At 46.1% G+C, this 72,089-nt stretch overlaps 2 protein-coding genes across 2 annotated transcripts; one reads left to right on the forward strand and one right to left on the reverse strand.

The window, feature by feature from the left end:
• Window positions 1–17,038: 17,038 nt before the first annotated feature.
• LOC141027159 (uncharacterized) lies at window positions 17,039–18,734 on the reverse strand. Its single transcript, XM_073504129.1, has 4 exons — window positions 18,660–18,734; window positions 18,415–18,561; window positions 17,583–17,712; window positions 17,039–17,541 (listed from the first exon to the last, which is right to left on the reverse strand). The coding sequence occupies exons 1-4, from the start codon at window positions 18,732–18,734 to the stop codon at window positions 17,039–17,041; spliced, it is 855 nt and encodes a 284-aa protein (XP_073360230.1).
• A 429-nt stretch (window positions 18,735–19,163) lies between these two features.
• Window positions 19,164–23,791, forward strand: LOC109744732 (protein SMAX1-like). The gene is made up of 3 exons (XM_020303879.4): window positions 19,164–20,628; window positions 21,535–21,799; window positions 21,888–23,791. Exons 1-3 carry the CDS (start codon window positions 19,418–19,420, stop codon window positions 23,475–23,477), a joined length of 3,066 nt encoding a protein of 1,021 aa, XP_020159468.1. The 5' UTR covers window positions 19,164–19,417; the 3' UTR covers window positions 23,478–23,791.
• Window positions 23,792–72,089: the final 48,298 nt, after the last annotated feature.

A 72,089-nucleotide genomic window follows, 5' to 3' on the forward strand; every position in this document is an offset into this window, starting at 1 on the left:
TCGGTTTTTCTTCGGTTAGATCTATTCTGCGAGCGTTCGTTCGTTTAGTTCTTATAACGAACGAATTTGTTCGTTTCTCTCTATTAGCGGACGTCCGTCCGATAGATTTTTCTTTTTCTATTTTTTTCACCAGGGACCTGTCCGCAATTATTTTTATCACACATTAGCCCATGATCTTCAAACCCTCGTAACTTTTTAACCGTTCGTCCAAATCCAATGAAACCAACGCCAAAATCTTCGTCTCGAACCCCTCTTTCCAGTTAATCAACATGAACATGGTTTTGACAATTTAAAATTTGGTTTCAAGCAGATTTGAATTTGAACTTCTTTTGAACTTAGTTTTAGTTCCGTAGCTCCGATTCGATTGATTCCTTTTGCAAATCGAAGCTCTTCAGTTGAAATTTCAGATTTGATTTTTTCTCATCTGAGTTCTACCCTTGCATCTATGCTTGAGTGCTTATGTATCCTATTGTTTGTTTGCGATAGAATTTCCGGAGTGCGAAGCATGCTACTACGAGTCTCTAGGGTTTGCAGATCGTCAGCAAGGCAAGTAACACTTTGATCATATCCCTTTATTACCCAGTTTTTATGCTTTAGTTTCAACCCTAAAACATTGTATGAGTAGGATTGATAACATGTGGGTATTGGGAAGTAGTAGTTGAGGTAGTACCTATTGCCCTTTTTATTCAAACCCTGGGAGTTACTTCTACGTTATGCTATATTGCTATGCTATGCTCGTAGACGTGGATTGGTTTGAGTGATTCACGACAGATGTGAGAGATTAATGTTAACTAAGGGTTTATTTAAGGTGGCTACTTTAACACACATCTGGGTGGATTGTTTGTGGGCACCTGGGGAATCCAGTGTTGTCCAAGGAGATCCTGGGGAATCCGTGTGATCATCCTATGGTTCGCCACCCAGGCTCAAAGGGATCATAAGATTATTCATGCTAGAAACTTCCGTGTGCAGCCACAAGCCATTATGGGCTCTGGCATAGTTGAATATGTTGTGTGACCTCTTTCAGTGGTAGACTAGCAGATGTAGGGGACGTAGGTGGTATGGTCTACCCATCGAAAGAGTTAATGCTTCTGAAAGACTGTGTCTCAGTCATCCGTTTCTCAAACACCATGTAGTGAGAGAAAACCAACGGAGGAGATCGAGTCTTGTGGGGAAAAGTGCGCAAACCTCTGCAGAGTGTACAAACTAATCATGGTTAGCCGTGTCCCCGGTTATGGACATCTTGAGTATCTGGTACTTGAATTATTGATTTAATCTTATCATTCTAAATTAATTTGTTGGGTTGTTAACTATTTAATTTTGGGATTGAGATGGGGTTTCCATTCTCAATATTTATCAACCACCATGATAGTTAAACAAAATATATTCCTTTGTTGTAGGGGAAAATTGGCTTTTCGCAAAAACATGATAACCGTAGAGCCTCCACCAGCCATATATGCATGTAGTGTTAGCATTTATCTTGTTCATTGCTCTACAATGTTATTTTGCCAGCATATTCCATGACCCGTTTCGGGCTGCAACGTATTATGTTGCAGACTTTTCAGACGAAGAGTAAGGTGCGCTAGGTCGTTGTCGTGCACTCAGCTATGCCGTTGGAGTTGATGGACTCATTTACCTTCAATGCTACCGCAGTTATCTTATTTAGTTGGCCTTAAGCCATATTATTGTAACGAGTTCTCTTTTGAGACATTCGATGTAATAAGTGTGTGATTGCACTCTGTTATAAATCCTTCAAGTATTGTGTGTCAGCATTACCGATCCAGGGATGACACTTATACACAGAGATTTGATCGTCTGAGGTCGGATTGCTACAAGATGGTATCAGAGCACACGCTGACTGTAGGACGCGACCACTAAGAAAAGCCATAGGATTCTCTTCTCTACTCATTTCTGACTCCTCTCCATTTTCCACACTATAGATGGCGGACCCAAGGAACAAGTTTGCCCAACCGGATGAAGACACTCCTTTTGGACGACACTTGAAGGAAGTCACTAGGTACCTGAACATCGGAATACCAAGCTTCACCGGGACCTACACCACCACTCTACCAGAAGAGGAGCGTTGGATGATTCGAGTTCATATTCCAGGGAGGACATTCACGCCAGTTACTGAGCCCATAGAGTTTTCCTTTGATGCACCAACCTGGAGTCTAGGAAAGAGCATGGCAGCTCACATCGCCATGGGACGCATCGGCGAAATTTATCACAAGGATCTTAAGGACACCATCTATCAGATATGTGGGCGCCGAGATGAGCAATGGGAGATGATCAGCACCAGGAAGGACAGGTCCATTGCAGCTTTCATCCAGGAGTTAAACCAGCACATTTGTCGCCAGGAGAACCAAATGTGCGCAAGCATGATAGATCTGAAGAAGGTGATGACTAGGAACATGGAGCTTGAAGAGGAACTCAAGTCTACATGCGACGGTTATGAGGAGGAAATCGTAGTGCTAGTGGAAAAGAATGAGGACCTGACGAGGAAGCTAGGAGTATTCATGGGAGACCCCGCGCCAGGAGGAGATGACGACCATCCCGAGGACTACATCATCATCGACGACACCGACACCGACCCCGACAGTAGTGATGATGATTACGAAGATGAAGCTGGAGCAGATATCATGGAGTCTTCCACCAATCAAATTTTCTAGTTGACCACCATATTATTAGTAGTATTCCCCTATGTATATAGTAGTAGTCCGAGTATTTTGTAACGGTAGCTAGATCGATTGTATGCCCTTGTTTGAATTGAGTGATGTGATATGATTGTGTTTGTCTCATGTGCATATGGGTAGTGATTTCTCTTTAGACCCCATTCTATTCTAATCTCTTCCCTCTAAACCTATCAGATGCCTCCGAGACGTGACACCGGATTTGTCTTCCCACTGGAGCTCACTCAGTTGATCCAACAACATAATGCCTTGATGCAGTTGCTAGTCCAGAACCAAGGCAACAACAACAACAACAACAACAACAACAACAATAACAACAACAACCCACCGCCACCACCTCCAGTTGATAACTTAGCCCGTTTTCTGAGGTTGAATCCGCCGGTATTTTCCAGTAGCACCGAGCCGATAGTTGCTGATGACTGGCTCCGCAGGATTGGAAGGGAGTTGACCACCGCAGGTTGCACATATGCTGAGAAGGTGCGTTTTGTCGCACACCAACTGGATGGACCCGTAGCCTCATGGTGGGAGAATTACACAACCACTTTCCCTATAGCCAATGTCACTTGAGATCAGTTTCAGTAGGCATTCCACACTGCACATGTCTCAACTGGAGCTATGAGCATGAAGAAGCGTGAGTTTCGCAACTTACGCCAGGGAAATCGTACTGTGGGGCAGTACGTGGATGAGTTCAGTAAGTTAGCTCTCTATGCCCCAGATGATGTGGCCATAGATGCCGCGAAGCAGGAGAAGTTTATGGAAGGATTGAATGATGAGCTGAGTATGCAGTTGATGGTGGCAACATTTGCTAACTACCAGGACTTGGTAGACCAGGCTCTTATGATTGAAGGGAAGCAGCAGTAGATAGAGAGCCGCAAAAGGAAGTATGGACAAGGGAAGTACAATTCTGGAGCATCACAGAAGCCCCGATTTACCCCGAACTCGGGAGGATGTACCCATAACCATGGAGGCCACACTCACAATGGAGGAAGTTCGCATAACCACAGTGGCCCCAAGAATGGAAATGGGAATGGAGCAAGCAGTAACCAGAACTGTTCCAACCCAGCAACCCCCACTAAGAAGGATCTGAGTCATGTCACCTGCTACAAGTGCGGGAAGACTGGGCACTACGCCAACGATTGTTCTGAGTTGAAGAATGGCAACGTCAATGGAAGCTCTGGGAAGAAGCCCAATCCCTTCACCAGAGGTCAGGTGAACCACATCAATGTGGAGGAGGTTGAAGATCAGCCTGACGCAGTGACTGGTAAGTTTTTGGTTAAGTCATTTACCGCTCTTGTTCTTTTTGATACTGGTGCATCGCATTCATACATATCAAGGGGACTCATGGACAAGTTTAAGTTACCCACCTTAGCCCTTAGGTCACCCATGTTAGTAAGCTCGCCAAGTGCAGAGTATATGGCCAGCCGATGGTGTGATCGGTTACCCTTAACCATTGGTAGCCACATGTTTCCCTCGGATCTAATAATTTTGGAGTCACAAGGATTGGATATAATACTAGGCATGGATTGGCTATCGAAGTATGGAGGAAACATTGACTGTGCTAGTAAATCGATACTTCTCACCACCCAGGAGGGAAAGAGGATCAAGTATGTATCCAGGCATGCGCCAAGGAGGACTCAAGTAAATTCTCTCCCGGGAGTTGTTCAAGAGGAAGTGCCTGTTGTGAAGGATTACCCGGATGTATTTCCAGAGGAGCTACCAAGCATGCCACCAGATCGTGATATAGATTTTTTGATAGAGTTGTTGCCAGGCACCGGACCAATATCGAAGAGGCCATACCGGATGCCCGCAAATGATCTGGAGGAAATTAAGAAGCAGATTAAGGAGTTATTGGAGAAAGGTTACATTCGACCAAGCTCATCACCGTGGGGAGCCCCAGTGATCTTGGTTGGGAAGAAGGACGGATCTTTGAGGATGGTTGTTGATTATCGTGCGTTGAATGAAGTGACGATCAAGAACAAGTACCCATTACCGATGATCAATGATTTGTTTGACTAGTTGTAAGGAGCTAAAGTATTCTCCAAGATCGATCTGCGATCAGGTTACCACCAGCTGAAGATTCGGGAACAGGATATACCTAAGACAGCTTTTACCACCAGGTATGGGCTATATGAGTACATGGTTATGTCTTTTGGATTGACTAATGCCCGGCCTATTTCATGAATATGATGAACAAGGTGTTCATGGTGTTCTTGGATAAGTTTGTGGTGGTGTTCATTGATGATATTTTGGTATACTCGAAAAATGAAAAGGAACACAAGGAGCATTTGTGTTTAGTTCTCGAGAAGCTCAGGGAACATCAGCTTTATGCCAAGTTCAGCAAATGTGAGTTTTGGTTGAAAGAAGTTGGATTTCTTGGACATGTTATATCAGGAGAGGGTATAGCAGTAGACCCTACCAAGGTTCAGTCAGTCACTGAGTGGTTGGCACCCACCTCAGTTGGAGAGATCCGCAGTTTTCTAGGACTCGCGGGATATTATCGGAGATTCATTGAATTTTTTTCCAAGATTGCGAAGCCCATGATGGAGTTGTTGAAGAAGGACACTAAGTTTAAATGGACAGATGAATGTGAGACAAGTTTTCAGGAGTTGAAGAAATGTTTGGTTACAGCCCCAGTGATGATTCTGCCGGATATACGCAAGGATTTCCAAGTGTATTGCGACGCTTCTCGCTTAGGACCTGGAGGTGTACTTATGCAAGACGGAAGGGTTGTTTCATATGCCTCACGTCAGCTTCGACCGCATGAGTTGAATTATGCCACGCATGATTTGGAGTTAGCAGCCGTAGTGCATGCGCTCAAGACCTGGAGACATTTTCTTATAGGAAACCATTGTGATGTGTACATGGATCACAAGAGTTTGAAGTACATTTTCACGCAGAAGGAGCTAAATCTCTGGGGGAGGAGACGGTTGGAGCTTATAAAGGATTATGATATGAAGTTGCATTATCATCCAGGAAAGGCCAATGTCGTAGCAGACGCTTTGAGCTGGAAGAGTTATCTCAATACCCTCGTAAGCGGAGGATTACCAAAGGAGTTGGCCGAAGATCTCAGGGAGCTTCATTTGGAGATAGTTCCTAGAGGTTTTGTTGCAGCAATGGAGGTTCAGTCAACATTATTGGGAAAGATTCGAGAAGCTCAGAAGGATGACAAAGAAATTGCTGTGATAAAGGAGAAAATGAGCAAAGGAAAAGCCAAGGGTTTTCGTGACGATGAGCACGAGACTTTATGGTTTGAGGACCGTGTATACGTACCCAATAATGCCGAGATCAGGAAGTTAATACTTCAGGAAGCTCATGACTCGCCATACTCGATGCACCCCGGGAACACCAAGATGTATTTGGATTTGAAGGAGCGTTTCTGGTGGACTGGTATGAAGAAGGATATTGCAGAGTATGTAGCAGTATGTGATGTATGTCAGAGAGTGAAGGCAGAACATCAGAAGCCAGCAGGATTACTGCAGCCTATGCCGATACCCGAATGGAAGTGGGACAAACTTGGCATGGATTTTATCACCGGATTACCCAGAACCCGATCGGGATATGATTCTATCTGGGTAGTAGTGGATCGTTTGACCAAAGTGGCTCACTTTATCCCAGTGAAAACCACCTATACGAGTGTGAAGTTGGCCAATATATATATGACTAGGATCGTATGTCTGCACGGAGTTCCGAGGACCATCGTATCAGATAGAGGAACACAATTTACCTCGAAGTTTTGGAATCAGCTGCACCAGATTTTGGGCACCAGGCTAGAGTTCAGTACAGCCTTTCATCAGTAGACAGATGGATAGATCGAGAGAGTCAATCAGATTCTGGAGGACATGTTGAGAGCTTGTGCGCTAGATTATGGATCTAGTTGGGATGATAATCTGCCTTACGCAGAGTTCTCATACAACAACAGTTATCAAGCCAGTCTGAAGATGGCCCCTTTCGAAGCCTTGTATGGAAGGAGGTGCAGGACACCGTTAATGTGGGATGAAGTTGGAGACCGCCAGTTGTTTGGACCAGATTTGATCAAGGAATCTGAAGAGAAGGTAGAGCATATCTTCGTGTGTCACCACTCCGAGGAGTTAAACGATTTGGAGTTAAGGGAAATTTAGCCCCGAGATTTGTAGGACCATACCGAGTTTTGGAGCGTATGGGAGAAGTGGCCTACAAGTTGGAGTTACCCGAAGGACTGTTAGGAGTTCATGATGTGTTTCACGTTTCCCAGTTGAAGAAGTGTCATGCAGAGATGGCCGATATTCCTCTGAGAGATACAGTGCCCCTAAAGCAATTCAGTTGGACAGTGATCTGACCTACGAGGAGAAACCCGTCAAGATTCTCGAGTTTGCCAGCCGAGTCACACGCATCAAGGTTATCAAGTTTTGCAAAGTTCAGTGGAGCCACCATACCGAGGATGAAGCCACCTGGGAACGAGAGGAAGACCTACGGAAAGACCACCCACACCTATTTTCTAGCCAACCCGAATCTCGAGGGCGAGATTCATCTTAAGGGGGTAGGTTTGTAACATCCCAATTTTCAATTTGGATGTTATAGATAGGTCATCATATGCATATCATATTTTATTTGCATTTTTGTTGTGATCCTAGAAATCTTAAGCAACTCAAGGACCCACGGAGAGAGTTGGGGATTTCACAAAAAAATCATATTTGAATTTCTCAAATTTGAAAGAAAGGATCATTTTGATTTTAATTTGAATTTCTCCAAAGTATTTCCAATATTAAAAATAAATGAGAGGAGATAAAATGACTTCTCCAAAATAAAATAAATATTGGACGAAAAATGTTAAAATCAAATAAATATTTTATTTGCTTTTTTATTGCTAATTTATTTGAATTAGAAAAAAAATATGCATTTTTTAAATTGCATTCTTAGGCCAGAAAAATGTTCACTTTGTTCTAAAAAAAATATTTAGACGGTGAAAATTGTTTTTGGCATTTTTAGAATTTATTTTATTTTATTAGGATTTTCTTTCGGCGGACTTATATTTAAAAAAAAAGTTTCGCCCGACTAGGCCAACGGCCCAGCCGAGCAGGCCGGCCCAGCGCGCCGCCGCCTCCCTCTTCGACTCGGGACAGAGTCCCGAGCTGCGCCGCCGCACGCCGCCGTGTCCCGCCTGGACACCGCCGCCCGCGCCCCCTCCCGCAAGCCTAGGCCTCCCCCTCCTATAAGTAGCCATCGCCGCCGCCCCTCTCCACCCCGTCCCAAGCCGCCGCCGCTGCAGCCCGCGCCGCCGCCCGCTGCTGCTGTTGCTGCGCCGCCGCACGCCGGCGCCGTCGGAGCCCCGCCTAGCCCCCCGCCGTCCGGATCCGCCGCCGCCGACCGGTTTTGTCCGGTTTTCATCGGTTTATTTCGGTAAACCCTAGATCTAATTAGGTTTTTTTAAGATATGTTTTTCTTCGGTTAGATCTATTTTGCGAGCGTTCGTTCGTTTAGTTCTTATAATGGACGAATTCGTTCGTTTGTCTTTGTTAGCGGACGTCCGTCCGATAGACTTTTCTTTTTCTTTTTTTCGCCAGTGACCTATCCGCGATTACTTTTATCGCAGATTAGCCCTTGATCTTGAAACCCTCGTAAGTTTTTAACCGTTCGTCCAAATCCAGTGAAACCAACGCCAAAATCTTCATCTCGAACCCCTCTTTCCAGTTAATCAACTTGAACATGGTTTTGACAATCTAAAATTTGGTTTCAAGCAGATTTGAATTCGAACTTCTTTTGAACGTAGTTTCAGTTCCGTAGCTCTGATTCGATTGATTCTTTTTGCAAATCAAAGCTCTTCAGTTGAACTTTCAGATTTACTTTTTTTCTCATCTGAGTTTTACCCTTACATCTATGCTTGAGTGTTTATGTATGCTATTGTTTGTTTGCGATAGAATTTCTGGAGTGTGAAGCGTGCTACTACGAGTCTCTAGGGTTTGCAGATCGTCAGCAAGGCAAGTAACACTTTGATCATATCCCTTTATTACCCAGTTTCTATGCATTAGTTTCAACCCTCAAACATTGCATGAGTAGGATTGATAACATGTGGGTATTGGGAAGTAGTAGTTGAGGTAGTACCTATTGCCCTTTTTATTCAAACCCTGGGAGTTACTTCTACGTTATGCTATATTGCTATGCTATGCTCATAGACGTGGATTGGTTTGAGTGATTCGTGACAGATGTGAGAGATTAATGTTAACTAAGGGTTTATTTAAGGTGGCTACTTTAACACACATCTGGGTGGATTGTTTGTGGGCACCTGGGGAATCCAGTGTTGTCCAAGGAGATCCCGGGGAATCCGTGTGATCATCCTATGGTTTGCCACCTAGGCTTAAAGGGATCATAAGATTATTCATGATAGAAACTTCCATGTGCAGCACAACCATTATGGGCTCTGGCATAGTTGAGTATGTTGTGTGACCTCTTTCAGTGGTAGACTAGCAGATGTAGGGGACGTAGGTGGTACCGTCTACCCATCGAAAGAGTTAATGCTTCTGAAAGACTGTGTCTTGGTCATCCGTTTCTCAAACACCATGTAGTGCGAGAAAATCAACGGAGGAGATCGAGTCTTGTGGGGAAAAGTGCGCAAACCTCTGCAGAGTGTACGAACTAATCATGGTTAGCCGTGTCCCCGGTTATGGACATCTCGAGTATCTGATACTTTAATTATTGATTTGATCTCATCATTCTAAATTAATTTGTTGGGTTGTTAACTATTTAATTTTGGGATTGAGATGGGGTTTCCATTCTCAATATTTATCAACCAACATGATAGTTAAACAAAATATATTTCCTTTGCTGTAGGAAAAAAATGGCTTGTCGCAAAAACAAAATAACCGTAGAGCCTCCACCAGCCATATATGCATGTAGTGTTAGCATTTATCTTGTTCATTGCTCTACAGTGTTATTTTGCCAGCATATTTCATGTGTTGACCCGTTTCGGGCTACAACGTATTATGTTGCAGACTTTTCAGACGAAGAGTAAGGTGCGCTAGGTCGTTGCTGTGCACTCAGCTATGCCGTTGGAGTTGATGGACTCATTTACCTTCGATGCTTCCGCAGTTATCTTATTTAGTTGGCCTTAAGCCATATTATTGTAATAAGTTATGTTTTGAGACATTCGATGTAATAAGTGTGTGATTGCACTCTGTTATAAATCCTTCAAGTACTGTGTGTGTCAGCATTACCGATCCAGGGATGACACTTATACAAAGAGATTTGACCGTGTGAGGTCGAATCGCTACATCTATTTTCTGTCCGCTTTTGACTCATTTTCGGCCCAAATTTGAGCCGTGTTTGCGTCGAAATAGAAGGGCGGACGGGCGCGACACGTGCCCTTGTCCTTCCCTGGCCCGCCCGTCGGGGACACAATTGACCCTTTTTCTTCTCGCCCCTCGCCCCCACCCCCACCCCCGCCATAGCCCTCGCCGCCATTTCTTGGCCGCCTCACCGGCTAGCCCAACTGACCACAGCACGATGGCCGGATCTGTGCCTTTCTCACCTCGGCGCCGGTGGTCAACTGCTATATCTACGACCACGGGATTTGGCGCATCCGTCCGCCTGCGGTTGCGTCTTACCATGGATTGGCCGGATAATGGATCGCACAACCATGGCAACGCCTGCGCGTCGCATGCAGGTCCTGAATCCACCTCTGGCCGCTCGGATCTATACCATCGGCGGTTCGCCGGTAAAGACACGGTCGGCCTCCGTCCGGGCTCGGACCTGGCCCAACGGCTAGTCGATTATCCATTGTCGCTCATAAAGTGCGATGGCTGCCCGCGACAGGCCGTGCGCCTCGTTTTGACCACACCGGAACATCCTGAATGGGTGTTCATCAAGTGCAAAAAAGATAAGGTGCATGCTTCTTTTGATTCGGTTCTGCTCCCGGATTCGGCCCATGTTCGACAGCTTATACTCGAACTTGTGTGTAGGATGGATGCAAGTCTTGGTATTGGGAAGAAGAATACATCGATCTATTGATAGCACGAAAATTGGTAGATGCTCGTGCACTCCTAGCTAGAATAGAGGCCAGAGATGAGACTAGAGATGATATTATACGTGAAGCAACGCCTACTTCTTTAGAATCGAAGAAGAAAGAAGTGTGCAAGCTTGAGAAGTCGCAGATCAACAATGGAGACATAGATAAGATATTAATCCAATTAGTGGGAACATTTATAAAAATTGAATATCTTTTAAAATATCTAATTGTGATTCTTATTTTTTTGGTCTTGCCTTCTAGCAAAGAATTGGTGATTCTTGTTTTCGTTGATGAAATAAAGAAATATAATGGTAAAAAAATTATACATACAGCCGTGGACCATATTAGCCGCGCATTAAGCGCACGACCAGCACATCATAGAAAATTGGACGGACATTGTTCCATTGCCATCTTTATACGGACGAAATTCAGACAAAATGAACGTTTGTTTGGGTCGCGCTTTAGAGTTGGCTTGATAGAAGCGGTAGAACGTGTCATGTCTCCCTGGTAACACTGACAGTTAACTAGTCTAGTGTAAAAGAGTTAATTGCACGTTGGTACCACACTTGCACACCTACTCACGAATCAGTACCACTACTCGTGCATGTCGCAGTTCAGTACTAACTCAGGGCCTAAGTGGTGCATAACGGACTGAAAGCCGTATAAGCGCGTATTGACCGCGTATCCGACAGGTCGGGCCCACATGTCAGGTGACACACGGGCCGAATCGGCGCGTGGACGGGTCGCTGACTAGGACGAGGCCGACCTAACGGGCTAGGTCGAACCGAGCCGCCGGTTCGAACGCTAACTCTCATTCCCCTCTCCCTCTCCTCCCCGTGCTCCTCTGTGTCAATGGCGACGGCGAACCCGGGCGGCGGCGGTGTAGGCGGCGGCTCGAGCAGCGGTGGCGGTGTGGGCGGGTATGGAGATCTTCCTGGCCTCGGGGCCGATGCGCACCCAGGATTGGCCGAGGGCGACGGCGACAGTTCATCGTACTACTCGAGCGGCGAGGAAGAAATGGAGGAGGCCCCGCTGACCATGGAGCAGCGCCTGTGGATGGCAGAGATCTGGGTCGCCACCCCTTTGACGAGCCATCACTGGACCCATGGATGTGGTGGGGTGCTGTAAGTCCTCCTCCCTTTCCTCTGTTCTTTCTTCCAATTTGGGGCTAGGGTTAGTGTTAATGAAAATGTCCAAATTTGCTGGCACTTGTAGTGTGGAGGAGGCTATCTTGGATGTTAGGATTCACTTTGATGCCCTACATAATTTGGATAGGAAGATATGCAGTTCTGATGTCACTTTTCTCAATCTGTATGCACTGTTGCATACACAAGGATTTACATTCTCTGATTAATTGTATCACATGGAGAACACATGCATAGGAGAGCAGAGAGAGCATGGCCTAGACTTGATTGACACAAACATTAAATTGCAACAAATTAAGAAGCAGCATGAGCATACTTTAGTTTTGAATCTGTTAGTTAGAGCAACAGCCACTGACAGTGCTGCAATTCAGAGAAATGCTAAATTACAGACCATTCTTTATGCACCACCAGTTGTGTATGATTTCAGTGAGCCAGCTGTGCTTGCTGTTGATGACCAAGGGGTTGTTTTTAATAGTCAGTGCAGTAGTAGTACCAATGTTGAAGCTAGTGGTTTTTGCACACAAGAAAGCAAAAATCTAGGTAAACAAAAGCTGAATTCTGTGATGGAGGATGAAGTTTTGTTGGAGGAGGGATATTACAGTAGTGATAATCCAGAAGGGGCATATGACAGTGACAACTACTTGGAGAAGTACATGATTTCTCAAGACACAGAGATAATAGATGGAAAGAGACAAGCAGATGAGGAACAACTAGCAGATGATCAAGATGAATATTCAGATGATGAGTCAGAAGAGGAGGAACAACTGCATTATGAGGGTGACACTGAGGTTGAGGATCTGTTTGAGAAGGAGGAGGAAGAGAGTGGGGATGAAGAGAGGGAGGAGAGCTTGAATGTGGAGTTAGCTCAACCTTTGCAGGTAGAACCTCCAAAGAAGAGACAGAAGCTGCCAATTAGGAGGTGCCCCACCACTAGAACACATTCTAGTGTTTTAAAGGAGGTGAAGAAAGATTTCATTCCTTCATCAGATGAAGAAGAAACTGGTTGGCTGATGGATAGTGAAGATGATGGGCAGGAGCCACTGCAATTTGTCCGAAAGAAAAGCAAGAAGAGTAGGGCACAGAAAAGAAAACCTAGGATATGGTTCAATGAAAAAATGGAGCACCCACACCAGCAATTATGTAAGTACATGTGCTTCACAAATCAGCAGCAATTCAGAGATGCTCTGTTGAGCTTGCACATTTCACAGGCAAGAGATTTTAGATATCATAGAAACTCTGGCCAAAGGATCATTGCATGTTGAAGAAATGAGCACTGTCAGTTCCACATTGTTGCTGCTGTGATCAAAGGTGAAAAGACTTTTGCTATAAAAAAATTAACCTAGAGCACACTTGCCCTACCACTACAGAGTCTTCCAGGGTTAGTGCAAAGTGGCTTGCAAAGACATATGAGTCATTGTTCAGGTCTGATCCAACCACTAGCATACAAACTCTGATTGATGCCTGCAATGAGAAGTATGGTGTTGAGGTTCCTAAGCACATGGCCTATAGGGCCAAAAACTTAGCTGTGGAATCTGTCTTAGGAGAGCACAAGAAGCAGTATCCCAGGTTAAGGGACTATGCAGCAACCATAATGCAGACAAACCCTGGAAGTAGGGTTGTAGTTACAACTCTAGTTCCTAAAGCAACCAAAAAAATACCACATCCAGGGCCAAGGTTTCATGCAATGTTTTTCTGCTTAAATGGAGCAAGGGAGGGATTTCTCAATGGATGCAGACCTTTCATTGGTTAGTTAGTTGTTTCTTTGCTTTAGTCCATTGCTATGTACATGATTACACCTTTGCTGTAGTTTCTTTGCTATGTACTGACTTAATTGGTTCTTTTTTTTTGCAAAACAGGTGTTGATGGATGCTTTATTAAGCTGACCACAGGTGCACAGATCCTTGCTGCCACTAGCAGAGATGGCAATAACAACATTTATCCAATTGCATTTGTCATTGTTGGTCAGGAGGATACAGCAAATTGGTGCTGGTTTCTGCACCAACTCAAGATATGTCTAGGAGGAGAAGTTGGCCAATTTGGTCCTTATACTATCATGTCAGATAGACAAAAGGTAAGTACTTAGTTTGCTATGTGATTTCAGTTGCTTAGGGTTTTTTTTTCAACTATATCTGTAGTCTGTAGCTTAGTTTGCTGTTGTAATTTCAACAGGGGCTACTCAATGCAGTGAATAGAGTATTTCCAAACTGCCACCAGAGATATTGTCTTAGACACTTATATGCAAATTTCCAGAATGCTGGTTTTAGGGGGGAAGATCTAAAGAAATGCATGGATAATGCCAGTTATGCTTACAATGAATATAAGTTTAATATTGCTATGAATGATTTGAGAAATGAGTGTGAGGATGCTTGGATCTGGCTTAATGCAATTCCTAAGAAAACATGGGCAAGGCATGCTTTTGACACTAACTGCAAGACAGATTTGGTTGTTAACAACCTATCTGAGGTGTTCAACAAGTATATCCTTGATTTTAGGAAAAAGCCTATTAGGACTATGGTTGATGGTATTAAGGACAAGCAAATGGTGAGGTGGCATGAGAAAAGAGAGAGAGGAAAGGCAGATTTCTGGGTGATCACACCACACTATGCTGAGAAGCTAGAGCTGGAAAAGGAGAGGGCTAGATACTGCAAACCCATTCAAGCTGGTGTTAATTTATGGCAAGTGACCAGTGGGCAGAAAACACACCCTGTGAACTGGGATAATCATACATGTGGTTGCAGAAAATGGGACCTCAGTGGCCTACCATGCAACCATGCAATTTCAGCAATTAACAAGGCCAAGAGGTTTCCAGAGGACTTTGTTTGTAAATTCTTCAGAAAACCATTTTATGTGGAAGCATATGAACCTATGATCTTTCCTGTTCCTGGTGAACATGACTGGATAAGGACACCTGGACCAGACATAGAGCCACCAGAATTTCATGTTAGGAGAGGAAGAAAGCAAGAGAAGAGGATCAAGGGCAAGTTTGAAGTGCCAAAGCCAAAGGACAGCAGTAGAATGGCCACAATAACATGCTCTAACTGTGGTCTCCAAGGCCATAGATACACCAACTGCCTGAAACAATTGAAACCAGATTTGGCTATGAGGAAAAACAAGCATGTGGTAATACCAAATCTCACTTCTTTTGTATTAGTTGACTAGTGCATTTGTTAATATTTTAATGTTGTTTACTAATACCAATCTCACTCCTTTTTGCAAGACCAAGAGGTCACAGCAGCAACCTACACCTGCAAGATCACAGCAGCAACCTACACCTGCAAGATCACAGCAGCAGCCTCCACCTGCAAGATCCCAGCAGCAGCCTCCACCTGCAAGATCCCAGCAGCAGCCTCCACCTGCAAGATCCCAGCAGCAGCCTCCACCTGCAAGATCCCAGCTTGCACCAAGATCACAGCCTCCACCTGGAAGGACTGGTGCAAGCTCTGGAGCAAGGTCTGGTGCAAGGACTGGTGCAAGATCTGGAGCAAGGTCTGGTGCAAGTTCACAGCCATCAACTAGTGGTGCAAGGCCATTCACTGCCCCAAGATATGCAACTCCTTCTACATCTTCTGCCCCAAGAAGTCACACTGGTTGGATGACCTGGTTTTCTCCTAGTGGTAACAGATGAGTGTTGTAATGAGTTGTTGTTTCTCAAAACTATGGTACTAATCAATGTTTTGTGTCCTGAACCATGGTTTGATGCTTAGGTTTGATTGTACTGAACCTACAAGTCAAACTGGTTGGATGATTATGTTTGAGTGTACTGAATTGTTATCAACTATCTTAGTGTTATGGGCAATGTTATGCTATCAATTTGGTGATTAGTGTTATTGGCAATGTTAGGGGGTTCTCGACGTCGACGGAGCCTAAATGCCTAACCACTTTGGTTTAGGGGGTTCTCGACGTCGACGGAGACTAAATGCCTAACCACTTTGGTTTAGGGGGTTCTCGACGTCGACGGAGACTAAATGCCTAACCACTTTGGTTTAGGGGGTTCTCGACGTCGACGGAGACTAAATGCCTAACCACTTTGGTTTAGGGGGGTCTCGACGTCGACGGAGACTAAATGCCTAACCACTTTGGTTTAGGGGGTTCTCGACGTCGACGGAGACTAAATGCCTAACCACTTTGGTTTAGGGGGGTCTCGACGTCGACGGAGACTAAATGCCTAACCACTTTGGTTTAGGGGGGTCTCGACGTCGACGGAGACTAAATGCCTAACCACTTTGGTTTAGGGGGTTCTCGACGTCGACGGAGACTAAATGCCTAACCACTTTGGTTTAGGGGGTTCTCGACGTCGACGGAGACTAAATGCCTAACCACTTTGGTTTAGGGGGTTCTCGACGTCGACGGAGACTAAATGCCTAACCACTTTGGTTTAGGGGGTTCTCGACGTCGACGGAGACTAAATGCCTAACCACTTTGGTTTAGGGGGTTCTCGACGTCGACGGAGACTAAATGCCTAACCACTTTGGTTTAGGGGGTTCTCGACGTCGACGGAGACTAAATGCCTAACCACTTTGGTTTAGGGGGTTCTCGACGTCGACGGAGCCTCAATGCCTAACTACTTTGGTTTAGGGGGTTCTCGACGTCGACGGAGACTAAATGCCTAACCACTTTGGTTTAGGGGGTTCTCGACGTCGACGGAGACTAAATGCCTAACCACTTTGGTTTAGGGGGTTCTCGACGTCGACGGAGACTAAATGCCTAACCACTTTGGTTTAGGGGGTTCTCGACGTCGACGGAGCCTCAATGCCTAACCACTTTGGTTTAGGGGGTTCTCGACGTCGACGGAGACTAAATGCCTAACCACTTAGGTTTAGGGGGTTCTCGACGTCGACGGAGCCTAAATGCCTTAGAGTTCAAGCAACTTTGGTTTAGGGGGTTCATAAAAGAGTTCAAGCAACTAAGACAAGCAGCAACTAAGAGTTAACATACTGGTTCACAACAAACTGGTTCACAACAACAACATATTGATTAACATAGTGGTTCACAGCAACTAACAGTTAACATAGTGGTTCACAGCAACAACATAGTGGTTCACAACAACTAAAGCAACACCATAGTGGTTCACAACAACTAAAGCAACAACATAGTGGTTCACAACAACTACACATCCATAGTACATAACTTAGTTCACAACAACACCATACTTCACAAAAGGTCAGCAAAGCCAGCATTCTTCTTCTTCATGTTGATCTGGATCTTGCTCTTGCTCTTCCTGTACATCTTCATTCTGACAAGATGTCCAGGATCCCCTTCAATTTCTGCTTGTTCTTCTTCTCTGACTTCAACAGTTCAGCAATCTGAATCTTTAGCTGATCCCTCCTTGCTGTGAGCTTGTCATGCCCCTTCTTGAGATCTCCCATGTGAAGGAGCAGCTGGGTGTTCTCCTGGGTGAGCTTTTCCTCAGATTTTTTGAGTTCATCAACCTGGAATTGCAGGTTCCTGGTGGATGTACTAAGCACTTCCTTCTCTTTTAGATGATTAAACTTTAGGTTCCTGATGCAAGTGCCTTGAGATTGTGTCAGGTTCATCAGTACTTTATACTTCTCCTGCAGCTTGAAGATCTCTGCATCTTTCTTCCCCATCTCTGTCTTCATGTCAGATACAACTGAATCAGAAACATGCACATCCTGCATCTTAGCCTGCAAATAGCTGAAATCTACCCTCCTATCCTCTTGAGCATTCAACAGTTGGTGCACATCTTCAACCAATTTGTCATAGTTGGCCTCTAGATTTTTTTTCCAGTGAGATGGTGAATAGTGAGTGAACTCTCCAGGTTATCCTTCCTCCTATCACTCTTGCTGTCATGATACATTTCCCATAGCTTCAACAAGGCATTCTGCAATGTAGGAGGCCACTCTGGGTCAACCCAGAGAACAATACCACAGTTGTCATCTTCCTGCAATATAAACAACCATAGCATGTGCAAAATCAATCTCCTAGGTAAATTATTTAAGCAATAAACTTTGAGCAACTAGCTTTAAACAATGAACTTTGAACATCTTTAAACAATGTAGGACCCTAAATGACTAGCCACTGAATTAAAAAATGAACTTTAAGCATCTTTGGGAAAACACTTTAATAATATAGCCAACTAAAGAATGAACCTCTGACAATAAACACTATCTGAATTTTGAGTTTCTGACATTGAATCTCCCTGACCTAAAACAACCAAATAATTTGCAAAGTGAGTACTCTTGTGAGCTAAACAATGATTATCTACACTGCAAACTAAGCTGTTGACCAATTATAAAATTACTGGCCAAATTAAATATACATGGCAAGCATCAACACATTTTCTAATCCACTGATTAGCATCAGTAGTACTAAATGGCTACAAAATGACCCTCACAGCTACCCAGTAAACAATACAATTCCAGGTTGGTAGTGGTGTGTCCAGGCAGGCCAAACACAACTACAAAATGACCATGACAGCTACAAAATGACCATCACAGCTATGCTACAAGAGTACTCATTAAACAATGTGCATCAGCACATGGCTAGATTAAAGAACATGAATTCTATGCTCTGGACTGAACAATTCTATGCACATGGCTAGATTAAACAATACAATTAACACAGAGTTTGGACAGAATCTTACACTCATAGGACAGACTAAGAACCTCCTGCCCGTGTTAAATGCTTCGAATGCTACACGCCTCTCAGCCGCCACGCCATGCTGATGGCAAAGAACTCTGGGTGCTGTCTCAATGCCACTGTAGTCTTGGTCTTCAATGCTAGCAGGGATCTACAGGAACAAAAGGAAAACAAAATCCCCAAATCAAATCAAATCCCCCCAAATCCCAAATCTGATAACCCAACCCTAACCCTAGCTCTACAACTCACCCGGAAATGCGTGGCTTCGTCGTCGGAGAGGTTCATGTATTGCACGCTTGAGTCCTGGCTGCTCTCGTCCTCCATGGCGCGACGATGAGCCGGTTGAGGTGGCGGCGGCGGCAGGCAGGCGGCGGGCGGCGGCGAATCGGAGAGAGGAGGGAGAGCCAGAGTGAGAGTGAGGTCGACCGTCGAGCGAGAGTGAGGCGAGTCCGACCGAGCCCATGTAACCGACCGAGCCCATGGAGTATAACCGACCGCGTCGGCCTCGTCCTAGTCAGCGACCCGTCCAAGCGCCGATTCGGCCAGCGTGTCACCTGACATGTGGGCCCGACCTGTCGGATACGCGGTCAATACGCGCTTATACGGCTTTCAGTCCGTTATGCACCACTTAGGCTCTGAGTTGGTACTGAACTGCGACATGCAGGAATAGTGGTACTGATTCGTGAGTAGGTGCGCAAGTGTGGTACCAACGTGCAATTAACTCGGTGTAAAATGCAGAGACGAAGCGAAATCGGAGACGAAGATTCTATTCGCCTCTCTCTCTCTCTTCCCTTTTTCCTCGTAGCGGTCTCGTTACTTCCGCCTCCTCCCAGCGTCTCCCCTCCCCTCCCCTTCCCTCCGATACACCCCCCTTTTCCGCGCTCCCGGTTCATCGGCGTGCCGCACCACCCCAAGACGGCGGCGAGGAACCTAGGTGAAGAACACAGAAGAATTCGCGTGTCCTTTGATCGATTGATGAGCGGAAGGCCGCGGCGGCGGGGACGACGATGAGGGCGGATCTCAGCACCATCCAGCAGACGCTCACGCCAGAGGCGGCGGCGGCGCTGGCGCGAGCCATGGACGAAGCGGCTCGACGGAGGCACGTCTCCACCACGCCGCTCCACGTCGCCGCCGCGCTGCTCGCCGCGCCGGCTGGCCTGCTGCGCCAGGCCTGCGCGCGGGCCGTGGCCGCGGGAGGCGTTGCCGCTGCCTCTGGTGGCGCCGGCGCGCACCCGCTCCACTGCCGCGCTCTTGAGCTCTGTTTCTCCGTCGCGCTAGACAGGTTGCCTGCCTTTGCGGGGGGCGCGATTGGAGGCGGGGCCGCTGCTCCTCCCGTTTCCAACGCGCTCGTTGCGGCTCTCAAGCGCGCGCAGGCCCAGCAGCGGCGGGGCTGCCCTGAGGCGGCACAGCAGCCGCTCCTCGCCGTTAAGGTGGAGCTCGAGCAGCTCGTGCTCTCCATCCTCGACGACCCTTCGGTCAGCCGCGTCATGCGCGAGGCGTCCTTCTCATCTTCTGCCGTGAAGAACACCATCGAACAGTCTCTCACCTCACCCTCCCCGTCGTCTTCCACCGCAGCGTCTAGTCCTGTACCGACGCCAACCCCCTTCTCCCCATCCCCTTCCTCTCTTCTGCGCGTCGGCACCGCCAACGCATACATCAACCCTCGTCTGGCGGCTGCGGCGGCTGGAGCCAGCTGCGGGGATGATGCGCGCAAGGTGCTTGACGTCATGCTCAAGCCAGCGCGCCGCAACCCGGTGATCGTCGGAGACTCCGGACCGGACGTGGTGCTGAAGGAGGCCATTCGAATAATCCCAACGGCCAGCTCCGCTGCCCTCGCTGCAGCCAAGATCCTGCATCTGGAGGCGGAACTCACCAAGCTTGCTGGTGACAAGGTGGCGATGGCGGAGAGGATTGGGAAGCTGGGCGCCGTAGTCGAGAGGCTCGTCGGCGAGCATGGCGGGGTGGTTCTTGACCTCGGGGACCTGAAGTGGATGGTGGAAGGCCCTGCCGCGTCGTCGTCTGAGGGGGGCAAGGCGGCCATTGCCGAGATGGGGCGTCTGCTCAGGCGTTTCGGGCGCGGTGAAGTGTGGGCCGTGGCCACTGCAGCGTGCGCCACGTACCTTAGGTGTAAGATCTATTACCCAGGGATGGAGGATGAATGGGATCTCCAAGCCATGCCGATTGCCCGCAGCACACCGCTTGCTGGAGCTGCTCTGAGGTGTGTCCGCGTTCGTGTTCTGATTCTTTGTTAGATCTAACATGTCTGGTCTTGTTAATTTCCTTGTTCATTTGATTACTGCTTAGTCATGCTGAACCAAATTATTAGTTACTCTGCAATTGGTTCATAGGATAGGAAAGTCATAGGAATAAGAAAGTCATAGGAAATGAGATGACATGTATCTGAAGGAGCCGGATCCTCTAACATGCTCAAGGGATGTCACAGAGCTACAGTGTTCTTCTTGTGTAAAAAAGACAGGGAAAGTCAGGGAGCTTATGAAATTGAAATAGTTCTTTTGAAAAGAGTGAAATGAGTATTTCAAAATTTGAAATGAGTCTTCTAAAATTGAACTTGGTATGTCATGAATTGAAATTGATCTATTAGAAATGGAAACCTGTCTTTTGAAAATTGAAATGAGCACTGTTCATGGGCTAAGCCTGAAGGGAAGTCAGGTTACTGTAGCTTACCTGACTTCCCTTCGAATGTTAGAGGATCCAGCTCCGTATCAGAATTCCGACGAATAGGAATAGAAAAGAAGATGCCCTTTGGTTCACATCATAGGAATTTTTCCATTGAGTCTAGGCTAATGTTTATTTTCCTATGAAATGTGGAGGATAGGAAGAATTCCTCCATAGGAATAGGATTCTATTCCTACAAACCAAAGGGCTCTGAAGGAATTTTTCCTATACAAATCCTATCCTATGGGATTCCTACATACCAAAAGAGGCCTGATTTTTTTTTTTGGATGATGGAAAACTTTGATATGACAAACAAACAGGTTTTTAGTTTAGGGCAGTTGGCGCTACTCTATAAACGTTGTTGCTTTTTTGTGTAGCAGTGGTAGCCTTATAGTCTCACTCATTATAGTTCAGTTCCACAGATTAACGAATTACTAAATTTTGTTAGGCCTGGAAGCAGTGGAAGTCTCAGCAACTCGGTGGGGATGTTATCACCAATGCTCCGGCCTTTGCCGGTGACACCAACACCTCTCAGATGGCCGCCAGGGGGTGGCCATACTCAGATGGTGAAGCCAGCCATGTGCATGCTCTGCAAGGGTGGTTATGAGAGTGAGCTCACCAAACTTGCAGCGGAGCGGACGGCAGTATCCGTCCCTGAGGCTGCTAACCCTAGTTTGCCGCACTGGCTGCAGCGGACCAATGATCAAAATCAGGTTTATGTTTTTTCCATGTTTAATCTTGACAAAACCAACTCTTATTCTATCGAAACCTGATTGGTATAATCCTTCTCTTTTTGTACAGTCTAAGGCACAAGAGTTGAAATGGAAAAGGAGCACAGATGAGCTTGAGAAGAAATGGCGTGAGACCTGTGCCCATATCCACTTGACCCATGCTGGAGCGCCAGCACTCTCCGTGCCATTGGCCTCGTCCAGAACATGTCCACGTGTTGAGGTCAAATTGCCTATTGCAAGGGGTGCTGCTATTCAGACTCTTAAGATGAACACTAACCGGGATAAGCCAGCATCCAGCCCGATAGTTGACCTCCGCAAGAGCCCACCAGGAAGCCCAGTGAAAACTGATCTTATGCTTGGTCGCTTGGACCCTGCCATCAATCCTACTATGGATAAAGAGCGGAAGGAAAATTATGAAGGGCTAACTGCCCTGCAGAAGGCTAAGATAGCTGGAATTTCAGATATTGATTCCTTCAAAAGGCTCATCAAGGGGCTGACAGAGAAGGTTAGCTGGCAGTCTGATGCCGCCTCAGCCATTGCTGCTGCTGTTGTACAATGCCTATCTGGAAGCGAGAAGCGTCGGACCCTTCGAACAAGAGGTGACATGTGGCTCATGTTTGTTGGCTCTGACAAGGCAGGTAAGCGGAAAATGGTGAACGCGTTGTCTGAGCTGATGGCAAACACGAGACCAGTAATTGTGAACTTTGGTGGTGACTCCGAATTGGGAAGGGCTAAGAATGATGGACTGAACATGGGTCTCTGGGGGAAAACTGCACTTGATCGGGTCACTGAGGCAGTTCGGCAGAACCCATTCTCAGTTATTGTTCTGGAATGCATTGATCAATTGGACATAGTTGTTCGTGGAAAGATCAAGCGGGCAATGGAGACTGGTCGTCTGCCTGACTCTCGTGGCCGTGAGGTCAGCCTTGGCAATGTCATCTTTGTTCTTACCACCAATTGGGTACCTGATGAACTTAAAGGGCCGGACGTTGAGTCTTTACTACAAGGTGAACTAAGAATGTTGGAGATGGCAGGCTCTAGTTGGCAGCTTGAGCTCTCGATTGGGGACAAGCAGGCCAAGCACCGAGCAGATTGGCTATGTGATGATGTTCGCCCTGCAAAGGTAGCAAAAGAATTGTCCAGTAGCCATGGTTTGTCGCTTGACCTCAATTTGGCAGTTGGTGCCTTGGATGACACCGAGAGTTCACATAATTCTAGTGATGTCTCAGTGGAGCAAGAGCAAGAGAAAGGGCAGCTTGCAGTACTGTGTTCGACGCCTGCCCCTGACTGCGATCTATTGGAACTCGTTGACGATGCCATTGTGTTTCGACCAGTTGACTTTAATCCATTTCGGAAGACTATTAGAGATTGCATATCAGCAAAATTTGAATTGGTCATTGGGAGCATCAATTCATTCAGAATCGATGAAGATGCCATTGACCATATGGTTAGCAGTGTCTGGCTCACTGATGAGAGGTTCGAGGACTGGGCCGGAGAAGTAATTATGCCAAGCATTGAACGATTGTGGCGCAACGTGAAGCATGATTGCGCTCGTGCTGTCGTCCGCCTCGCATTAGTTGCGGACGAGGCGTTGCCAAGGTGGGGTGAGGGAAGGGAAGGGCTACCAGCGACCGTAACGATTGCCATCGATGGAATGTAGAGGGCATTTGAGAAAGTAAATTCTTTGTACGGTAGATATGTAAATACTTTGGAGATCTTCTGCTATAAGCTTTGTTTGGGGTGGTGGGGGGACTATGTGAAGCACATAGGACTACCAAATAGGCAGGAGGTTATAGATTTTATAACACCCAAATATGTGGTCTATAGTTTCGATGATATTTGTAGCTATGTTCCTTGGAAAGAAAAAACAATATTTTATTTTACTTGTCTCCTAATGTTCCGAAGGTGGATGTGTAGAGGCAATACAGGAAGTAAATAAAGACTGAACTCGCTATGTTTTTCTTGGCCCTGAAACTAAATCCGCTCGGATCGGTTCTTGTAATGCATGTCTTCCAGTCATTAGTCAAGTTTCATAGATGTGAATACATGGAACGAAGAGTTGATCTCATCTTTTACCTCTTTAGTTTCACATTTCTGCCGGCAATTACCCCTATGTTATAATAATTCCTTCGGTTTAGAGAAATTGGTGCAAGTTTTTACCCGTTTCAAACTTCTATATAAGTTAATTTTTCTTGTTCTAGTTTTTGTGAATGTGTTGGGATTCTTGCTTGTTTTCGAAAGTATATGGAAGGATCTCAAATCTTCTTATTTCCTTTTTAACTTTCTGCGGGCTAATAAAGTCAAACCTATACATGTTCCTCTGATTGGATTGGTGCCTAGTGTAAAATGTATCTATTCATGACGTGGAGAAACATGACCCTTAAATTAGCCAAAGCTTCTTTGCCCATTATACTAATATTAATATTTTCTGATATTTTGTTCGGTTGTCCTTTCTGTACATCGTTTTCATGATTGTAGTCAGACATGAATCTTCGCCATACCGTGGTCCTTATCGAACCCTGCTTTCACAAATTTGCCGAAACTTTATAAATGAGAATCCATTGGCACATATCCTCGGTTTCTCACGGTTTTGCACTACAACAACTTTTCGCACTAGATACCTCTCTTCATTTTTCCTCTATGCAACATGTTTTCTTTGGGTTAAAGGTTGACCATACGAATCACTATCACTTGCTGCTGTTATTGCTGCTCGCAAAAAAATTGTGGTGTGTATTCTTCTTTGTTGCTTCCTGTGTTATCCCTCTTGAATCATCAAAAGATTATACTTGATGAAAAATCCAAGAAATGTGTTATTATGTTTTTTGTTTCGATGGGGCATCCGGCCAGTTAAGGTGGCTCCGTGCCAGAAAGCTCAACCACCCCTATTGAATTGCTGGCTGTTTTGTTTTTGTGGCAGGATGTGCGCCACCAACACCCCGTTTCCTGTTGAATCATGTTGTTAATCCCCCCTACCCAACCCAAAACAAAGGAACCTTTTGGTCTATAAACCAAATGGCCACTTTTTGGCCTAACTGTAGGCCCACGCTGATGTGGCTGATCACCAACCCAAAACAACTTGGAAACATTCTATGCTTATTTATAATATATACAATTCTTGCCACTTGTGAAGCATTTTTCAATGGAATCTTTGCCCGAGTCACAGTGCGAAATGGTATCCCGATTTTTTCGTCAATAGTATAAGAAGCCGTTCCATGCGACGGACCGTGGATGAACTTGACAATTCATAAGCGGTGGGTCTACTTATCAGTGGGATTACGTATGTCCGCCCTGAGTACACCATCGATTTTTCATGGTTATTTTAATCACTCTAGTTGGCCTCCAATGGGGAAATCCAGTATCGCTCCGAGCACATCTGCTCTCTATATCTGGACCACTTAGCTGCTCTCAGATCCATGAAAGCATGAGTATTTTGGTCGGTATTCCATGTCATAAATCATGTGTATTTCCACGAAAATACAAAGGTGAACATGGCTCCATGCGCACCCACGTGAATAGTAAATTCAAGAATTATACTAGGAAAATTGAAAAAAGAATCTAAAAATTTGTGTAACAAATTTGGTCGACTATTTTACTCACGTATGAAATATCATGAAGTATTGACACGAGTGGTATTCTTAGTGAAGAAAATACAAATGAGACCTTATTATTCATTAAACATTGCTTTAATATAGCTTTGATTTTGTCATTTTTCTATCAGAATAACAAGGATGTAATTTCTTTGTGAAACTTCTTATGCGGGGTATATCGGTTGACTAAGTACGTTGCAAAAAATATTCAGATTTTTTTTCTAGTATAGTTCTGAATTTACTATTGACTAGCACATAAGCCCGTGTGTTACAACGGGAGAGTTAATTGTGATGTCCACTGAAATATCCATCAGCACGGCCCAACAACATCCGAATGTGCTCGTCCACGACAGAGGGGCGCACTGAGGTCTAGCAGAAATTCATATCAGTAGTACATTATACACAGAGAATAATTTTGGTACGATTTTTGTACGGTGATTCTGATCTTAAAGAGCCTAATTTTTATTTTATTTTCATACCAAGACATTATTAGTAAGTTGTAACAAAGTTTGAAATTCGCAACAAGTCGTCAGAAATATTCTCAATAAAAGGATTCTATTAAAAGAATTCTCTCCTTCATATATTTTTGAATCTCCTGTTTTTTATCCCCACAGGCCACACCCTTTATTCTCTTCTTTCTTTATTACTCATATATGCCCATTGAAACCGATCATTCATACTCCCTCCAATGCATATAGGCCCTCCTAACATACTTCATATTAAAAGTTATATTTTGTGTTAGCATTTTCCAAAATACACCATTGCGATTAATTAGGTTAATTAAAGTTATGCCCTAAACAAAATCTTAAAGTGGTTAACAGGAACAAATAATAGCACGGTTCAAAATTACGCATTTTCTGATCAAATTATATATACAAATTATTTTAATCCGAGTTATGGTTGCAAAGTTATAGCATTATCATGTTTAACCTATTCTCTCTAAATAATAAAAGGTCAGGGACCTAAATGGGCGAAAACAGAGCAAACGGGGCAAACACGGAATACTAAACCGCGCCCAGGAGCGCAAGATAGTGGCTACCACAGTTGGGCCAAATCCCAACAGAGAAAAATCGCTTAATGTTGGGTCGTGGGTTACATAAAGAAAAAATCAGAGGCTTTTTTTGTAAAACTTAAACGTATGACTACAGATAGACACACACTTTATTAGTAGGTATAGATAAGGGTTGTGCGTGGTTCACCAGATCCGTGTTCCATATGTCCACTCCTTTTTTTCCTCATGTTAGATCTTGACGTCCAGTTTGATGTGTGAACAATATATGTGGGTCCATGTTTTCTCGCACACGAATTTTATATTCACTGTTACATCTCTCCTCGTTTTGCATTGATTGCCTACAAGATTTGTTTCAAGTTAAACAACACTAAGTTTGACCTAATTTATATTTAAAAAATATCAACATCAGCAATACTAAAGTAATACGATATAAAAATTAATTTCATGATGCATCTAATGGCATCGATCTCGTATTGTAATGTTGATATTCCTTCCTATAAAGTTGATCAAACTTTACAAAGTTTGAGTCATACAAATTTTAAATACAAACCAAAACAAACGGAGGAAGTAGTAGCATCTTCGATTTTGAAGTTTTCTAGTACCTATCGCATCACAACGACAACTAAGAGCATCTGCAACCACACATAGCAAACGTGAGCTTCCAAATATGCACGAACGCGTCCGTTTGTGTTCACCGACAACATCCCGTCAACGCCCATATCTCACACTTCACAATCCCACTCCTCATTTGACGATTTTCATTTCCGTAAGATATGCAACATCCATGATATGCGTAGGAACTAGGAAACTACCACATATACTACTTGTAATCGGATATGTCAATGACGTTCTTGCCAAAACCACCGGCCTCGAGGTCAGTTGCGGCCTGGCGAAACGACAGCGCCTTGTAGTCATCGTCCTCGGACGCCAAGGCCTCGTCGAGCTGCATGTCAGGCTCGCTGAGGACTAGACGATTGGCCTCCACCTCGGAGTGGATGGAGTCAAGGATGGCATGCTGCTCTGCCGCCTACTTCACTCGGGAGAGATCGAACTTCGCCAGCACGTCCTCCATGCCGAATTCGGCCTGCTCCGGCACCGATGCCTGCTCCTCCTTGTCAGGTGGCTCCTCTTCCGTCTCCTCGTCCTCCCCTCCGCACCCACCTCCTCCTACTCTGCTGTAACACCCTGAGGATCATGCTACAGTAATTCTCTGTGATTAAGCTAATCATGTTACTAAACAGGGCATGATCACATTTGGAATCACATTTCTTTTCAAACTCCTAATTCAAACTTCAATTAAAATTAAAGTGGAAAATAAAAGTTTTCAAAAATTTAAACAAAAATGTTCGGTGGGTGCCAAATAATACACTGGTAATTATGGTGGAGAAAACACATTTTTATAAAATACCTAAATAATTTTAAATGAAATAAAACAGAAAAGAAAATAAATAAATAAAAAGAAAATACAACAGAAAACAGAACAGGCAAAGAAAAAAAAAGAAAAAAAAAGAGAAGGCCCTTCCCCCGCTGGACCCCTGGCCCGACTGGGCCGACCCCCGGCCCAGCCCACCTCTCCCACTCGCCCCCTTCCCTGTTCCCCCGACCGGGGTCGGAACAGGGGCAGTCCCCGCCGCACCCCCTCGCCGGCGACGGGGAGGATAAGGGCGCCAGCACCCCCCCGCCTCCTCGGGCTTCTCTCCCACTCACCCCCGCTCACCTCTCGGCCCCTGCGCCTCTCTCTTCCCCCCAGATCCGCGCCGCTCTCTCCTTCCCCACGCCCGACGCGGTCGCCGCCGTTCCCGTCGTTCACACGGCCACCGTGCCCACCTCGCCGCCCCACGTTGTCTCCAAGGACCGCCGTCGTCCGCTGCTTCGTCTGGTGCAGCCCGTTGGAGATCGGAGCCGCTACAACGAGCACACCGAGCTCGTCTTCAACTTCGGACGCCGGCGACCCCCTTCTTCCCCGGCGCCGACCTGCTGCTCCTAAGCCTCTCACCGGCCTCCGTGTTGCCGCGCGGTGAGCCTCTCCCCCCTCCTCCCCTGTCCTTTCTCTCTCGCGCGCCCCCTAGCTTCTTCCCCACGCGCGCCCGAACGCCGCGCCGCGGAGCTCGCCGCCGGCGGGTCTCCGGTGACCATTTGGTCATGGGCGTAGGCCCGTTAGCTCGACCGCATCGTGCCGCACCCGCCTAGCTAGTTAGTTCGGCCGCTCGCGCGCTCTAACGCCGCACCCGCCCCAGCCCGAAGCACCTCGCCGCCGGCGAGCTCGTAGCGCTCGCCCCCGCCCGTTCCAGCCACTCCGGCCACCACCGTTGGACGCGCAGCGCCGAGCCGCGTCGAACGCGCCCAGCCACGACCCAGCAGACCCCCTGTGCGCGAAACCCGCGCCCCTCCCGAGCCGCGCCGCCGCGTTTGGCTCGTCGGAGTTGCTCCGGCGCCGGCCGCCGACGTGGCTGGCCTGGGGCCACCCCAGTGCCACTGCCAGTGGGCCCCGTGGGCCCCGTTGACTGGGTCAACCCAGTCAACGTGCTGACTGGGCAGGCCCAGCCACTGACATGCGGGCCCCGCCGCAAAATTAAAAAAAAGAGAAAAGAAAAATGTTTTTATAATTAAAACTATTTAATTAATCTAATCACTCACTGACGGGTGGGCCCAGTAGTTAATTAACTAAAAATTAATTAGTTTAATCTTCTGATTAGCCCACTGTCTATGACAGATGGGGCCCACTGGTCAGTTTGACCTGGTCAACCGCTCTGTTGACCTACTGACGTCAGCATTGCCTCATGCTGACGTCATAATTCATTTTTGCTTAATTCAAATAATTCCAGAAATTCAAATAAACTTTGAAAATTCATATCTTTTAAACCGTAACTCGGATGAAAATGTTTTCTATATGAAAGTTGCTCAGAACGACGAGACGAATCCGAATACGCAGTCCGTTCGTCCACCACACCTCCCTAACCTATCGAACTAGCAACTTTCCCCCTCCGGTCCGTCTGTCCGAAAACGCGAAACATCGGGAATACCTCCCGGTTGTTTCCCCCCTTCACCGGTACCATCTACTGTCGCGTTAGGTCACACCTAGCACCGCTCATTTTCATGTCACGCATCGTCATGCTTATGTTTGCATTGTATTTACTGTTTCTTCCCCCTCTTCTCTCCGGTAGACTACGAGACCGGCACTGCTGCTGCCCAGTTCGACTACGGAGTTGACGACCCCTCCTACTTGCCAGAGCAACCAGGCAAGCCCCCCCTTGATCACCAGATATCGCCTATTCTTCTCTATACTGCTTATTAGAGTAGTGTAGCATGTTACTGCTTTCCGATATCCTATCCTGATGCATAGCCTATCCTTGCTACTACTGTTGATACCTTTACCTGCAAGCCTACATGCTTAGTATAGGATGCTAGATTTCCATCAGTGGCCCTACATTCTTGTCCGTCTGCTGTGCTATACTATCGGGCCGTGGTCACCTGGGCGGTGATCACGGGTATATACTTATATACTACATACATGACACATGTGATGACTAAAGTCGGGTCGGCTCGTAGGAGTACCCGCAAGTGGATCTTTGTGGCGGAGCGACAGGGCAGGTTGAGACCACCCAGGTGAGCGGTGGGCCTGGCCCTGGTCGGCGTTCGCGGATACTTAACACGCTTAACGAGATCTTGGTATTTGATCTGAGTCTGGCCATTTGGTCTATACGCACTAGCCATCTACGCGGGAGTAGTTATGGGTATCCCGGCGTCGTGGTATCAGCCGAAGCCTTTGTGACGTCAGCGACTGAGTGGCGCGCGCCGGATTGGACTGGAACGCCACTAGGCTAGGTCTGCTTCCGGCCGCGTACGCAACGTGTAGGTGTGCGTAGGGCGATGGGCCCAGACCCCTGCGCGCATAGGGTTAGACCGGCGTGCTGACCTCTCTGTTGTGCTTAGGTGGGGCTGCGACGCGTTGATCTTACGAGGCCGGGCATGACCCAGAAAAGTGTGTCCGGCCAAATGGGATCGAGCGTGTTGGGTTATGTGGTGCACCCCTGCAGGGAAGTTTATCCATTCGAATAGCCGTGTCCCTCGGTAAAAGGACGACCCGGAGTTGTACCTTGACCTTATGACAACTAGAACTGGATACTGAATAAAATACACCCTTCCAAGTGCCAGATACAACCCGGTGATCGCTCTCTAACAGGGCGACGAGGAGGGGGTCGCCGGGTAGGATTATGCTATGCGATGCTACTTGGAGGACTTCAATCTACTCTCTTCCACCTGCTGCAAGATGGAGATGTCCAGAAGCGTAGTCTTCGACAGGACTAGCTATCCCCCTTTTATTCTGGCATTCTGCAGTTCAGTCCACTGATATGCCCCTTTACACATATACCCATGCATATGTAGTATAGCTCCTTGCTTGCGAGTACTTTGGATGAGTACTCACGGTTGCTTCTCCCCCTCTTTTCCCCCTTTTCTTTTCTATCTGGTTGTCACAACCAGATGCTGGAGTCCAGGAGCCAGACGCCACCGTCGACGACGACACCTACGACACTGGAGGTGCCTACTACTACGTGCAGCCCGCTGACGACGACCAGGAGTAGTTAGGAGGATCCCAGGCAGGAGGCCTGCGCCTCGTTCGATCTGTATCCCAGTTTGTGCTAGCCTTCTTAAGGCAAACTTGTTTAACTTATGTCTGTACTCAGATATTGTTGCTTCCGCTGACTCGTCTGTGATCGAGCACTTGTATTCGAGCCCTCGAGGCCCCTGGCTTGTATTATGATGCTTGTATGACTTATTTATGTTTTAGAGTTGTGTTGTGATATCTTCCCGTGAGTCCCTGATCTTGATCGTACACATTTGCGTGCATGATTAGTGTACGGTCAAATCGGGGGCGTCACAAGTTGGTATCAGAGCCGACTGCCTGTAGGAATCCCCCTTTCCACACTCCTTGGCCGAAGTCGAGTCTAGACATTACGAAAACTTTTACTAACATGGCTGTGTGTCTTACGGGCCCACGTCGCCATTGGGTGGTACTAGTATCTTTTACTCCTCGACCTTTACTCTGGGACTCTGAACCCTCTTCTACTCGGGTTAAACGAATTTACAAACTTTAACACTAGGATCCCGTGACCGCGTTCACCCCAAAGTTGGATAAGCCATAGTTGTTTCTTAGAATAGTATATTGAACAATTCACACACTGTCATTTGACTCCTTTGAAACGTCTTTGCTTTCAGATGGAACCCACGAGGCAGGTCGTGCGCCACACGACGGCCATTGGTGCCTCGGGATCACCTGTGGTGCTAGCTGAGATGATGACCTACCTGGGTTATCGCTGGCACCCTGAGTACACCGTCTACGAGGAGTACCAGGACTTTAACCAGGAGCAGTACCGTGCCATCGTCCACCTCTACTCTCGGGAGTACGACTCCACTACTGTGCTGCACACCGCACATGGTGTTGGTGTGACCATCGATATGGCTGTCCACGATGCTGCCTATGCTGCTCTGACACGTCTTCGTGGAGAGTATCAGGAGTTGGACACCTCCCCTTTCAGGCACATTGCTATCGCATCTGATGTTGGTGCGGAGGGATACTATACTGCTGCCTACTCCACTGTCACCCGAGAGCCCTTCTACCATCAGCACCTGGTTCTGCATGCTGATGGGCTGGATCGAGCTAACCGAGCTCTTCGCCACGAGATGTACACCACCCGTCAGCACCTTTACCGTGCTCTGACGCTGCTGCACCCCTTTGTCCGATCTAGACAGGTACCGCGTACTGCGATCTACCCAGCCAGGACCGTGATGCCCCACGGTGTCGGTTGGCCAGAGGTGGGAGGCTACTCTCCCGCACTTGGTCCTCTTCTGCCACCTGAGCGTCGGGCTCTACACCTGAGTATCCGCGGCCCCCAGTCTGCTGACGTGGAGGGCTATCCGTTGCCTCACTACCAGCTGTCGGGCTACGATTACCTCCACAGTACCTCTTGGGACTGATGTAGGCTTGCTTGTAGTATTAGTTGCAGTCGCCGCGGGCCTGTGTGCCGCCTATGATGTTTTAGTCTATGTACTGAACTCTATGTACTGCACTCTATGCATGACCCCTTTTGTAAGTTATGCCGACTACTATGTAGTAGTTATCGTGCTCCTTTCATTATGCATGTTTCATCATGAATGATTCTTGTCATTGCAAATTTCTCAATGCTGAACTACCCCTGTTATATATTAGCAGGATGGTTAGACCAGGTGGTCGTGGTGGCGATGCCCCACCACCACCTGAGTACATGGCTGGTATGATCCAACAGTTTGAACTGAACCGCCAATTCATGGAAAATATGATGGCTCAGTTTCCTCGCCCCAATATGAACCAGCAGCCAACCCAAGTGACTCTTCAAGATTTCATACGCCTCAACCCAACCATCTACCGCAGCTCAACTCAGCCCCTGGATGCTGATGACTGGCTCCGTGACATCATCTATGAGATGGAGTCTGCTGATGTAGCCCCTGCCAGCTATGTCACCTTTGCTTCCTTCTTCTTGAAGGGACCCGCAGCTCAATGGTGGGACAACCACAGGCGTACTCTGCCAGCTGGAACAATCATCACGTGGCCAGACTTCCAAGCAGCTTTCCGTGCCCGCTTTATTCCTCGGGGAGTCATGGACCGGAAGAAGCGTGAGTTCCGCAACCTCACCCAAGGCAACAAAACTGTCGAAGCTTATCAGCGGGAGTTTCTGGACTTGTCCCGCTATGCTGAAGAAGACATTGCAACTGATGCACGCAGACAGGAGAAGTTCCGTGATGGCCTTCAAGCTGACATCAAGCTTGCACTTCTAGTGCATGACTTTGCTGATTTCGCCACCTTGGTGAACAAGGCCATCAATGTCGAAACAGGTCTGCAGGAATACCAGAGCTCTCACAGGCGCAACCGTGACACGGGCTCATCTTCGGGCCCGCCCTCACAGAAGCGTAAGATATGGATCCCGAACAGCATGTACCGTCCAAATGCATCTGCCCCAAGGCAGACCTATGCTGCACCTCGTCTGCCTCCACCACCGTCTAGGCAGTCAAGACTTCCAGCTCCACCATCCCAAGCTCCTGTTCCCACTCCGAATAATGGCTTGTGCTTCAGGTGTGGTCAACCAGGGCACCGTGCTAAAGAATGCAACCAGAACCAGAATCAACTGGCCCTTCCAGCAACTGGCCGTGGTAACAATCAGCCCCGCAACAACAATGCTAAGTCTTATGGTCGTGCTCATGCCAACCACGTTGATCTCAACGAAGCTCAAGACCATCCTGCTACTGTGATGGGTACACTCCTCGTAAATTCAGTACCAGCATCCGTTTTATTTGATACAGGTGCATCGCATTCATTCATGTCAGAAGATTTTGCATACAAGCACGACGTTAAATGTGAGGAGATGAACACCTCTGTATTGGTCAAAACCCCCGTGGGACAGTGTCAAACCTCCTTGGTTGGCATCGATGTCCCCGTGGAAATCAAAGGGCTGGAATTCTATGCCTCTCCCATTATCCTGAAGTCGTCTAACATCGACCTCATTTTGGGTATGGATTGGTTGAAAGCGCATACTGCTTCTATAGTTTGCGCCACTAAGACCGTCCATCTGCTACACCCTTCAGATGAAATAGTTGCTTACCAAGCTCATCTGGTGCAAAATGCCGAGGCAAGGCTCTATGCATTGAATGCATTGAACGCTGCACCACTCGAGGGCATTGAAAACATTCCCGTCGTGCGTGAATTCCTCGACGTCTTCCTTGAAGAACTTCCAGGGATTCCCCCTGCTAGAGCTGTCGAATTCATCATCGACTTGAAACCAGGCACCACTCCTATAGCCAAGCGACCCTACAAAATGCCGCCGCATGAACTCCTTGAGCTTAAGGAGGAAATCGACAAATCTCTTCGCAAAGGATTCATTCGCCCAAGTTGCTCTCCTTGGGGAGCACCTTCTCTCTTTGTCAAGAAGAAGGATGGGACTAACCGATTGGTTCAAGACTACCATCCTATAAACCAAGCTACCATTCAGAATAAATACCCTCTTCCTCGGATCAATGATCTGTATGATCAACTGGCGGGTTCGTCAGTGTTCTCTAAGCTCGACTTGAGGTTGGGCTACCATCAGATCCGTGTTCGCGAAGATGATATCCCAAAGACCGCCTTCGTGACTCGCTATGGTTCATACGAGTACACCGTCATGTCTTTCGGTTTAACCAATGCTCCAGCCACCTTCTCTCGTCTGATGAACTATATATTCATGGATTACCTCGACAAGTTCGTCGTGGTTTATCTGGATGATATCCTGGTATTTTCCAAGAACAAAGAAGAACATGCCGAACATCTTCGACTTGTGCTGGAGAAGCTACGAGAGCATCAACTATATGCCAAGTTCTCCAAATGTGAATTCTGGCTACCGGAAGTAACCTATCTTGGGCATGTCATCTCTAAGGATGGTATTGCCGTCAACCCCGAGGGAGTTCAGGCTATTCTTGATTGGACTCCTCCCAAGAACGTTAAGCAAGTCAGAAGTTTTCTCGGTCTCGCCAGCTATTGCCGTCGATTCGTCGAGAACTTCTCCAAGATCGCCAGGCCTCTGACTAACCTGTTACATAAGGGCGTCAAGTTCCAATGGACAGACAAATGTCAGGAAAGTTTCCAAGCACTCAAAGACAAGTTGACTTCTGCTCCAGTTCTAGCTCCACCTGATACTAAGAAGGACTTCGTCATTTACTGCGACGCTTCCCGTCAAGGATTAGGCTGTGTCCTAATGCAAGACCGCAAAGTGATTGCTTATGCCTCTCGGCAATTGCGCCCTCACGAAGAGAACTACCCAGTTCATGACCTCGAACTTGCTGCTGTCATTCATGCGCTGAAGCAGTGGTGACATTACCTTCTCGGTAATCGTTGCGAGATCTTCACTGACCACCTAAGTCTGAAGTATCTGTTTACTCAGCCAGATCTGAACCTCCGTCAACAGAGATGGATGGAGCTTGTTGCAGACTTTGACTTGGGTATTTCCTATACGCCAGGCAAGGCTAATGTAATGGCTGATGCCTTGAGCCGCAAGTCTTACTGCAACCACCTCTAGGTTCATAAAGTTCAGCCCTCGCTTGTTGAAGAATTCAGGAAGCTGAACCTCCATATTGTTCCTCCGGGTGCACTCGCTCTCCCTCCTAAGGAGTTTGGCAAGGTGAACCTCCATGTTGTTACCCAGGGTTCCCTCAATACCCTAGTTGCTAAACCAGATCTCGAGGACAGCATCAAAAGGCTACAGAAGTATGACTCTGAAGCCCACAAGATTAAGTGCTACCTCGCAGAAGGAAAGCCCTCATTCTTCACCATTGCTGAAGATGGCACCTTATACTTCAAGGGCCGCCTAGTGGTGCCATGTGTAGAGAAAAACCTGGATATGACACAGGAAGTTATGAAAGAAGCTCATGATACGCCTCTATGTATCCACCCTGGTAGTACAAAGATGTACCAAGACATCCGTCAGAGATTCTGGTGGTCTAATATGAAGCAAGACATTGCTCGTTATGTTGCTGAGTGTGACGTTTGCCGTCGTATCAAAGCAGAACATCAAAGGCCTGCTGGAACTCAGCAACCTATCTCTATTCCTGAATGGAAATGGGACCATGTTGAAATGGACTTCGTCACTGGATTTCCCAAATCACAGAAAGGTAATGATGCTATTCTTGTCGTCATTGACCGACTTTCCAAAGTTGCACATTTTCTGGCAGTCAAAGAAACGATCACTGCTAGCCAATTGGCAACGCTCTATATGTCCAGGATTGTTTCACTCCACGGTATTCCATTGGTTATCAGCTTAGACCGTGGCAGCTTATTCACTTCAAGATTCTGGGCAAGTTTCCAAGAAGCTATGGGAACTCATCTGTCATTCAGTACTGCGTTTCATCCTCAATCGCAAGGACAAGTTGAACGCGTCAACCAAGTTCTCGAAGACATGCTTCGAGCTTGCGTTATTTCCTTCGGCAAGAAATGGGAGGAATCTCTCCCGTATGCTGAGTTCTCTTATAATAATAGCTATCAAGCTAGTCTGAAGATGGCCCCCTTCGAAGTGTTATATGGACGAAAGTGCCGAACCCCTCTGAACTGGTCAGAAACTGGGGAACGTCCACTCTTCGGTCCGGATATTATCCAAGATGCTGAAGAACAAGTCCGCATTATTCGTGAGAATCTCAAGACTGCTCAGTCACGTCAGAAGAGTCAGTATGACCGTCATCATAAAGACATGGTCTATCAACCTGGCGAAAAGGCTTATCTTCGAGTCACACCTATGAAGGGTGCTCACCGCTTCGGGATCAAGGGCAAACTAGCTCCTCGCTATATTGGCCCATTCACTATTCTCGAAAGGCGTGGAAAAGTGGCATACCAACTGGAGCTACCGCCGAACCTTTCACAGGTTCACGATGTGTTCCATGTGTCACAGCTCCGCCGTTGCTTCAAGGATCCAATCCGAGCTGTGGATCATGAAGTGCTCGAATTGGAGCAAGACCTCTCCTATAAGGAGCATCCGGTCCACATTCTCAACCAAGCTGAACGCCGCACACGTCAGAAGGCGATCAAGTTTCTCAAAGTCCAGTGGTCGCACCATTCTGAAGATGAGGCCACTTGGGAACGAGAGGATCGTCTGCGCGAAGAATACCCCGCACTGTTTCCTTCTACCTCCTAAATCTCGGGACGAGATTTCTTGTAGTGGAGGAGATTTGTAACACCCTGAGGATCATGCTACAGTAACTCTATGTGATTAAGCTAATCATGTTGCTAAACAGGGCATGATCACATTTGGAATCACATTTCTTTTCAAACTCCTAATTCAAACTTCAATTAAAATTAAAGTGGAAAATAAAAGTTTTCAAAAATTTAAACAAAAATGTTCGGTGGGTGCCAAATAATACACTGGTAATTATGGTGGAGAAAACACATTTTTATGAAATACCTAAATACTTTTAAATGAAATAAAACAGAAAAGAAAATAAATAAATAAAAAGAAAATACAACAGAAAACAGAACAGGCAAAGAAAAAAAAAGAAAAAAAAGAGAAGGCCCTTCCCCCCCGCTGGACCCCTGGCCCGACTGGGCCGACCCCCGGCCCAGCCCACCTCTCCCACTCGCCCCCTTCCCTGTTCCCCCGACCGGGGTCGGAACAGGGGCAGTCCCTGCCACACCCCCTCGCCAGCGACGGGGAGGATAAGGGCGCCAGCACCCCCCTCCTCCTCGGGCCTCTCTCCCACTCACCCCCGCTCACCTCTCGGCCCCTGCGCCTCTCTCTTCCCCCCCCAGATCCGCGCCGCTCTCTCCTTCCCCACGCCCGACGCGGTCGCCGCCGTTCCCGTCGTTCACACGGCCACCGTGCCCACCTCGCCGCCCCACGTTGTCTCCAAGGACCGCCGTCGTCCGCTGCTTCGTCTGGTGCAGCCCGTTGGAGATCGGAGCCGCTACAACGAGCACACCGAGCTCGTCTTCAACTTCGGACGCCGGCGACCCCCTTCTTCCCCGGCGCCGACCTGCTGCTCCTAAGCCTCTCACCGGCCTCCGTGTGCCGCGCGGTGAGCCTCTCCCCCTCCTCCCCTGTCCTTTCTCTCTCGCGCGCCCCCTATCTTCTTCCCCACGCGCGCCCGAACGCCGCGCCGCGGAGCTCGCCGCCGGCGGGTCTCCGGTGACCATTTGGTCATGGGCGTAGGCCCGTTAGCTCGACCGCATCGTGCCGCACCCGCCTAGCTAGTTAGTTCGGCCGCTCGCGCGCTCTAACGCCGCACCCGCCCCAGCCCGAAGCACCTCGCCGCCGGCGAGCTCGTAGCGCTCGCCCCCGCCCGTTCCAGCCACTCCGGCCACCACCGTTGGACGCGCGGCGCCGAGCCGCGTCGAACGCGCCCAGCCACGACCCAGCAGACCCCCTGTGCGCGAAACCCGCGCCCCTCCCGAGCCGCGCCGCCGCGTTTGGCTCGTCGGAGTTGCTCCGGCGCCGGCCGCCGACGTGGCTGGCCTGGGGCCACCCCAGTGCCACTGCCAGTGGGCCCCGTGGGCCCCGTTGACTGGGTCAACCCAGTCAACGTGCTGACTGGGCAGGCCCAGCCACTGACATGCGGGCCCCGCCGCAAAATTAAAAAAAAAAGAGAAAAGAAAAATGTTTTTATAATTAAAACTATTTAATTAATCTAATCACTCACTGACAGGTGGGCCCAGTAGTTAATTAACTAAAAATTAATTAGTTTAATCTTCTGATTAGCCCACTGTCTATGACAGATGGGGCCCACTGGTCAGTTTGACCTGGTCAGCCGCTCTGTTGACCTGCTGACGTCAGCATTGCCTCATGCTGACGTCATAATTCATTTTTGCTTAATTCAAATAATTCCAGAAATTCAAATAAACTTTGAAAATTCATATCTTTTAAACCGTAACTCGGATGAAAATGTTTTCTATATGAAAGTTGCTCAGAACGACGAGACGAATCCGAATACGCAGTCCGTTCGTCCACCACACCTCCCTAACCTATCGAACTAGCAACTTTCCCCCTCCGGTCCGTCTGTCCGAAAACGCGAAACATCGGGAATACCTCCCGGTTGTTTCCCCCCTTCACCGGTACCATCTACTGTCGCGTTAGGTCACACCTAGCACCGCTCGTTTTCATGTCACGCATCGTCATGCTTATGTTTGCATTGTATTTACTGTTTCTTCCCCCTCTTCTCTCCGGTAGACTACGAGACCGGCACTGCTGCTGCCCAGTTCGACTACGGAGTTGACGACCCCTCCTACTTGCCAGAGCAACCAGGCAAGCCCCCCCCTTGATCACCAGATATCGCCTATTCTTCTCTATACTGCTTGCATTAGAGTAGTGTAGCATGTTACTGCTTTCCGATATCCTATCCTGATGCATAGCCTATCCTTGCTACTACTGTTGATACCTTTACCTGCAAGCCTACATGCTTAGTATAGGATGCTAGATTTCCATCAGTGGCCCTACATTCTTGTCCGTCTGCTGTGCTATACTATCGGGCCGTGATCACCTGGGCGGTGATCACGGGTATATACTTATATACTACATACATGACACATGTGATGACTAAAGTCGGGTCGGCTCGTAGGAGTACCCGCAAGTGGATCTTTGTGGCGGAGCGACAGGGCAAGTTGAGACCACCCAGGTGAGCGGTGGGCCTGGCCCTGGTCGGCGTTCGCGGATACTTAACACGCTTAACGAGATCTTGGTATTTGATCTGAGTCTGGCCATTTGGTCTATACGCACTAGCCATCTACGCGGGAGTAGTTATGGGTATCCCGGCGTCGTGGTATCAGCCGAAGCCTTCGTGACGTCAGCGACTGAGTGGCGCGCGCCGGATTGGACTGGAACGCCACTAGGCTAGGTCTGCTTCCGGCCGCGTACGCAACGTGTAGGTGTGCATAGGGCGATGGGCCCAGACCCCTGCGCGCATAGGGTTAGACCGGCGTGCTGACCTCTCTGTTGTGCTTAGGTGGGGCTGCGACGCGTTGATCTTACGAGGCCGGGCATGACCCAGAAAAGTGTGTCCGGCCAAATGGGATCGAGTGTGTTGGGTTATGTGGTGCACCCCTGCAGGGAAGTTTATCTATTCGAATAGCCGTGTCCCTCGGTAAAAGGACGACCCGGAGTTGTACCTTGACCTTATGACAACTAGAACTGGATACTGAATAAAATACACCCTTCCAAGTGCCAGATACAACCCGGTGATCGCTCTCTAACAGGGCGACGAGGAGGGGGTCGCCGGGTAGGATTATGCTATGCGATGCTACTTGGAGGACTTCAATCTACTCTCTTCCACCTGCTGCAAGATGGAGATGTCCAGAAGCGTAGTCTTCGACAGGACTAGCTATCCCCCTTTTATTCTGGCATTCTGCAGTTCAGTCCACTGATATGCCCCTTTACACATATACCCATGCATATGTAGTATAGCTCCTTGCTTGCGAGTACTTTGGATGAGTACTCACGGTTGCTTCTCCCCCTCTTTTCCCCCTTTTGTTTTCTATCTGGTTGTCACAACCAGATGCTGGAGTCCAGGAGCCAGACGCCACCGTCGACGACGACACCTACGACATTGGAGGTGCCTACTACTACGTGTAGCCCGCTGACGACGACCAGGAGTAGTTAGGAGGATCCTAGGCAGGAGGCCTGCGCCTCATTCGATCTGTATCCCAGTTTGTGCTAGCCTTCTTAAGGCAAACTTGTTTAACTTATGTCTGTACTCAGATATTGTTGCTTCCGCTGACTCGTCTGTGATCGAGCACTTGTATTCAAGCCCTCGAGGCCCCTGGCTTGTATTATGATGCTTGTATGACTTATTTATGTTTTAGAGTTGTGTTGTGATATCTTCCCGTGAGTCCCTGATCTTGATCGTACACATTTGCGTGCATGATTAGTGTACGGTCAAATCGGGGGCGTCACATCTGCCTCTTTCTCCTCCTACTCCGGCGCCTCCTCCTTCGGACTATCCGAAGGCAGGCCCAGCCGCAATGCATGCAGCGTGATGCATGGTGCATGCCTCCTCCTCTGCCTGGCGCTCCAGTATCAGGAGCCTGTAGTAGGTAATCTTTCTATGGACCATGGTGTCGTCCTCATCGAGTGACCTCATATTTGAAGTGGAATAGGGAGAGGAGGGGGCAGGAGCGGCATTGAAGAGAGGGATGAGAATGGGCTAGGGTTGCCCCTCCATCCACGGTAAATATCCGGACTAGGTCCCTCAGGCGGCGCGCTAGAGCGGAGCCATAAATGCTTCCTCACCTAAACTGGAGGAGGCGCCCGTAGGTTTGACTAGTTTTAGTTTGGCCAGTCCTACATGGCAGGCACATTCGGGCTCGTTCGAGCGTCCCCGTATCTGCCTCACATACGGGCTGGGTATGGGGGTTTTCGGTTGGCCCAGATGTTTGTGCCATGTTTGTGGCGGTCGGGAGTGAAAAATGCCACCCAACCGAACCAGGCAATCCTTGGAAATGCAATTCATGCTTGGATGCAAATGGTCTTGATATGAAAGAAAGCGATGCACCAGTATCAAAAAGAACTTTTGCAGGAATATCATTAACAGGAAGATTACCCATTATCACATCAGTATATTCCTCCGCTTGAGCTGCATTCATCATGTTCACCTTTGCAAACTTTGGATTATGCTTGACCACTGCATTGCTGGAAGATCTGACAGGAGGAGGAGGCGGAAGGCGCCTTTGGTTGAAGCATTTGTTAGCATAGTGACCTTTCTGCTGACATTTGTTGCAAGTCACCTCTGAGAGTGGACGGTGATAAGGAGCATTGGGCTTTGGAGCTGGATTCTGAGACTTGTTCTGATAACCAGAGTTGGAAGAGTTGGAAGAACCATGGCCACCTTTGTTCTTCTGCTGGTAAGGCTGACGAAACGGAGGAGGAGGAGGCAACCAGAACTTCTGTTGCTTAGCAGTCACAAGTGAGGAAGAAGAATACTGAACTGCGTCTCTGACTCTCTTCTTAGAAGCCTCACACTTGAGCTGAGCAGCCTCTTGCTTCAGTGCCATGTTATAGAATTGATCAAACTGAGTAGGCTCAACAAGAACGAGAGCTAACTGCAGATCCTCTTTAAGGCCACCTCTGAAGTGATAGATCATGCTCTTCTCATCAGGAACGTCTTGTTTAGAGAAGCGAGCAAGTTTCTGAAACTGGATGTTGTATTGATACACAGACATGTTGCCTTGCTTGAGATTGCGGAACTCCTCACGCTTGCTCTCAACAACACTTTGTGGAATGTGGTGCGCTTTGAAGTCCCGACAGAAGTCAGTCCAAGTGATCACACGACCTCCTCTGGAATCTTTGTATTGTTGATACCAATCAGCAGCTTGGTCCTTGAGCTGGAAAGAAGCGAACTTGACATAGTCCTCAGGCTTGACATTGCTACATTCAAAATGCTTGTTGATGTCCACGAGCCAATCATCGGCATCCGTGGCCTCGGCACAGTAGCTGAAAGACTTGGGCTGATTTGCGAGAAACTGGTTGAGTGTAGCGAAGTGAAACTGATTGTTGCCTTGACCTTGATTGCCTTGATTGCCTTGCCCTTGGGTGCATTCTTGCAAGAGTTGCAGAATCATCTGAGCATTGGCGTTGGTGGCTGCCATGATAGCTTGCCATGCCTCCGGAGGCGGAGGTGGTGGCGGAGGGTTCGCTTGACTCCCTTCATTGCGATCCGGATTCTGACGCGTTGGCGGAGCCATCCTGAAGAGGGTGACATCCGTTAGCATCTTGATAGACAAATAGATAAGTAGAATCGACGGATAGAAATTGCAACATATAGTCTTCACAATAAACATTCGAACGAAGATGAACGAATGAATTCCGTAGTAAATCATCACACTTCCATAAGTTGAGAAGCCACTTAAAAAAAGATAAGGAATCAACATATGACTTCGAAGCAACTCGAATACCATAATTCAAAACAAAACAAAGTATTGGCTTGCAGAATAAGCCGGAACAAACATATGATAGAGATTTCGTCCGAAGTTTTCGTGGTGGGGCCCACACGGGCTCAATCGTACAGCACCATCATGTACAAGGCTGTGCACATGACATACGAAGCGTCCCCGAGTCGGCATAGCCAAGGACTCTTTAAGACACTACGAGACCACTGTAAAACCAACCGTGTACAGGCGGACCACTAGACGTCGAACCCCAATCTCATATCATGCGTCTGTCGGAAGGATATCCTAAGGCTACTAGAATTCCCACTTATAAACTCCCGAAACTTTCTGGTTATGCAATCTGGTGTTGGGGATACAGGGGACACAAAATATATATCACCCAAACTAGCAATCCCTAGATCCAGCTGTATCCATCCGTCAACACATAACCAAGAAATCTCCGGAAATCGTTTACCTCAACCTTCGAAAAGCATCCGTTATACAAGTTATGGCAATACTCCCGAACTCCCGCCCCAGTACTGGGTGGCGTCGAGGTGATCTCACCAACAACTGCATAAAAGAGATTTCGATGTCGGCGAAACTCAGGTATTCCAGAACTGCAACGATAAAATTGTGACGACAACACCTCGGAGCTCAACTCCCCGGGACACTGCCACAACCCCTAAATGTCAGGAGGCACCAAGAACAATGTTCTCGTCACAAAACCATCGGAACGATTCCAAGATACCCGCGTGATCCTAATTTTTTTTAGTGAAATTTGAGGAGAGAATAGTCAAAACTTCTACGTCAGGAGACCTCACCAGAGCGACGAAGGGACTGAGGAGTAAAAAGAATCCTACTCTCCGATATATATAATCCTAAGACTCAAAACATTTTTGTTCTAGACTCAACAACGCCAGCGATTCGATCAAGCAGGGGGCTCCTAAGTCGGGCATGGCTCTGATTACCAACTTGTAACGCCCACGATGCGGCTATATCTCCCACGTGTCGAGGCACGACTTAGAGGCATAACCGCATAGTGGTTTTGTCGCAAGAAGGGTCATCTTCACACAATCCCATGTAATGAACAAGAATGGGATAAAGAGTTGGCTTACAATCGCCACTTCACACAATACATAAATATAAATTCATACATCATCCAAAATACAAACATATAGACCGACTACGGTCAAGATCCAGATGAAAATAAGACAACCCCAAATGCTAGATCCCCGATCGTCCCAACTGGGCTCCACTACTGATCATCAGGAAAAGACACATAGTAACGACCACGTTCCTCGTCGAACTCCCACTTGAGATCGACCCCATCATCTGCACTGGCATCGTCGGCACCTGCAACTGTTTTGGTAGAATCTGTGAGTCACGAGGACTCATCAATCTCACACCCGCGAGATCAAGACTATTTAAGCTTGTAGGAAAGGATGGTGTAATGAGGTGGAGCTGCAGCGGCAATAAGCATATATGGTGGCTAACATACGCAAGAGAGAGCGAGAAGAGAAGCAACGGAGCGGTCGTCATCTAGCAATGACCAAGAAGTGATCCTGAACTCCTACTTACGTCATACATAACACAGATCGTGTTCAGTTCCCGGACTCCGCCGAGAAGAGACCATCACGGCTACACACGCAGTTGATGCATTTTAATTGGGTCAAGTGACAAGTTCTCTACAACCGGACATTAACAAATTCCCATCTGCCTCATAACCGCGGGCACGGCTTTCGAAAGATAATACCTTGCAGGGGTGTCCCAACTTAGCCCATCATAAGCTCTCACGGTCAACGAAGGATAAATCTTCTCCCGGAAAGACCCGATCAGTCTCGGAATCCCGGTTTACAAGACATTTCGACAATGGTAAAACAAGACCAGCAAAGCCACCCGAATGTGCCGACAAATCCCGATAGGAGCTGCACATATCTCGTTCTTAGGGCACACCGGATTGTCCAAGCTTCCGATAGGCCAGACCAGAGTTGCCCCTGTGGCCACCGGCGACTGACAGGTTGGACCAATACTCAGAGGAGCACTGGCCCGGGGGTTTAAAATAAAGATGACCCTCGGGCTCTAGAAAACCCGGGGGAAAAAGGCATAGGTCGCAAATGGTAAAACCAAGGTTGGGACTTGCTGGAGGAGTTTTATTCAAGGCGAACTATCAAGGGGGTCCCATAAATCACCCGACTGCGTAAGGAACGCAAACTCAAGGAACATAATACCGGTATATCAGTAACTAGGGCGGCAAGAGTGGAACAAAACACCAGGCATAAGGCCGAGCCTTCCACCCTTTACCAAATATATAAATGCATTAATTAAATAAGAGATATTGTGATATCCCAACATATCCATGTTCCGACATGGAACAAACTTCAACTTCACCTGCAACTAGCAACGCTATAAGGGCTGAGCAAAAACGGTAACTTAGCCAAACAACGGTTTGCTAGGAAAGGATGGTTAGGGGCTGACATGGCAAAATGGGAGACATGATATAGCAAGTGATAGGTAGCGCAGCATGGCAATAGAGCGAACAACTAGCAAAGCAAAGATAGAAGTGATTTCGAGGGGTAGTCATCTTGCCTGCAAGGTTCTCAGAGTTGTCGAAAGCTTGATCCTCGTAAGCGTACTCAACAGGTTCCTCGTTCACGAACTCGTCTCTCGGCTCTACCCAAGACAAGAACACAAACAAACGGAACCACAATCAACCACGAGAAATGCACAAGCAACATGATGCAAAACATGTATGATATGCAAGATATGATAAGCGATGCGTATGCATGCTCCGGAAGGAAAATGATGAACAAGGCAGTAACTTGGCAAACCAAGCATGCCACTGGAAAGATGAGATTATTTCGGTCGAAATCGATATAAAGTTCATCGGAAACTGATGCACGGTTTGCAAATGGCAAGCAAAACAAGAATGACATGAATCTGCGATAAACAGCATGATAGCACTTAAAATGCAACAAGCAACAATGCTACAACACTCCAACATAGCAACAAAGCATATGAAAGTAATCTACAGGAGACGCTTGACAAAAGATGAACACTGAGCTACGGCTAGTTCACAACATAACAAGCTCAAACAAGCATGGCAAAATGGCAAAAGATAACAGGATCACAGACTTGGTGAAAAACTGGACATGGCAGAAAACAGCATCAGGTAGTAATGTTCGGAGCACGAAATCAACATGCTACAGGAACTTAACATAGAAAAACAAGGCATGGAAGTATTCTACTAAATACATATGACAAAAGTCCCTTACTGACCATAAGCCAAAAAGGACAAGAAGATATGATGGCAAGCATGTGAACATAGCAAGTTTCATTATCAGGTTTCAGACTTGGCAGAAAACAGAGCATGGCAGAAACGATAATATGTAGGCATGTTAGTGAGCTTGATGCACTCCCCACAAAGAAATGCATGATAAAACAAGCATACCTATAGCAAGATGGAATTTTTATGAAGCTAACCATGGCAAGAAAAATTGCATAGCATGTATGGATCAACTACAATAAGCTTGGCAAATTGCATATCATGTTAAGAATCTGCCAGAAATATTTTATAGCAAAAGTAGAGCAAGGTTGAGTCATTCTATGGCACTCCATAAATGCAAACAAGGGCAGGAATGGATCAATTACAACTATAGCTACAAAACATCCTTACTGAATATCTCCAAAATATGCATGGATCTCTCTGTAGCATCAAGTTTACATGGCAACAAAATAACAGCAGACAAGGACTTAGAGAAATCACTAAGTCCCTGAAATCAGAAACATTACGGAGCCTACTTTGCATGCTTGTTCTAGTCACCACAGAGATCACAAAAATACATGGCATACACCACTGGAAAGATGGCATGGTATACAACAAAACACATGTAGAGCTCATGCCATAAGATGCACAGATTAAATAATACAAAAATGACAAATCTCCAAGTTCTGCTAAGAACCAGAGGATAACAGCAACTAGCCCTCTTGCAACAGAGATTTGGGCATCAAGATGACCTCGAATGAACATGGTGCAATTGAACAAAATGTAGAGCATCACAAGACGAACAATTTGACATATTACACGTGCGAATCGGAGCTACATGCAAGGAGTTATGCAGCGATGAACAAGGCAATATGCTGTAAAATGCAAAAAACTTGGCAAAATGGGGGGGGGGGGTCTCGGGTCAACCTACTGCGTTGACCCCGATCGGATCTGGCCGGGGTCGTCGCCGGAGCCGAGGTCGCCGGCGCGAGGGAGGCCGAGGGGGACGGCGAGGAGGCAGGAGAGGAGGCGAGGCCGGAGGAGGAGGACGGCAGCGAGGTCGCCGGCCGGCGAGGAGGGCGGCGGGGCCCGCGGGCGACGGTGGCGGCGAGCACGGCGGGCGGCCGGCGGGTCGCTGGCGGCGGGGCGCGGCGGCGCCGAGGCGGCGGGAGGCGCGCGCGGCCGGCGCGGGAGGCGGCGGGGCAGGCGCGTCGGGCGGCGGCGGTTCGGGCCGGCGGGCCCGCGGTGGGCCGGGCGGGCCGACGCGGTGGGAGATCCGGCGCGCTGACGTGGCGGCTCGCGAGTGGCTGGAGGCGGCGGCGGCTTTGTCCGGCCGGCGTACGGACACGTCCGGCGCGGCGCGAGGGAAAAAGCTAGGGTTCGTCTGCGTTCCGTTTCGGGAGGGGATGCTCTTATATAGCTAGAGGGAGTTAGGAGACTCCAAATGAGGTGCGGTTTTCGCCCACACGATCGTGATCGAACGACCTAGAGCATGGAAGAGAGTTTGGTGGGTTTTGGGCTGGTTTTGAGGTGGTTTTTTCTGGACACACAAATGGACTTAACGGATGCCCGGTTAACCGTTGGAGTACCAAACGACCTCCAAATGGAACGAAACTTGACCGGTGGTCTCCGGGTGGTATACTAGGACCACATGACAAGCCTCGGTCCATTCCGAGAAAGTTTGACACCCGAACACGAAAGAAAACAAGAGGGGTGCACCGGAGGAGATAGGAGCGCCGGATTGCAAAACGGACAACGGGGAAAATGCTCGGATGCATGAGACGAACACGTATGCAAATGCAATGCACATGATGACATGATATGAAATGCATGACATGACAAAATACAAAACGAAAGACAAAACCCGACCACGGAGAGAATAGCATAACACATAGCCGGAAATGGCAAGAGTCGAAGATACAATTATGGAAAGTTACATCCGGGGTGTTACAAAAACCACCTCGAAGCTATTCTTTCCGATCAATCTATCCAAGAGTTCGTACTAAAATAACACCAAATAATTTCAGATTCATAATGCTCAATCCAACACAAAGAACCTCAAAGAGTGCCCCAAGATTTCTACCGGAGAAACAAAAGACGAGAACGTGTGTCAACCCCTATGCATAGATTACCCCAATGTCACTGCGGGAATCCGTGAGTTGAATGCCAAAACACATATCAAGTGAATCAATATGATACCCCATTGTCACCACGAGTATTCATATGCAAGACATATATCAAGTGCTCTCAAATCCACAAAAGTATTCAATCCGATAACAACGAAATCTCAAAGGGAAAAACTCAATTCATCACAACAACATAGAGAGGGGAAAACACCATATGATCCGACTATATTAACAAATGCCGCGATACATCAAGATCGTGACATCTCAAGAACACGAGGGAGAGAGATTAAACACATAGCTACTGGTACAAACCCTCGGCCCCGAGGGTGGACTACTCCCTCATCGTGGTGGCCGCCGGGATGATGAAGATGGCCACCGGTGATGATTCCCCCCTCCGATAGGGTGCCGGAACGGGGTCTAGATTGGTTTTCGGTGGCAACAGAGGACTGTGGTGGCGGAAATTCTAATCTAGGTTAACCTCGAGGGTTTTCGGAAATTTGTGAATTTATAGGGTAAAGAGGGGGTGCGGGAGGCCACCGAGGTGGGCACAACACACCTAGGCGCGCCTGGGCCCCCAGGCGCGCCCTGGTGGGTTGTGCCCCCCTCGGGCACCCCCCAGGTGCTGCTCTGGCCCATTGGTGGTCTTCTGGTCCATAAAAAATCCACAAAAAGTTTCGCGTTGTTTGGACTCCGTTTGATATTGATTTCCCGCGATGTAAAAAACAAGCAAAAAACAGCAACTGGCACTGGGCAGTAGGTCAATAGGCTAGTCGCAAAAATGATATAAAGTTGCTATAAAATGATTGTAAAACATCCAAGAATGATAATATAATAGCATGGAACAATAAAAAATTATAGATACGTTGGAGACGTATCATGGACCCAACTGTCAGCCACTCCACATATAGTCCTCTTCCGATGTAAGTCGTTCCTTGACCATGTTGACCATGCCGCGCCGAGAGCACCAAGGCAGTGAATGACGGTGAGGCCTGGGAAGGGAATGACCCAGAGCCGGGGAAGACTCGGTAGTTGTTTCCCACACGGAGGGGAGTACGAGGATTTAATGGTTAGGCTGCAGTTTGAGGCTGCCGTCGCCAGAGAATAACAGGAGGTCTGGGTGAGTACAGGGATGGCCAGGCCAGCAATGGGAGTAGGGTGGGGCGGTGAGGCCTGCACGGCAGCAGAGCCGGCAACAGGAGGCAGGAGCACGCGGCACGACCTACGCTGGTTTGGGCGGCTTGAGCAGGAAGACCAGACGTTGAAGAAGCACGACGGCTGTTGGATGGACATCGTACGGTCACTATAGCTAGAATTGCTTATATTGACTAAGTTGACAAAGACCTCCATTCGCGTCAACTTAGTAGGCCCACAAGTCAGGCTCCAAATATAGTGGGTCCCAGCTAGTAGTGGGAGTATTCATTTTTTTGTGCGTTATAAGGAGACACCTCCTTGCATGCGAAGATATAGCTGGTGGGTCCGAGCCGTCAGCGGGAGGAACGTTTTTTCTCGCGAAATACAGAGGCCCTTTCGGTGGGTCCCCGCTGTCAGGTAGAGGAATCATTATTTCGCGCGTAATAAGGCAGCACTTCCTTGTGTGCGGCCGTGGACCCAACTGTCAGCCTCTCCACGTATAGTCATCTTTCGATGGATGTCGTTCATTGACCATGTTGACCACGCTGCGTCGAGAGCACCATGGCGGTGGACGACGGCGAGGCCTAGGAAGGGAACGACACAGAGCCAGGGAAGACTCGGCAGTTGTTTCCCACACGGAGGGGAGTACGAGGGATTACTGGTTCGTCTGCCGTCACCGGAGAATAACAGCAGGTGTGGGTGAGTAGAGGGATGGCCAGGCCAATGATGGGAGTAGGGTGGGGCGATGAGGCCTGCGCGGCAGCACAGCCGGCCACGGGAGGAGGGAGCAGGCAGTACCGTCGGTGCTGGTTTGAGCGGCTGGAGTAGGAAGAGCAGAGATTGAAGAATCAGGACGGCCGTTGGATGGACATCCAACAGTCACTGCTCGCGTGTGTTGACAAGTTGACACGGCCTTGCGTGCGCATCAACCGTTTTTTAGGAACGCTTATGCGTCAACCTAGTAGGCCCACAAGTTAGCCTCAAATATGTGGAAAACAGCATACAACCCATCTGCCATTATTGCTAATAAATGTAAAGCCCATTGGCTATTTCTTAAGGATTTTTTTGAAGCCCATATTCTTTCTGTTTCCATTACAGCCCATATTCTGGCCACGGTTAAAAATTCAACAAGATTTTCATATTTCGGTGCGGTCCGAACTGTTTTTAATTCCGAAATTTCGAATCATGTTCAAACTAGTTCAAAATAATAAATTTATATCAACTTAAAATCCAACATAATTTCCCCCGCAAAAAACATTTAATTTCGAAATCTCGAAATCTAAAAAAAACAATATTTGAAACTAATTGCCGGTCTGCTGTTTTTAAAAAATTTACATCCCATTTCTTACTACTTCATTTTTCGGGCAAGCGAATACATCGCCCTCATCTTGAAATATTTGCAGCCCAGCAGGGCTGAGAAAGCAAGTAGGCCTTTGTTGGGTATTTCTTTAAAAAAAGTAGAACTGGGCTACCCATTTTCAGAAAAAAACACATCTGGGCTCATCATGTGGTAAACATAAAATAAAACCCTAGCTAGACGGGCCACAACCCCTGTAGAGCCCTGTTGTTACCCTGATCCATCTCTAAAACTAGTACTTAATAACAACTGCTTGTTCCTAAAAAAAAGAGTAAACAACAAATGCGCAACCTGCTGGGTCCCTAGTGTCGGCCGCTTGTTGTGTAATTCTCTCGTTTATTGAAAACGTTGACAATGGCGTGGGACCCAGATGTCCAACCATTAGGAGGAACATTTTTTGGGCTTGTAATAACGAGGCACTTGCTTGTGTACTGCCATGACCCTGGTAGGTCCCTACTGCCATCCTCTCCACGTATTATCATCTCCTTATTCCTCTTGGTTGTTGACCATGTTAACAACGCCAGATGGTGATGCACCACGCACGGCGAGCGAACCAAGGCAGAGTACGATGGTGAGGCCTCAGACGGGAATGAACCTGAGCCATGGAAGATGCGGCAGTCTAGTCGCAGGCGGAGGGGAGTATGAGGGTTGACTAGTTCGGGTGCGGGTGCGTGTTGGGCTGACATTGCTGGAGAATAATAGGATGTGTGGGGGAATAGAGGGATGGACTGGCCAACATTTGAGGGTACGATAGGGTGGCGGAGGCGCAGCCAGCCGTGGGAGGCGGGAGCAGGTGGGACCGACAGGGTGGTTGGGTTTGGACGGCTGGAGGAAGAAGACAAGAGATAGAAGATACACGACAGATGTTGGATGTCAATCCAATGACTGGTAGGCAGAATCGTTTGTTGACTAGTAAGTCGACACCACCTTGGATAGGCTTTTTCTCGTGGGTCCCAAATGTCAGAATCCAAATCTGTGACGGCCATGCAGCCTTTCTTATGAAAATTTACAACCCATTTGGTGTGCTAGTTCAAAATAAGTTTGTGGGTGCTGGTGGGGGCTAATCACTTGGGTTCTATAATGCACAGTGAGCTCAAGCAGCCGGCGAGAGTGATGTTATTCCCTTGGTTGGGATTTGTTACAATATTTCTCTCTTAATTAAACAAATGGCAAGCCATTTGCCTTGTTTCATAGAAAATATGACAGTCACAGCAGAGTTGAAAAGGGTAACAACATCTAACTCCAGCATACAAACTGTACAAAAGCACGAGGGTCAATTGTTCATCAGGTTTAGACAAAACCAAGATTGGAAAGTGCAACAACATCTAACTCCAGCACTGTTTTCGGTAGTCACAATCAAATGGATCGGTCAGTTCCATAGAATGAACATCCTGGGTCATAAAATTTACTTGATTATGACCACAAGATTTTGTAAATAGAAGCCCGACACATTCAGAAGCCCTTTTGTCCACCTGAAACCCTTTTTTTGCTCTTCGACATACCCATCCGTCAAAACCATGCTACTCATAAACTTAAGCCTGATGGACAATAGTAACCTCGCATTCAGTAGGAAGAATCTGACAAATCTACTATTTGCATGGTTGGCTACATATCGTTCCTGCATTATTGTCTTCAATCGAATGTCATGAGAACTGAGAAAATCTCGGTGCTTACGAATCCACTGATTGGTTATAACTTTCTTACCCCGCCCCGTTGCCTAAATAGACATGAAGATTGAAAATAATTAAGGTCTAAAAAAGAGTGTCGAAAGAGCAACAACTGAATGGTTAATTCCAATGTGTGTGAAATTATCACCTTTACATACAACTTCTCCAGACATGGAAAGCATTGCAGCAAGCCAATAATCTTGTTCAGTTCAAAACAATTCATATGGATATATAAGATCTTGACAGAATCCAGCACCATTGATAGGTTATCCATGGACAAACTCTTCATTGAGCATAGAACATAATATTACAACAAAAAGTGTACTCCAAGATGATATAGAACTTATGCGCAAAAATTTAAAGTGTAGCTTACGATTACAAGAGTAGATGATAATATACAGTACTTGAAGAACTATGGAGCCAAACACCATCTTGAAATGAGAACAGAAATCATGTATTACACCCAAGGTCTCCAGTTTAGGCGTAGAGACGACAATTATTTCCGACGGTGAATAATGAGAATCAAGGATGAAACTTTGAAGTGAAGGGGCATCTTCGATGATGAGATGCCTTCCACCAAAAGAAATTGCAATTCTTACAAGGTTAGGTGACTTTATTTGGAGACAACCGATTCCGTCAACTGTGAAAACAAGCACCAAGCACTCCAGGGCAGGGAAACTGGAGTGGATGATGTTGTGCAATGAGGCCTCCGACATACGAACCCGCACAAGTGAAAGTTTTCTGAGAAATGGGAGTCGAAGGTTTAGTAACAGATTGTCTGGTAGGTAGCACATCGCAAAGGTGGCGGTGTGGAGAGAGGAGGAAAACCGCGAGATGGACATCGGTGCTGAGGCCACAAGTACATGGCGTTCGGTATGTGGTATGTGATTTCTAGGGGAATAGTAGAACTCAAGCAGCCATTTCTTGGCTGATCGTGTGTGTAGTAGAGATTGATCACACATGTAGTGGATCTGAGAAACATGTCTGATCTCCACGTCTATCGCAGACGTTTCACTTTCGCAAACCGTGGGCAGTGCTATCCCTAATTTAAAAATCATAGATTTTGAATTTGAAAGTAGGAAATCACTTATTTCATATCGAACCATGTTTATTACAAATATAGGTTGAACCACGCATGCATAATTCGATGCACAGGTACATATACTAAAGAACTACAGAAGCACCAAGTAAAGAATGATGAACCACAGTTGTACTAAAGACTGTAAAGAGAGAGGCATAAGACATTCTTGTTGCTGGAGAAGGTGAAGCGGAATGCCCATATTATACCCTCCTCCATACGTAATGCACGCACGACTCTAGGCCAATCGCTTGTGATGGCTGCCTGTCCATCCTTCACTATCTTCACTAGGACTTCTCGAGGCTCATTGTAGTCTGGATGAAATACTTTAACCTTCATTGCGTGTCAACCAATCATGTACTTTGCGAGGTAATCTTGAGTAAACTGCTTCGGGAACCACTACGAATGAAAAAGATTAGACATTATTGTCTAATAACTCATTATGAGCAGTAAAAAGAGAAGGTTGTAGAGTTTGTAGTTACCATCCTATAGCTCACTGTTGTGTTGGATAGAGCCTAAACAAATAATTTGCTTGCCACCGTTCATATCTTTTTGCTAATAATCCTTATCAGTTTCCTCACTTGTTGCTTATTCATGAATATCTCATTGCCCCATACACAAAAAGGGTCGATGCATGGATCTTTGCCAAGGGCATATGTACCTACAAGCAACAAGTAAATATTAGAAGCTAACAAGTGTCCATGCCTGGATCTATATGCACTACATTATGGAATGACGGGGGGAGTACAAGCCGAGGGATGAAACTAACCTCGGCGGAAAATGCTGGCCACTCCCGTTGTTGTCCTGCATAAGTAGTGGAAAGACATGATAAGCATAGCAACCTTAACATGAAACAAATATAGCAAAGGTAAACAACATCATGTCCAAATGATAGCTTGAATGTGGTGGTTTTAGCATGCTGTTAAGGCAGAAATAAAATGGAAGTGAATGTTACCTACAACAGGCTTAACAACCATCAAATATTGCAATTCAAATTGGTATTGTTGAAAGTGAATAGAACGTAGGTCATGCTTAAACACCACACTGGATAAATGTGTAAAACTAAAATAAAGGGGATGTGTTAACTATACCAGGCATAACTGGAACCAAATATAGCTGTTCAAACTGGTATTGATGAAATCGAGCGGCACAGTTCTGACTTGCACAAAATGAACATCACATTGTGAATGAATGAAATAAACAAGGCATAAATGATCAGTATAACAACCAAATATAGCCATTGAAAACTGGACAGAGTCTCACTGTAACCATCCTAACAAGCAAATATAGAAAAACATGGCATATGCTAGAAAACTAGACAAATGCTCACTGCAACCAACCTAACAAGCAAATACAGATAAACAAGGCATATGCTTGAAAATTGGACAAATGCTCACTTCAACCAACCTAACAACCAAATACAGATAAACAAGGTAACTACTTGATAACTTGACAAATGCTCACTGCAATCAACCTAACAACCAAATATAGATAAACAAGGCATCTAATTGATAACTGGACAAATGCTCACTTCAACCAACCTAACAAACAACTCAAGATAAACAAGGCATCTGCTCACTATAAACAACAAAATATAGCCATTCGTGAAACTGAAGTGGAAAATTCATACTTAAACATCACATACCCCTATTGAACATTACATTTTTGCATAACTAAAATAATTAAACATGGCATAGTTAAAACACCGCATGGAAAAAGCTACTACAACAAAGGGTATGGGCTGGCAAGATAGAAAAGGTAAGATTTGCTGATAGGATGTTTCCTCACATGTCATGGACGGGATCCTTCGAGTTGGAAGAGCACAGACCCATGGTGTGGTCTCTGATGTCACAGATGGGCTATGTCACCTTGGAAGAACCTTCGTGGGTGCCCTCCTCATGGTCGTGGTCGATGAGATCTGACTTGGAAATTGAGGATCCCATGCCGCCGCTGTAGAACGTGTCCTTCAGGAATGACAAAATGGGCTCGATGGCGTACGAGGATCACAAATCCTTGATAGTGTGGTGGAGGAGATCAGTGGTAGGGCCATTGAAGAGTTCGATGGCGGTTAAACCAGAGGGGTTGGGGATGGACCACTTAACCTGTGACATGGCTCGTCTGAAGCCGTCACACTCGACGAGCTTGATGTCATAGCCATCTTTCATGAGATACAGTAATACGCTAGCCTACTGACGTGAAGCCTTTGGCATGGCAACATAGTCAACATCTTCGGGATCGACAGGTCGGTGCGAACGGCGGCTACCTCGCCAAAGTCCGCCGGAGAGGCCATCATAAACCTCTTCTTGGCCGAACGCTCGTCGGGCTCCCCGGGATACGTGGTCGGGCTTAGGGTGCGACATTCTGGAGCAGAGGATGTGGATCTGGCATGGAGGGACACCGCAGGCCTCATCTAAAAACTAAGGGGAGTGGGGCAACGGTATGGGAATCGTTAGGTAACCTGAACTTTATTATCTAAGCTAGGAGGAATGGGCATACCGGTAGGGGTTGGCAGCGGCGGCGAGCTAGGGTTCGAGGGGGGTGGGGGACTGTGGAGGGAGGGGTGGTGTTTGAGGATACGCCGCGGCTAGTATTTTTTTAGTAATGGTGGGTCGAGATGGTGGTGGACGAGGGAGGGCGACGGTTCAAATGCCTCGGCTACTGCAATTTTACTATAAGGTCGGTGCTGGAGGAGTGGGGGGCGACGGTTGAAGTACGTCGGCTACTAAAATTTGGGTAAAGGAATTGATGCGGGGCAGGAGTACCCAAGATCGCACACGGTCCAATAAGAAATATGCGTGTATGATAACAAGGAAAAGCGGCGGAACCGCCGATTTTTGCAACACTCAAGGCGGGTAGTTTGTTTTTAGATTTCTAGCTAGCTGGTCTATCGCACACGGTTCGTCCTAATTTTTGGACGCAGACGTGGAATTCAATCTAAATAAGCTACCCGCCATTAGCTTGCGCAAGTGTTGATTTTATAGCGCACTAGCATCACACCCGGTTAAGCCAGTACCTCCACCTTTGCTCGCGCTTGCACAACCGTGGTTATTCACAGCGCACTTGCATTGCACACGGTTAAACCACTACCTCCACCCCTGCTCGCACTTGTACAGTCGTGGTGATTTCACAGCCGACTAGCATTGCAGACGGTTAATCACTACCTACACCCTTGATCGCGCTTGCGCATTCATGGTGATTTCATAGTGCACTTGCAGCACACACGGTTAAGCCAGTACACCCAAGTCCGTTGAGCGTCATCCGAGTCTTTGCAGCAAAAAAATGTCAGAGAGGGTCAGAAGACAGCCACACCAACATGTGGCCCAAATATATATGAGTGAAAAGGGTGGTCTATGATGTTCAAAATTATCATGCACAACTTTGACCGCGCGAGCCCACGGTTGTGTGCATCGTCAAAGATCAATGAGAGGGGCCAGAAGTCAAGAACCACTTGGAAGTGGCCAAATATATGTAGGAATATAGGGTGCGATGTTTAAAACTTTAAATACACAATGCACAACTTTGGTGGCACTTGCCTCGCAAACAGGAAAGCACCCTTGGATATATATATATAATGACATAATGTCGTAGCTACCTAGCTAGGACGCTTGACCCGCCTCCCACTTCGTGTTAGCGGGGCGGATGCACGTAAGGATAGTTTGGTCATACATGCATGTCGCCATGACCTACCATAAGACGGACAAGTGAATCTATCACTTGGTCAAACGACAACTAATGTTGTCTATACAAAATGGATAGAATACACACACACACACACACACACACACACATATATATATATATATATATATGTATATAAACCGCTTTGGCCAATAGATTGAACCATCATCAAAAATCGCATGAGAGGGACCACAAAACTAGCACTGCCTACATGCGGCCCAAAATAATGTACGTTGGAAGGGGTGATGTGTGTTTTCAATATCGAATAATGTACAATTTAGATGTGTCGCCTTCCTCTCGATACAGACAACAACCATGAAAGCCTGGTATTTAAGGACGAGATACGAAGAGTATGGTGTCGGTCGAACCCACCAATCCGAGCATGTGGGAGGGAATCCTGATAATGCATGAGCTCGAACTTTGGTTGAACGACATGTCACGGTGACCGGCCCTAACACGAACTAGGAGGAATCCATTCATGGCCAGCACATACCCCTCATTATCGGTCAAAGGGATGATATATATACACTCGGGGAGCCCACAGATATGCGTTTCTTCACAAAAAACCGCACAAGGGAGACATGGTCGATCAGAAGACCCCCTATACACTGCATGTAGCCCAAAAATATCTATGGGTGGTGTGTTTTTTGTTCAAATCCCCAATGCACAACTTCGATCTGGAACCAACTACATTACAAACCAAACATAGTACCCGACCCCAAGCAAGGTTCAATACGTACGATGTCGGTTCCCCAACTTCGAGGCACGGTGGGGGGGGGGTGTCGTGCAATGCATGCACTCAAACTTTATTTGGTCTAACATGGCACACATAGCAATAGGAAACCTTCATGGTCAAACCCTTCTCGTATGTTGGGTCAAACGGAAAGATTGTGTGGGCCCCCTCGTTATCAGTCAAGGATGATATATACATATAGACCTCGGGGAGCCCACAGATATGTGCAACGTCTATAAACCGCACAAGAGAGACGTGCTCAATCAGAACACCCGCCCCCCTATACCATGCATGCGGCCCGAGAAAATGCAAAAGTGTATGGGTCTGGTGTTTGATTTGTTCAAATCTCGAAAGCACAAGTTTGATGGGGCACCAACTACATCAGTAACATTACCAATAAGAAAACACAATCTACAAATTAGCAAAACAAGGATCCCAAGGTCTATATAATCATCATGACAGGTCACTATAGAGAAATTTAGATGATAAATGTCTATAATGACCATATCATGGCGTTTAAATGAAGCTTGAGATATGCAACTTCCCACCGGGTCACCCATCCTTAGACTAATCCATCCTGAGAACGCTTAACTTCTACGTTGTATTCGACTAGGTTAGCAGATGGGAAGCCGCCCCTTGCTGATAAGAATTGCCTCCTTGCCTTTAAAGCATTTCACGCTGGTCACCCTATGGGACCTACTCCCTACTATCACACACGTTTGTGCTTTTAGAAACTGTGTGCAATATTTACATGGCTGGTGTGTCGCTGCCTAGCCTTCTATGAGCACTGACACTGGCAGCAGGAAACCGATGGGAGAAGAAGTGGGAAACTGATGGGAAGAGTGGCGGGAAATGGTAGCGTGTTTGGATATATAACAACATTAATATGGAAAACTTAGTAGAGAAGGAAGCGTGAGCTAGCACGAGGCATGCATACAATGCTTACCCACGGGTGACAGACGGTTGACCAGAACTGCCTTAAATATTCAGGGTTCATTTGGCCTTTTTTACACATTGTAATTAAGTTTATAAACATTAATTTAATGTGCATAATTCAAATTAGTGCACCAAAATGGCTACAAAAATCATACATGTGTCCTTGGATGCATGTTTAGGTCCCATGCAAAGTATGAGAATGAATTACAACTATCTCGGCATCTGGCTCAGCCTCGGACATTGAGAATCTTGGTTCTTAAATCCCCGTAAATCTAAAACTCACCCAAAAATCGTGAAACTTGGCATGGTGTCACGACATGGCAAATATATGTCGAGGATTTTTTTGTCCATTTTTGGGCAAGTTTTATTAGAAGCCTCTTACAAACCGGAGCTTCTCTCAAGAAGCCTCGTGGTTCCGATAGGAAAACCTGGCCCCCTTGTGGGCGAAACGATAATCACTGGCTCTTTTCTCCTTGTATGTTTTTCTATAGGCAACATGGAACGACATGATATCCATGCTGAAATTTAAAATTATTCAGGGTTCGTTTGGCCTTTATATACGTTAATTGAGTTTCCTAGGGATTTAATGTCCATAATTCAAATATGAAATACAAATACATGCTCCAGTTCACCAAAATGGCTAGAAAAATCATACATATGTCGTTGGGTGCATGTTTAGGTCCCATGGAAGGAATGTGAATGAATTACAACCGTACCAGCGTCCTGACTCGTCCTCAAACATTTGGAATCTCGGTTTTTAAATCCCTGTAAATCCAATACTCACCAAAAAGTCATGAAAGTTGGTATGGTGTCACGTCATGGCACATATATGTCATGGTAAAAACATTGTCCAATTTGGGACAAGCTTTATTACAAACCTCTTACAAACCGGAGCCTCTCGCAAGAACCCTCGTGGTTTCGATAGCGAAACATGTCCCCTTGTGGGCGAAACGATAATCGCTCCCTCTTCTAGCCTTGTATTTTCTTCTACACACAACATGGGACAACGGGATATTCACTCCGAACTTTGAAATTATTCAGGGTTCGTTTGACCTTTTTTATTCATTAATTGAGTTTTCTAGGCATTTTAATGTCCATTAGTCAAATCCGAACTACAAATACATGCTCCAGTGCACCAAAATGGCTAGAAAAACCGGACATGTGTCCTTGGGGTGCATATTTAGTTCCCATGGAAGGAATGGGAATGAATTCAACCGTCTCGGTGTTCTGGCTCGGCCTTAAACATTGTGAATCTCGGTTTTTAAATCTCTGTAAATCCAAAACTCACCAGAAAATCATGAAACTTGGCATGGTGTCACGACATGGCACATATATGCCGTCGTAAAAAATAGTCCAATTTGGGCCAAGCTATATTACAAACCTCTTAGAAACTGAAGCTTCTCGCAACCCTCATAGTTCCGGTAGGGAAACATGTCCCTCTTGTGGGCGAAACGATAATCGCTGCCTCTTCTTGCCTTGTATTTTGTTTTCTACGGGCAACATAGAATAATAGGAGTGTCTGGCTATTTTATATATTTAATGTAGTCCATAATTTTGAACTACAAGCACATGATCTAGTGAAGAAAAATGGGTGGAAAATCGTACATGTGTGATTGGGTGCATGTTTAGGTCTCATTGAAGGAACGGGATTGAATTACAAACGTCTCGTCATTCTGAAACATTGAGAATCTCGGTTTTTAAATCCTAGTAAATCGAAAACTCACCCAAAAAACATGAAACTTGGCATGGTTTCTTGACATGGCACACATATGCCGTGGTAAAAAATTGTATAGTTTGAGACAAGGCGCACACATTAATAGCCAACGATGTCCTTTTGAAACAAATAGCTGACACGTTAATATCACAAACGGTTGGATTATATGAACCCAGTGTGTTCCCATAAGCACCTAAGTGCGGCCACACGTCCCTCTTTACTTATGGGATAGTAGTACCTCCGTCCTCATTCATTGGTCATCTTTGTATTTTGTGCCAAACTTTAACCATACTCAGTGGCGTGCATGCAATTATATGATTAGACAGGACGAGCGCGAGAAGTCCATCGTCTAGGCTCGACGGGACGTGTGCGAGCAGTCTACCGCACAGGCTCGATGGGACACGTGCATCCTGTCCACCTCGTAGGCTCGACGGGATACGAGCGAGCAGCAAGGCCGCCCATGCTCACCGAGAAGGGAGCTGTTTGACCTCCATCCACCACCTGTCAGGGAAAACAAATAGGGGTATATATTTTCCCCTGAATCATGCACGGACAGTGAAGACACATTCACGGGAGCAAGATTACGGCACCAAGGTCAGGCCAAGGTACAAGAGATCAAGATCTTCAATGGACCAACATGCAGATCAGGAGGACCAAGACCAAGCCAGAGAAGTAAGAAACCACCAAGAGAAAAGCCTCCCTTGCCGGGCAGGCAAGCCTGGCGAGGACGAGGTCTCCCCCGGAAGGAAACCTCCAAGAGATCCCGGCAGGGCCTGCCGGGACTCGTGGAGGCAGGGCCACCTCACTAGACCACTTCACCGTGACGCATGCCATCAATCAATGTGGTGTCAAGCCGCAAAGTGACTAAGTGGCAGCAATTTGCCACATGGAAGCCTCTTTCTACAGGAAATGCCTACAGACGACACCCGTCCTGTGGTGTGTCGAGCGAGCTGGTGCGCAGCTGGCAAAACAGCCCGGCAAGGCTCGCCGGGCAAGCAATGATGTGACGTTGAGCAGCGCATTTAATGCGCTCTGTCAGCCTGTAGAGTTAGGTATGATTGCACTGTTTGCTATGTTATCAGTGCATAATGACTAATTTGCCATTGTGGTGACCTCTTAATCTATAAAAGGAGGCCCGTGGCAACCGTAGAAAGGGTTAGAAGGTTGGACACCCACACATTCATACGCGCGTAGTCACTGTCGCCCCAAGGCTACCCTGCCGGGCATGTGTACTACACAGCACCACCATTCTTCCACCATCAATCCACCAAAGCAGGAGTAGGGTTTTACGCCTCGTGGCAGCCCGAAGCTGGGTAAATCTGCCCACGTGATCTCTATCATGCTGCCCCACGCTCTTCTGCTCTTTGTGCAACGTGTCGTTCCCCACCGGAACCAGCAAGGGACCTTTGGTCCCATAGGTGGCCGTGGTTTCCCGCGACATCTTTGGCGCGACAGGTAGGGGGATCACTTGCGCGAACCTGAAAGCGTGAGAAGCGCGCCATATCCATGGTAGCCCGCCCGAACCTTTTGGCGTCTGTGGCGCCTGCGAAGATGCGAAGACCGAGCGGGGCTGTCCCCGCATCCGCCTTATTCGTTACCACGTTCCGCCGTAGCGGCAGCTACAGCGAAGATTGCTGCCGGCGGTGATATGCTCCTCCCGGCGACCCATGCAGCTGATGTTTTCTAAGACTACGTCGGTATTTCCCCAAAGAGGAAGGGATGATGCAGCACAACAGCGGTATGTATTTCCCTCAGTGATGAAACCAAGGTTATCGAACCAGTAGGAGAACCAAGCAACACAACGTAAACAACACCTACACACAGATAAAAACTACTCGCAACCCAACGTGTTAAAGGGGTTGTCAATCCCTTTCGGGTAACGACGCCCGAAGTTGGCAAAACGGACGTGAAATAAATTGTAGTAGATTGATAGATCGAACGCCAAAAAATAAATAATAGTAAAACGCAACAAGGTATTTTTGTATTTTTGGTTTAGTAGATCCGAAAATAAAAGCAAAGGAAAAGTGGATCGCAAAGGCAAATAATACGAGAAAAAGACACTTGGGGGCCGTAGGTTTCACTAGTGGCTTCTCTCGAGAAAAATAGCAAACGGTGGGTAAACAAATTACTGTTGGGCAATTGATAGAACTTCAAATAATCATGACGATATCCAGCCAATGATCAATACATAGGCATCACGTCCAAGATTAGTAGACCGACTCCTGCCTGCATCTACTACTATTACTCCACACATCGACCGCTATCCAACATGCATGTAGTGTATTAAGTTCATGGAGAAATGGAGTAATGCAATAAGAACGATGACATGATGTAGACAAGATCTATCTATGTAGAGATAGACCCCATCGTTTTGTCCTTAGTAGCAACGATACATACGTGTCCGTTCCCCTTCTGTCACTGGGATCAAGCACCGTAAGATAGAACCCACTACAAAGCACCTCTTCCCATTGCAAGATAAATAGATCAAGTTGGCCAAACAAACCCAAATATCGGAGAAGAAATACGAGGCTATAATAAATCATGCATATAAGAGATCAAAGAAACTCAAATAACTTCATGGATATAAAAAGATATATCTGATCATAAACTCAAAGTTCATCTGATCCCAACAAACACACCGCAAAAAGAGTTACATCATATGGATCTCCAATGGAAGTCCATTGTACTGAGAATTTAGCGAGAGAGAGAAAGCCATCTAGCTACAAACTACGGACCCGAAGGTCTACAAAGAACTACTCACGCATAATCGGACAGGCACCAATGGAAGTGGTGAACCCCTCCGTGATGGTGTCTAGATTGGATCTGGTGGTTCTGGACTCTGTGGCGGCTGGAATTGATTTTCGTCGACTACCCTAGGGTTTCTGGAATATTGGGGTATTTATAGAGCAAAGAGGCGGCCCTGGGGGCACCCGAGGTGGGCACAACACACGAGGGCGCGCCTGGCTCTCCTGGCGCACCCTGGTGGGTTGTGCTCCCCTCAGAGCACCCCCAGGCGCAGCCTTGGCCCATTTGGTGTCTTCTGGTCGATAAAAATTCTCCGTGAAGTTTCGTTGCATTTGGACTCCGTTTGGTATTGATTTCCTGCAATGTAAAAAACATGCAGAAAACTGCAACTTGCACTATGTCAATAGGTTAGTACAAAAAATGATATAAAATGATTATAAAACATCCAAGATTGATAATATAACATCATGTAACAATCAAAAATTATAGATACGTTGGAGACGTATTAGCATCCCCAATCTTAACTCCTACTCGTCCTTGAGTAGGTAAGTGATAAAAACAGAATTTTTGATGTGGAATGCTGCCTAACATGTCATATCATATTTATTTTCTTTATAGCATGGACATTTGGACTTTTATATTGTTCAAAGCAATAGTCTAGTTTTGACATGATAACTTAAATACTCAAGCATATCAACAAGCAACCATGTCTTTCAAAATATGAACGCTAAAATAAGCTATCCCTAGCCCATCATGCTCAATCATTGATCCATTCATGAAACACACTCGCATATTAACTACACCCAATACTCAACTACGATCATATTGCCTCCTAGTTGGTGCTTTTATAAGAGAAGATGGAGACTCAAATTCAAAATAAAACTTGTATAAAGTAAAAGAAAGGCCCTTCGCAGAGGGAAGTAGGGATTTGTGGAGGTGCCAGAGCTCAAAGCAAAAATTGAGAGATAAAAACATTTTGGGAGGTGTGCCTTTCCCACCAATGAAAACGACTTAGAGTTCCCAACACTTTCCATGCTAAATATATCATAGGCGGTTCCCAAACAGAAAATAAAGTTTATTCCTTTTTCAACCATACTTTCACTTTCCATGGCTAGCCGTATCCACGGTTGCCCTCCATACCAATACTTTCAAGGGAATTTATTATTTGACAACATAAACTATATACATTTTTCAGTTCGGGACAGGGCATCCCTAATACCTTTGCCTTACTCTCGTGCAATGAAAAGTGAATAAACACTCATCGTGAGAATAACACATCTAGCATGGAAAATATTAGCCACCCCTCACCGGTCCGCGAGCAGTACGAACACACAAAAGAGAAGTTTATTTTGAAAATAGGAGATGGCACATACAAATTTGCATAGAGCAGCAAAAGAATACCGCATATAGGTAGATATAGTGGACTCATGTGGCAAAACTGGTTTAAAGGTTTTTGGATGCACAAGTAGAGATCATACTTAGTGCAAAATGAAGGCTAGCAAAAGATTGAGAAGCGACCAACCTAGAAACGAATAATCTCGTAATCGAGCATTAAGCATAATTAACACCGGATAATGCATCACAAGTAGGATATAACATAATTATTGACTTTCATGCTTGCATATTTAATCACAAACCTTAACACCAATATTCTTACTAAAGCATAATTACTCATCAATATAACTCACATATCACATCAGCATATCTCAAAACTATTACTAAGATCAATTTTATTTTGTCCAATGATCTTCATGAAAGTTTTTATTATATCCTTCTTGGATATCTATCACCTTGGAACTAATTTTCATATGTTGCTTTTGATAAGCTCAAACAAATATTAGTGAAGATCATGAGCATAAAATTTATTTCTCTCAAATTAATTTAAGTGAAGCAAGAGAGAATTTCTTGAAAATTTTACTAACTCTCAAGTAAATCTAAGTGAATCAAGAGAGCATTTCTTCAAAAATACTAAAGCACACCATGCTCAAAAAGATATAAGTGAAGCACTAAAGCAAGTCCATAGCTCATAAAAATTTAAGTGAAGCATAGAGAGCATTCTAACAAGTCATGACATAATTTTGGCTCTCTCAAATAGGTGTGTCCAGCAAGGAACCAAGACTTAAAACACAAAATAAAACAAGCAAAGACTCATATCTTACAAGATGCTCCAAGCAAAACACATAGTATGTGACGAATAAAAATATAGCTTCGAGTAAAATACCGATGGTCGTTAGAAGAAAGAGGGGATGCCACTCGGGGCATCCTCAAGCTTAGTTGCTTACTCTCTTTTGGATAATAGCTTGGGATGCCGGGGCATCCCCAAGCTTAGGCTCTTCTTACTCCTTATTCCTTCATCCATCGTAAGATAACCCAAAACTTGAAAACTTCAATCACACAAAACACAACAAAACCTTCGTGAGATCCGTTAGTATAAGAAAACAAATAACTACTATAAGTACTGTTGCAACCTATTCATATTTATTCTTGCATTATATCTACTATATTCCAACTTTTCTATGGAAAAAACTCATCAAATAAAATCATAGAGCCATCAAAACAAGCATACAACGCAAAGAAAACAGAACCTGTCAAAAACAGAACAGTCTGTAGCAATCTGAATTTTTCGAATAGTTCTGTCACTCAAAAAATTCTGAAAAATTAGGACGACCTGAGCAATTTGTATATTAATCTACTGCAAACAAATTGGTATTTTATCACGCTCTGGTTAAAAATAAGAATTGTTTTCGTGAGCGCAAAAGTTTCTGTTTTTTCAGCAAGATCAAACAACTATCACCCAAGAAGTTCCTAAAGGCTTTACTTGGCACAAACACAAATTAAAACACAAAAAAACACAATCATAATAGTAGCATAATTGTGCTAACACTCAAGAACAGAAAGCAAAATGCAAAAATAAATTTTATTCATTGGGTTGCTTCCCAACAAGCGCTATTGTTTCACGCCCGCAGCTAGCAATAATTTTTATTGATGCTCACAAGGATGATAATAATTGAAACACCAAGAGAGCATCATAAAACATGTGACGAACACATTTAAGTCTAACATACTTCCTATGCATAGGAATTTTATATGAAACCAAATTAGCAAGACAAGCAAGATCTAACATATGCATGGAAGAAAACAATAGCAATCTCAACTTGAAGAGAGGTAATTTAGTAAAATGGAAATTTCTACAACCATATTTCCCTCTCTCATAATAATTACATGTGGGGTATATTCAAACTCAACAATATAGCTATCGCATAACATATTCTCTTCATGATCCACATGCATGCAAAGTTGACACTCTTCCAAAATAGTGGGATTATCATCAAATAAAGTCATGACCTCTCCAAGCCAACTTTTATAAAAAAATTCATAAGATTGAACACTCTCCAAATATGTGGGATTATTTTTAGCTAAAGTTGACACTCTTCCAAACCCACTTTCAACATTATTACAAACATATTCATCATGAGGCTTAAATAAACTATCAAGATCATAAGAATCATTAGCACCCCAATCATGATCATTGCAATAAGTAGCGGACATAGCAATATTAGCATCCCCAAGCTTGGGGTTTTGCATATTATTAGCACAACAAACATTAATAGAATTTATAGTAAAATCATTGCAATCATGCTTTTCATTCAAGGAGCTATCATGAGTCACTTCATAAATTTCTTCATCGCAATTTTCAGATTCACGAATCTCAAGCAAAACATCATAAAGATGATCAAGTGCACTCAACTCACTGGCAATTGGTTCAACATAATAAGATCTTTTGAAAAGATTAGCACGTGGATGAGGATCAATATCAATAGTTTTTTAGCAAGCGAAGATGCAAGTAAATGGCATATGGTAACACAAGCAAAGGTAGCAAACAAGATGGCAACCAAAAAGATAGATCTGACGAGAAAATGGCAAACGAAAAAGAGGGCGAATAAAACGACACATTTTTGTGAAGTGGGGGAGAGGAAAACGAGAGGCAAATGGCAAATAATGTAAATTGCGAGGAGATGAGATTTGTGATTAGGAACCTGGTATATGTTGAAGATCCTCCCCGGCAACGGCGCCAGAAATTGGCGAGTTGTCGGGAGACTATCTTGACTTGATCCTCCCCGGCAACGGCGCCAGAAATTCCTTCTGATGTCTGCTAAGACTACGTCGGTATTTCCCCAAAGAGGAAGGGATGATGCAGCATAGCAGCGGTATGTATTTCCCTCAGTGATGAAACCAAGGTTATCGAACCAGTAGGAGAACCAAGCAACACAATGTAAACAACACCCACACACAGATAAAAACTACTCGAAACCCGATGTGTTAAAGGGGTTGTCAATCCCTTTCGGGTAACGGCGCCAGAAGTTGGCAAAACGGACGTGAAATAAATTGTAGTAGATTGATAGATCGAACGCCAAATAAAATAAATAATAGTAAAACGCAGCAAGGTATTTTTGTATTTTTGGTTTAGTAGATCCGAAAATAAAAGCAAAGGAAAAGTGGATCGCAAAGGCAAATAATACGAGAAAGAGACTTGGGGGCCGTAGGTTTCACTAGTGGCTTCTCTCGAGAAAAATAGCAAACGGTGGGTAGACAAATTACTGTTGGGCAATTGATAGAACTTCAAATAATCATGACGATATCCAGCCAATGATCAATACATAGGCATCACTTCCAAGATTAGTAGACCGACTCCTGCCTGCATCTACTACTATTACTCCACACATCGACCGCTATCCAACATGCATGTAGTGTATTAAGTTCATGGAGAAACGGAGTAATGCAATAAGAACGATGACATGATGTAGACAAGATCTATCTATGTAGAGATAGACCCCATCGTTTTGTCCTTAGTAGCAACGATACATACGTGTCCGTTCCCCTTCTGTCACTGGGATCAAGCACCGTAAGATAGAACCCACTACAAAGCACCTCTTCCCATTGCACGATAAATAGATCAAGTTGGCCAAACAAAACCCAAATATCGGAGAAGAAATACGAGGCTATAATAAATCATGCATATAAGAGATCAAAGAAACTCAAATAACTTTCATGGATATAAAAAGATATATCTGATCATAAACTCAAAGTTCATCCGATCCCAACAAACACACCGCAAAAAGAGTTACATCATATGGATATCCAATGGAAGTCCATTGTATTGAGAATTCAGCGAGAGAGAGAAAGCCATCTAGCTACAAACTATGGCCCGAAGGTCTACAAAGAACTACTCACGCATCATCGGAGAGGCACCAATGGAAGTGGTGAACCCCTCCATGATGGTGTCTAGATTGGATCTGGTGGTTCTGGACTCTGTGGCGGCTGGAATTGATTTTCGTCGACTCCCCTAGGGTTTCTGGAATATTGGGGTATTTATAGAACAAAGAGGCGGTCCGGGGGAACCCGAGGTGGGCACAACACACGAGGGCGTGCCTGGCTCTCCTAGCGCACCCTGGTGGGTTGTGCTCCCCTCGGAGCACCCCCAGGCGCAGCCTTGGCCCATTTGGTGTCTTCTGGTCGATAAAAATTCTCAGTGAAGTTTCGTTGCATTTGGACTCCGTTTGGTATTGATTTCCTGCAATGTAAAAAACATGCAGAAAACAGCAACTTGCACTATGTCAATAGGTTAGTACAAAAAATGATATAAAATGACTATAAAATATCCAAGATTGATAATATAACATCATGTAACAATCAAAAATTATAGATACGTTGGAAACGTATTAGCATCCCCAATCTTAACTCCTACTCGTCCTTGAGTAGGTAAGTGATAAAAACAGAATTTTTGATGTGGAATGCTGCCTAACATGTCATATCATATTTCTTTTCTTTATAGCATGGATATTTGGACTTTTATATTGTTCAAAGCAATAGTCTAGTTTTGACATGATAACTTAAATACTCAAGCATATCAACAAGCAACCATGTCTTTCAAAATATGAACGCTAAAATAAGCTATCCCTAGCCCATCATGCTCAATCATTGATCCATTCATGAAACACACTCGCATATTAACTACACCCAATACTCAACTACGATCATATTGCCTCCTAGTTGGTGCTTTTATAAGAGAAGATGGAGACTCAAATTCAAAATAAAACTTGTATAAAGTAAAAGAAAGGCCCTTCGCAGAGGGAAGTAGGGATTTGTGGAGGGGCCAGAGCTCAAAGCAAAAATTGAGAGATAAAAACATTTTGGGAGGTGTGCCTTTCCCATCAATGAAAACGACTTAGAGTTCCCAACACTTTCCATGCTAAATATACCATAGGCGGTTCCCAAACAGAAAATAAAGTTTATTCCTTTTTCAACCATACTTTCACTTTCCATGGCTAGCCGTATCCACGGTTGCCCTCCATACCAATACTTTCAAGGGAATTTATTATTTGACAACATAAACTATATACATTTTTCAGTTCGGGACAGGGCATCCCTAATACCTTTGCCTTACTCTCGTGCAATGAAAAGTGAATAAACACTCATCGTGAGAATAACACATCTAGCATGGAAAATATTAGCCACCCCTCACCGGTCCGCGAGCAGTACGAACACACAAAAGAGAAGTTTATTTTGAAAATAGGAGATGGCACATACAAATTTGCATAGAGCAGCAAAAGAATACCGCATATAGGTAGATATAGTGGACTCATGCAGCAAACGAAAAAGAGGGCGAATAAAACGACAAATTTTTGTGAAGTGGGGGAGAGGAAAACGAGAGGAAAATGGCAAATAAGGTAAATTGCGAGGAGATGAGATTTGTGATTAGGAACCTGGTATATGTTGAAGATCCTCCCCGGCAACGGCGTCGGAAATTGGCGAGTTGTCGGGAGACTATCTTGACTTGATCCTCCCCGGCAACAGCGCCAGAAATTCCTTCTGATGTCTGCTAAGACTACGTCGGTATTTCCCCAAAGAGGAAGAATGATGCAGCACATCAGTAGTAGGATATTTCCCTCAGTGATGAAACCAAGGTTATCGAACCAGTAGGAGAACCAAGCAACACAACGTAAACAGCACCTACACACAAATAACAACTACTCACAACCCGACGTGTTAAAGGGGTTGTTAATCCCTTTCGGGTAACGGCGCCAGAAGTTGGCAAAACAGACGTGAAATAAATTGTAGTAGATTGATAGATCGAACGCCAAATAAAATAAATAATAGTAAAATGCAGCAAGATATTTTTGGTTTAGTAGATCTGAAAATAAAAGCAAAGGAAAAGTAGATCGCAAAGGCAAATAATATGAGAAAGAGACCTGGGGGCCGTAGGTTTCACTAGTGGCTTCTCTCGAGAAAAATAGCAAATGGTGGGTAAACAAATTCCTGTTGGGCAATTGATACAACTTTAAATAATCATGAAGATATCCAGGCAATGATCAATACATAGGCATCACGTCGAAGATTAGTAGACCGACTCCTGCCTGCATCTACTACTATTACTCCACACCTCGTCCGCTATCCAGCATGCATCTAGTGTATTAAGTTCATGGAGAAACGGAGTAATGCAATAAGAACGATGACATGATGTAGACAAGATCTATCTATGTAGAGATAGACCCCATCGTTTTATCCTTAGTAGCAACGATACATCCGTGTCGGTTGCCCTTCTGTCACTGGGATCAAGCACCGTAAGATCGAACCCATACAAAGCACCTCTTCCCATTGCAAGATAAATAGATCAAGTTTGCCAAACAAAACCCAAATACCGGAGAAGAAATACAAGGCTATAATAAATAATGCATATAAGAGATCAAAGAAACTCAAATAACTTTCATGGATATAAAAAGATAGATCTGATCATAAACTCAAAGTTCATCCGATCCCAGCAAACACACCACAAAAAGAGTTACATCATATGGATCTCCAAGAGACCATTGTATTGAGAATTCAGCAAGAGAGAGAGAAAGCCATCTAGGTACTAACTATGGACCCGAAGGTCTACAAAGAACTACTCACGCATCATCAGAGAGGTACCAATGGAAGTGGTGAAACCCTTCATGATGGTCTCTAGATTGGATCTGGTGGTTCTGGACTGTGCGGCGGCTGGAATTGATTTTCGTCGACTCCCCTAGGGTTTCTGGAATATTGGGGTATTTATAGCGAAAAGAGGCGGTCCGGGGGGCACCCGAGGTGGGCACAACCCACCAGGGCGCCTAGGCCTCTTGGCGTGCCCTGTTGGGTTGTGCTCCCCTCGGAGCACCCCCCAGGCAAAACCTTGGCTCATTAGGTGTCTTCTGGTCCATCAAAATTCTCCGTGAAGTTTTGTTGCATTTGGACTCCATTTGATATTGATTTCCTGCGATGTAAAAAACATGCAGAAAACAGCAACTGGCACTTGGCACTATGTCAATAGGTTATTACCAAAACATGATATAAAATGACTATAAAACATCCAAAATTGATAATATAACAGCATGGAACAATAAAAATTATAGATACGTTGGAGACGTATCAATGATACGTCTCCGTCGTATCTACTTTTCCAAACATTTTTGCCCTTGTTTTGGACTCTAACTTGCATGATTTGAATGGAACTAACCTGGAGTGACGCTGTTTTCAGCAGAATTGCCATGGTGTTATCTTTGTGCAGAAACAAAAGTTCTCGGAATGACCTAAAACTTCACGGAGATTATTTTTGGAAATAATAAAAAATACTGGCGAAAGAATCAAGGCCAGGGAGGCCACACCCTGTCCACGAGGGTGGGAGGCGCGCCTGCCCCCTGGGCACGCCCCCTGCCTCATGGGCCCCCTGGTGCTCCACCGACCTCAACTCCAACTCTATATATTCACGTTCGGGGAGAAAAAAATCAGAGAGAAAGATTCATCGCGTTTCACGATACGGAGCCGCCGCCA

This window comes from Aegilops tauschii, chromosome 7 (assembly GCF_002575655.3).
Source record: "Aegilops tauschii subsp. strangulata cultivar AL8/78 chromosome 7, Aet v6.0, whole genome shotgun sequence".
NCBI classification, from domain to species: domain Eukaryota; kingdom Viridiplantae; phylum Streptophyta; class Magnoliopsida; order Poales; family Poaceae; genus Aegilops; species Aegilops tauschii.

Coding starts and splice junctions, on each gene's coding strand:
- LOC109744732 (XM_020303879.4), top strand. CDS start 19,418: ATGAGGGCGGATCTCAGCACCATCCAGCAGACGCTCACGCCAGAGGCG. Junction 20,629..21,534: donor CTTGCTGGAGCTGCTCTGAG/GTGTGTCCGCGT, acceptor AAATTTTGTTAG/GCCTGGAAGCAGTGGAAGTC. Junction 21,800..21,887: donor GGACCAATGATCAAAATCAG/GTTTATGTTTTT, acceptor CTTTTTGTACAG/TCTAAGGCACAAGAGTTGAA.
- LOC141027159 (XM_073504129.1), bottom strand. CDS start 18,734: ATGGAGGACGAGAGCAGCCAGGACTCAAGCGTGCAATACATGAACCTC. Junction 18,562..18,659: donor ACGAAGCCACGCATTTCCGG/GTGAGTTGTAGA, acceptor TTGTTCCTGTAG/ATCCCTGCTAGCATTGAAGA. Junction 17,542..17,582: donor GAGGAAGGATAACCTGGAGA/GTTCACTCACTA, acceptor AAAAAAATCTAG/AGGCCAACTATGACAAATTG.